Source organism: Oreochromis aureus, linkage group 3, assembly GCF_013358895.1.
Source record: "Oreochromis aureus strain Israel breed Guangdong linkage group 3, ZZ_aureus, whole genome shotgun sequence".
In the NCBI taxonomy this organism is placed as follows: Eukaryota; Metazoa; Chordata; class Actinopteri; order Cichliformes; family Cichlidae; genus Oreochromis; species Oreochromis aureus.
The window spans coordinates 10,901,131-10,968,571 of NC_052944.1; the positions used below are offsets into that span (position 1 = coordinate 10,901,131).

The 67,441-nt window shown below is 39.0% G+C and overlaps 12 protein-coding genes across 12 annotated transcripts in view; 2 read left to right on the top strand and 10 right to left on the bottom strand.

Moving 5' to 3' along the window:
- Nucleotides 1-1,339: 1,339 nt before the first annotated feature.
- On the bottom strand, nt 1,340-3,223 carry LOC116316425. The gene is made up of 6 exons (XM_039610199.1): nt 3,159-3,223; nt 2,625-2,969; nt 2,466-2,504; nt 2,230-2,340; nt 2,095-2,123; nt 1,340-1,633 (listed from the first exon to the last, which is right to left on the bottom strand). The coding sequence occupies exons 1-6, from the start codon at nt 3,202-3,204 to the stop codon at nt 1,511-1,513; spliced, it is 693 nt and encodes a 230-aa protein (XP_039466133.1). The 5' UTR covers nt 3,205-3,223; the 3' UTR covers nt 1,340-1,510.
- A 5,169-nt stretch (nt 3,224-8,392) lies between these two features.
- Nucleotides 8,393-10,156, bottom strand: LOC120439329. The gene is made up of 6 exons (XM_039610206.1): nt 10,092-10,156; nt 9,558-9,902; nt 9,399-9,437; nt 9,163-9,273; nt 9,026-9,054; nt 8,393-8,563 (listed from the first exon to the last, which is right to left on the bottom strand). Exons 1-6 carry the CDS (start codon nt 10,135-10,137, stop codon nt 8,441-8,443), a joined length of 693 nt encoding a protein of 230 aa, XP_039466140.1. The 5' UTR covers nt 10,138-10,156; the 3' UTR covers nt 8,393-8,440.
- Nucleotides 10,157-13,282: 3,126 nt separating this feature from the next.
- On the bottom strand, nt 13,283-14,990 carry LOC116316484. The gene is made up of 6 exons (XM_031735041.2): nt 14,945-14,990; nt 14,475-14,819; nt 14,316-14,354; nt 14,079-14,189; nt 13,942-13,970; nt 13,283-13,473 (listed from the first exon to the last, which is right to left on the bottom strand). Exons 1-6 carry the CDS (start codon nt 14,988-14,990, stop codon nt 13,351-13,353), a joined length of 693 nt encoding a protein of 230 aa, XP_031590901.2. The 3' UTR covers nt 13,283-13,350.
- A 3,686-nt stretch (nt 14,991-18,676) lies between these two features.
- LOC116316427 lies at nt 18,677-20,734 on the bottom strand. Its single transcript, XM_031734983.2, has 6 exons — nt 20,606-20,734; nt 20,150-20,482; nt 20,002-20,043; nt 19,762-19,872; nt 19,624-19,652; nt 18,677-18,945 (listed from the first exon to the last, which is right to left on the bottom strand). Exons 1-6 carry the CDS (start codon nt 20,649-20,651, stop codon nt 18,823-18,825), a joined length of 684 nt encoding a protein of 227 aa, XP_031590843.2. The 5' UTR covers nt 20,652-20,734; the 3' UTR covers nt 18,677-18,822.
- Nucleotides 20,735-22,709: 1,975 nt separating this feature from the next.
- On the top strand, nt 22,710-25,783 carry LOC116316428. Its single transcript, XM_039609642.1, has 3 exons — nt 22,710-22,758; nt 22,855-23,220; nt 24,577-25,783. The coding sequence occupies exons 1-3, from the start codon at nt 22,728-22,730 to the stop codon at nt 25,020-25,022; spliced, it is 843 nt and encodes a 280-aa protein (XP_039465576.1). The 5' UTR covers nt 22,710-22,727; the 3' UTR covers nt 25,023-25,783.
- A 2,986-nt stretch (nt 25,784-28,769) lies between these two features.
- On the bottom strand, nt 28,770-29,933 carry LOC116316429. The gene is made up of 4 exons (XM_031734985.1): nt 29,891-29,933; nt 29,453-29,797; nt 29,007-29,345; nt 28,770-28,909 (listed from the first exon to the last, which is right to left on the bottom strand). Exons 1-4 carry the CDS (start codon nt 29,931-29,933, stop codon nt 28,770-28,772), a joined length of 867 nt encoding a protein of 288 aa, XP_031590845.1.
- Nucleotides 29,934-32,475: 2,542 nt separating this feature from the next.
- On the bottom strand, nt 32,476-34,676 carry LOC116316458. Its single transcript, XM_031735012.2, has 5 exons — nt 34,564-34,676; nt 33,747-34,412; nt 33,007-33,129; nt 32,890-32,912; nt 32,476-32,730 (listed from the first exon to the last, which is right to left on the bottom strand). The coding sequence occupies exons 1-5, from the start codon at nt 34,616-34,618 to the stop codon at nt 32,596-32,598; spliced, it is 1,002 nt and encodes a 333-aa protein (XP_031590872.1). The 5' UTR covers nt 34,619-34,676; the 3' UTR covers nt 32,476-32,595.
- A 4,827-nt stretch (nt 34,677-39,503) lies between these two features.
- LOC116316430 lies at nt 39,504-42,266 on the bottom strand. Its single transcript, XM_039609660.1, has 5 exons — nt 42,224-42,266; nt 40,529-40,873; nt 40,106-40,438; nt 39,669-39,691; nt 39,504-39,577 (listed from the first exon to the last, which is right to left on the bottom strand). Exons 1-5 carry the CDS (start codon nt 42,264-42,266, stop codon nt 39,554-39,556), a joined length of 768 nt encoding a protein of 255 aa, XP_039465594.1. The 3' UTR covers nt 39,504-39,553.
- Nucleotides 42,267-45,318: 3,052 nt separating this feature from the next.
- Nucleotides 45,319-47,223, top strand: LOC116316431. Its single transcript, XM_039609659.1, has 6 exons — nt 45,319-45,375; nt 45,452-45,796; nt 45,887-46,219; nt 46,583-46,675; nt 46,779-46,810; nt 46,906-47,223. The coding sequence occupies exons 1-6, from the start codon at nt 45,333-45,335 to the stop codon at nt 46,999-47,001; spliced, it is 942 nt and encodes a 313-aa protein (XP_039465593.1). The 5' UTR covers nt 45,319-45,332; the 3' UTR covers nt 47,002-47,223.
- Nucleotides 47,224-49,156: 1,933 nt separating this feature from the next.
- On the bottom strand, nt 49,157-51,228 carry LOC116316432 (tyrosine-protein phosphatase non-receptor type substrate 1-like). Its single transcript, XM_039599424.1, has 6 exons — nt 51,186-51,228; nt 50,765-51,109; nt 50,342-50,674; nt 49,530-49,655; nt 49,412-49,434; nt 49,157-49,273 (listed from the first exon to the last, which is right to left on the bottom strand). The coding sequence occupies exons 1-6, from the start codon at nt 51,226-51,228 to the stop codon at nt 49,157-49,159; spliced, it is 987 nt and encodes a 328-aa protein (XP_039455358.1).
- Nucleotides 51,229-59,723: 8,495 nt separating this feature from the next.
- Nucleotides 59,724-62,968, bottom strand: LOC116316433. Its single transcript, XM_039599431.1, has 7 exons — nt 62,926-62,968; nt 62,577-62,849; nt 61,231-61,308; nt 60,809-61,141; nt 60,075-60,200; nt 59,957-59,979; nt 59,724-59,840 (listed from the first exon to the last, which is right to left on the bottom strand). Exons 1-7 carry the CDS (start codon nt 62,966-62,968, stop codon nt 59,724-59,726), a joined length of 993 nt encoding a protein of 330 aa, XP_039455365.1.
- A 3,495-nt stretch (nt 62,969-66,463) lies between these two features.
- Nucleotides 66,464-67,441, bottom strand: part of LOC120439011 (tyrosine-protein phosphatase non-receptor type substrate 1-like) — a 2,171-nt gene continuing 1,193 nt past the window's right edge. The window contains exons 4-6 of the mRNA XM_039609658.1: nt 67,438-67,441; nt 67,303-67,334; nt 66,464-67,208 (exon numbers count right to left, since the gene is read on the bottom strand). The exon at nt 67,438-67,441 is cut by the window's right edge and continues 107 nt beyond it. Coding sequence (XP_039465592.1) covers nt 67,113-67,208; nt 67,303-67,334; nt 67,438-67,441 — 132 coding nt within the window. The 3' untranslated portion in view covers nt 66,464-67,112. The remainder of the gene's footprint in view (nt 67,209-67,302; nt 67,335-67,437) is intronic.

Below are 67,441 nucleotides of genomic sequence, written 5' to 3' on the forward strand. Positions count from 1 at the left end.
ATAAAAAGTTTGGACCAGTTGGATGGCATACTATACACAGTATATAGATTACCAGTCAAAAGTTTGGACATGCCTTCTCATTTAATGGTTTTTCTTTATTTTTACTTCTTTTCTACATTGTAGATACAAACTGAAGACATCAAATATATGAAACAAGAAATTTGGAATTATGTAGCAAAGAAACAATTGATAAATAACTAATAAATAAATAAATATGTCTTATACTTTAGATTCCTGAAAGTAGCCACCTTTTGCTTTGTCGATAGCATTGCAAACCCTTGGTCTTCTCTCAATGAGCTTCATGATGTAGTCACCTGAAATAGTTTTCTCTTCTTCTGTTGAGCAAAAATCAGGTTGGTACACAGCTGACAGCACTATTTGACAACTGTTAGAATTCATATTATAGCAAGAACCAATCAGCTGAGTAAAAGAAAAACGACAGTCCATTTAAGACCTGAAGGTCAGTTGGTCCAGAAAATTGCAAATTGTAAATGTGTGCAGTTGCAAAAACCATCAACTACTCCTAAAAACTGCTGCAAGACCTCAACTATGTCCAACAGTCACTGTTTATTGAATCTGATTTTTGGGTTCAGCCAGCCCCACGCTATGACAGATGTCCAATAATGTCTAGTAGTGCCAGATGGATCACATACATTGGGATATAAGGACAAAACTGAAAGAGCAGTTTAACACACTGATCTCCCATAGAAGCCTGGATGTGCAGTAGAGGCTGACAATCATGCAGCAGAAATGCCATTACACCACCAGCAGGAAAACCAACAACAGAACAAAAACAACAACAAAGTCAAACCCGGGTCTTTCACCCAACAGAGCAAACAGGCAGAGAGGTTTTCATTACTCTGTCAATTATTGCATAAAAATTTAACTAAAAGTGTAAAAGACTGCAAATTCTTCTACTGTAAAATTTATTTGACTCCTGTAAAAAGGAACTGTACAATGTTCTTCCTCTTTTTAATAAAAATTCAAGTAGAGCACAGGAAATATGTGGCACTCTGCCTAAACATTTAAGATAAAGTATGGCAGTGAGAGAGAGACAGTGAAGAGTTACAGGATCTCTGCTGTTCTGATGTTATCAAAATGTCACAGTGCTGTCTCTTCCTGTTAAAATGTATTTCTATTCTCCCACAACAGAGCATTAGAGTCTCCCCAAAAGAAAGTTTCACAATCGGTGTAAGACCATTGCCTTCTCCTTTATCAACATACTTTAAGTGTAGTGTTTTTCCTCTCCAACAAAAGGTGGACAAATAAATTATTATTATTAGTCCTTTATTTATTCAGGTAAAAATCTCATTGAGATTTAAAATCTCATTTCCAAGAGAGACCTGGCATCATGGCAACAAAAGTCACATACCACATAGGTATATAAAAAAGACAATGACACAAAAGTAAAGATACAAACACAACTTGAATGCAAATTTTATTTGTTTTATTTTTTGCCATATCCTCCACAAAACAAAACCTTATCTGCAGGTTATCACAAAGCACGAGTCTATCTGGTGGCAGCGTACACAACATGTGGCTCCAGCTCTCTCTGTGTCACAGGCCTCCGGTTTCTTTGGACTTTTTTCTGGAAGTTCAGAGCTGCGTAGTTCAGATCGTCTGAGCTCATATTCTGAAAACCAGAATATTTACACAGCTGAGTTTGCTACATATATATCATACATTTGCTGATATTTGGGTTAAACCAAAAATGATTTTACATAAAATGTGATTTTTAGAGTTTAATACTAAAACACCTAATCTATACTGGAAGAACACCTGTGCTGTTCAGTGTTAAACACAATTCAATTAGATTATACAGGAAAAAAGAGTTTAGCTTCAGTAACAAAAGCCGGAGAATGGAACCAATGTGGCTATCTATGTAGGTAAAGATGTCTTTTACAAAAAAAACATTTTCAGAGAAGAAAACAAAAATCTTCAGCAGAAGGAAACATGTAATTCTACAGTCACCATGGCCTTGACAAACTCTTAGACACTTCTCTTTCCAACATTAATATATCAGGACATATTGGTTGCACATTCTGAGTAAAAAGAAAACAAGAGTAACAACAAAAAAAATAAATAAACATTTACCTTGTTGCTTTTTGGTTCTTGTTCTGCCACTAAATACCAAATAAAAACTGTCATTAGTTCATTATTACCAGCGCACAAGAGGAGGTACAAGATTTACCCGCCAAAAGAGATGAAATAAATTAAAGCCATGTGTACCTTTTTGAAGTTTCCAGATTTTTAAAACCAGAATAATAACCACTATAGTGAGTAAACCAGCCAGACCACCCAGGATGGTGCTTATCAGGTCTGTCATTCTGCCAGACTCTTCTGCAAAAAACAAATCAAAACAAAAACCCATCAGTCCACTTTAGTCAGATTGATTGAAACATAATATTGATATTAACTATGAGCACAATGAAAAGCTAAATTTTAGAAGCCATAAAATATTTTACTTTCAGTCTTAAAATCCTCTCCTTCATTGGTTTCACCACCTGTAAAGAAACATGGCTATTATAATATTTTGTGATTTCCTTTTTGTCTGTGAGCTGATTTTGGATTACGTATGAACATAAAACTAACCTGGAAGACAAAAGTCCTCCCTACAAGCTTACCTTGAATTCTTAACTCGACTGCATTGGAAATGACCGTATGCTTATTCACGTAAAATCCACAGAAATACAGCCCGACATCAGATAAATCCACTTGTGTGATTTTAAGAAACACAGAGGTGTTGTTGGAACTCATATTGAATTTTCCATTTCGAAATCCGTTACAGAAAGAAGCTTGGCCGTGAGACCCAAACAGGGAGGAGATACAGCTAGTTTTAGTCATGTTGACCACTCTGAACCACTCTGTATGTGTTGGACTTGTGGAAATGTTGGAGCACTGCAGTGTGACGTCTTCACCAGGCTGGACCGTCACAATGTGAACCCCAGAGCCAGAGACAAAGGTCCATCCTGAATCAAACAACAAAGACAAAATGAGATTCAACTTGAAATGTACGGTACAACAGACGCTGTAACAGGGCAACAACTTTTCATTCAATTTAATTACATCACTGCTTTCTAAAGTCAAATTTAAAATCTGTTGGGCTCCTCGTTCCATTACTTATTTTAAGCTGGGAGTAGTTATGTGCCTGTACTTACTGAGGCTGCAGAAAATCAAAGCTGTTATCAAGACAAAGTTCCTCATTCTGTGTTTAATCCTGTCGCTGCTCGGACAGCAGTGAACCACACAGCTTTTATAAAGGGGTTTAGAGGGGCGGGGTGATTTAGTTTGTCATCTTGCCAATGAACTACAAAGGCAATGCAGTGCATTTACATATGTTTTAGCATTGGCTAATATCAAACAACATTAATGTAGTTTGTTTATTTATTTGTTTATTTCTTATTTTGTGCTAGGACATTCACACTCCTAGGGTCCAGTGTTATATCTGTTTTTGATCAAGTATCCTATTTTAGTCCCTTAAGATCTGGTGCAGCATATAAAGGAAAACAAAATGGGGATCAATAGTGTTTTAAAATTTAATATACTTTTCACATATGATGTTTGCATTCATTAGACCTAAGTTAAAGCTAATTTTATATATCCCAAATTTGTGAAATTATTTAAAGCTGTTTAACCCTGTAGTAGTTTTCCCATACTTTCTGTCAGCTTTTGCAATCAGAATTATGCAAATAACCCTGCAAAGGTGACAGACGATGCATGCAAATCACATGACCAATTTAAGATGATATAGCAGCAAGATCCACCCTTGATAAGTCTTCATTTCAACTTTTGTTGAAAGTGCAGACTTCAAAGTACCAAGTAATGAAGGCCAAATAAAAACAAAGTTATGACAAAAAATTTACATCATACTTTGTCTCAATATTATCATCATTTGGTAGAAGAACCACAATTGACCAGTACAGCATCTGCGTCACTGCAGCCGTAGCACCTATCTGTCTGTTGATTTCCCTCTCCCCTCTCCCCTCACTTGTGGACAAGATCCAGAGACATCCACTTGGGGCAACAGCTCATCTCTAATGAGTGTGCACTCAACGCTTTTCCGGTTGAGGACCATGGTATCAGACTTGGAGATGCTGATTCTTATTCCCACCATTTCACACTCGGCTGTGAACTGCTGCAGTGGGAGATGGAGGTCACCACCTGCTGAAACCAACAGAACCACATAATCTGCAAAAAGCAGAAACAAGAATCTGAAACTACCCAAGTAGAATCCTTCTGCCACTTGGCTACGCCTAGAAATTCTGTCCATAGAAAATATGACAAAAATCAGTGACAAAGGGCAGTCCTGGCAGTTCAGGAACAAGTCTGCATCACCACTGACACTGTTCTCCTGCTAAGCCACCTGTGGCTCTGTTGTCACCATTCTCCTGTCAAGCCAACCGAAGCTTCCTGTTTCTGATGATGGCGACTTGCTAAACCTGGAGATCAGGCCTCAGAGGCCTCAGCCTCTGAATGCTGCTCTGTGGCCTGCAGACCACTTGAACTGGCTTAATAATAATAATAATAATAATAATAATAATACATTTTATTTGTAAGCGCCTTTCAAAACACTCAAGGTCGCTGTACACAGTAGAGTAAAAAAGCAACATAAAAGCGAAGAGTTTACACAATCATAAGACAGAAACAAATTTAAAATAGCCAAATGGAGAGGTTATGTGGGATAAGCTATTTTGAACAAGTGGGTTTTGAGTTGGGACTTAAAGAGAGAGAAGGTAGAGATATTTCTTAAATCAGGAGGTAGGGAATTCCAGAGTCGAGGAGCAGAGCAGCTGAAAGCCCTGCTCCCCATGGTGACAAGACGGGGGGAGGGGACGGAGAGTGAAAGGGAAAAAGAAGATCTGAGACAACGAGATGGGGTGGTGATGTTAACCAGATCAGAGAGATATGGAGGAGAGAGATGATGAATAGCTTTAAAAGCGTACAAAAGTATTTTGAAATTGATACGATACTTGACCGGGAGCCAATGAAGCTGCTGCAGAACAGGAGTGATGTGGTGGATAGAAGGGGTCCTGGTGATGATACGGGCAGCAGAATTCTGGATGCGTTGAAGCTTGTGGATGGATTTTTGAGTAAGACCAAAAAGAAGTGAATTACAATAATCAATCCGGGAAGTAACAAGGCTATGGACAAGAATGGCAGTGGCATGTGAGGTGAGAAAAGGACGGAGACGATTAATGTTGCGCAATTGAAAATATGCAGACCGAGTGACATTATTAATGTGTGAGTTGAAAGATAGAGTACTGTCGAGGATGACACCAAAGCTTTTCACAGAGGAAGAAATGGAGACCGGCGAGTTATTGATAGTAATAGAGAAACTGTTGGTTCTGGATAATGTTGATTTAGTGCCTACTAAGAGGAGCTCGGATTTATTACTATTGAGTTTAAGAAAATTAGAAGAGAACCATGAATTTAGTTCAGCTAAGCAGAGGGTGAGGGAGGATGGGGAAGAGCAGAATCGGGTTTAGTGGACAGATAAAGCTGGGTGTCATCGGCATAACAGTGAAAATGGATATTGTATTTACAGAAAATATGTCCAAACGGTAGAAGTTAGATAATGAAAAGAAGGGGCCCCAGGACAGATCCCTGGGGCACGCCAGTGGTCAGAGGAAACGGCTGAGAAGTAAAGGATTTGAGTTGAATGAACTGAGTGCGATCAGACAGGTATGATTTAAACCAGGCTAGTGGAGTATGGGAGAGACCGATGGAGGCTAGCCTACTGAGAAGAATGGAGGAGAAATAGTGTCGAAGGCAGCGCTCAGATCAAGGAGGATAAGAATGGAAAGTAAACCGAGTCAGCTGCCATAAGAAGATCATTGGTTATTTTTATAAGTGCTGTTTCAGTACTATGGGAGGGGCGAAAACCAGACTGGAACTGTTCATACAGATTATTATTAGTTAAATGTGAGTGGAGTTGTGTGGCAACTATTTTCTCAAGAATTTTTGAAAGAAATGGTAGATTGGAAATAGGCGAAAAATTCTCAAAATTATTGGGATCTAGACCAGTTTTTTTTAATATTGGGGTGATGGCAGCAATTTTGAGGGAAGCAGGAACAGTTCCAGTGGTAAGTGAAGAGCAGATGATAGAAGATATGAGGGAAGCAAAGAAGGTAGACATGCCTTAACCAAAACTGTAGGAATGGGGTCTAGCTGACAAGTAGAAGGTTTTGACTTACAGATGAAATCTGAAATATCAGTAATCGAGGGGAGCTGGAAAAACAGTGTGATGGGAGAGGAATTACACAGGAGGAGCTAACTGGAACATCGGAAACCAGGTCTTGGTGTATTTTGTGAATTTTCTCGATGAAAAATAACATTAAAGAATCACAGAAAGAAGACGAGTAAAGGTGAGTAGGTAAAAATCTGGTGACCTGAAAGAAGAGTTGAACAGTGAAAACAATATCTTGGTTGAGTCATCTTTTGAACAGATAATGGTGGAGTAGTAAGCAGATTTTGTTTGATTAATACACTCCTTATAATACATGATATGATTATTAAACATTTCCTTGTGGATATTCAGACCAGTTTTCTTATAGAGGCGTTCAAGTCGACGTCCTTTTACTTTCAGGAGCCTGAGTTCAGCTGTGAACCAGGGTGCTTCTGTTTTTGGTTTTTTTTACTCCTGTGCTTCAGATTGTCTTTGTTCCGTTCTTAATCTAACAAATGTACCTCTGGAAGAATGGTCAAAACTTCCCATAAATACACACCTAAACCTTGTAAAAGCCTTCCTGAAGAGCTGAAGCTGTTATAAGTGCAAAGGGTGGGCTGGCATCACATTAGAGTGACAGCCAGTTAAGGCTTTGTCAGAAGAGGAAGGAGGGGTAATGCTGACTCTGGCATGGTGGATTTTAATAACAAAGAAAGAGCGTAAAAAGAAAGAAAGATTGAAAAAACAAAAGAAACACTTCTTTCAGAAATAAAAGTTTGGACCAGTTGGATGGCATACTATACACAGTATATAGATTACCAGTCAAAGTTTGGACATGCCTTCTCATTTAATGGTTTTCTTTATTTTTACTTCTTTTCTACATTGTAGATACAAACTGAAGACATCAAATATATGAAACAAGAAATTTGGAATTATGTAGCAAAGAAACAATTGATAAATAACTAATAAATAAATAAATATGTCTTATACTTTAGATTCCTGAAAGTAGCCACCTTTTGCTTTGTCGATAGCATTGCAAACCCTTGGTCTTCTCTCAATGAGCTTCATGATGTAGTCACCTGAAATAGTTTTCTCTTCTTCTGTTGAGCAAAAATCAGGTTGGTACACAGCTGACAGCACTATTTGACAACTGTTAGAATTCATATTATAGCAAGAACCAATCAGCTGAGTAAAAGAAAACGACAGTCCATTTAAGACCTGAAGGTCAGTTGGTCCAGAAAATTGCAAATTGTAAATGTGTGCAGTTGCAAAACCATCAACTACTCCTAAAACTGCTGCAAGACCTCAACTATGTCCAACAGTCACTGTTTATTGAATCTGATTTTTGGGTTCAGCCAGCCCCACGCTATGACAGATGTCCAATAATGTCTAGTAGTGCCAGATGGATCACATACATTGGGATATAAGGACAAAACTGAAAGAGCAGTTTAACACACTGATCTCCCATAGAAGCCTGGATGTGCAGTAGAGGCTGACAATCATGCAGCAGAAATGCCATTACACCACCAGCAGGAAAACCAACAACAGAACAAAAACAACAACAAAGTCAAACCCGGGTCTTTCACCCAACAGAGCAAACAGGCAGAGAGGTTTTCATTACTCTGTCAATTATTGCATAAAAATTTAACTAAAAGTGTAAAAGACTGCAAATTCTTCTACTGTAAAAATTTATTTGACTCCCTGTAAAAAAGGAACTGTACAATGTTCTTCCTCTTTTTAATAAAAATTCAAGTAGAGCACAGGAAATATGTGGCACTCTGCCCTAAACATTTAAGATAAAGTATGGCAGTGAGAGAGAGACAGTGAAGAGTTACAGGATCTCTGCTGTTCTGATGTTATCAAAATGTCACAGTGCTGTCTCTTCCTGTTAAAATGTATTTCTATTCTCCCACAACAGAGCATTAGAGTCTCCCCAAAAGAAAGTTTCACAATCGGTGTAAGACCATTGCCTTCTCCTTTATCAACATACTTTAAGTGTAGTGTTTTTCCTCTCCAACAAAAGGTGGACAAATAAATTATTATTATTAGTCCTTTATTTATTCAGGTAAAAATCTCATTGAGATTTAAAATCTCATTTCAAGAGAGACCTGGCATCATGGCAACAAAAGTCACATACCACATAGGTATATAAAAAGACAATGACACAAAAGTAAAGATACAAACACAACTTGAATGCAAATTTTATTTGTTTTATTTTTTGCCATATCCTCCACAAAACAAAACCTTATCTGCAGGTTATCACAAAGCACGAGTCTATCTGGTGGCAGCGTACACAACATGTGGCTCCAGCTCTCTCTGTGTCACAGGCCTCCGGTTTCTTTGGACTTTTTTCTGGAAGTTCAGAGCTGCGTAGTTCAGATCGTCTGAGCTCATATTCTGAAAACCAGAATATTTACACAGCTGAGTTTGCTACATATATATCATACATTTGCTGATATTTGGGTTAAACCAAAAATGATTTTACATAAAATGTGATTTTTAGAGTTTAATACTAAAACACCTAATCTATACTGGAAGAACACCTGTGCTGTTCAGTGTTAAACACAATTCAATTAGATTATACAGGAAAAAAAGAGTTTAGCTTCAGTAACAAAAGCCGGAGAATGGAACCAATGTGGCTATCTATGTAGGTAAAGATGTCTTTTACAAAAAAAAACATTTTCAGAGAAGAAAACAAAAATCTTCAGCAGAAGGAAACATGTAATTCTACAGTCACCATGGCCTTGACAAACTCTTAGACACTTCTCTTTCCAACATTAATATATCAGGACATATTGGTTGCACATTCTGAGTAAAAAGAAAACAAGAGTAACAACAAAAAAATAAATAAACATTTACCTTGTTGCTTTTTGGTTCTTGTTCTGCCACTAAATACCAAATAAAAAACTGTCATTAGTTCATTATTACCAGCGCACAAGAGGAGGTACAAGATTTACCCGCCAAAAGGAGATGAAATAAATTAAAGCCATGTGTACCTTTTTGAAGTTTCCAGATTTTTAAAACCAGAATAATAACCACTATAGTGAGTAAACCAGCCAGACCACCCAGGATGGTGCTTATCAGGTCTGTCATTCTGCCAGACTCTTCTGCAAAAAACAAATCAAAACAAAAACCCATCAGTCCACTTTAGTCAGATTGATTGAAACATAATATTGATATTAACTATGAGCACAATGAAAAGCTAAATTTTAGAAGCCATAAAATATTTTACTTTCAGTCTTAAAATCCTCTCCTTCATTGGTTTCACCACCTGTAAAGAAACATGGCTATTATAATATTTTGTGATTTCCTTTTTGTCTGTGAGCTGATTTTGGATTACGTATGAACATAAAACTAACCTGGAAGACAAAAGTCCTCCCTACAAGCTTACCTTGAATTCTTAACTCGACTGCATTGGAAATGACCGTATGCTTATTCACGTAAAATCCACAGAAATACAGCCCGACATCAGATAAATCCACTTGTGTGATTTTAAGAAACACAGAGGTGTTGTTGGAACTCATATTGAATTTTCCATTTCGAAATCCGTTACAGAAAGAAGCTTGGCCGTGAGACCCAAACAGGGAGGAGATACAGCTAGTTTTAGTCATGTTGACCACTCTGAACCACTCTGTATGTGTTGGACTTGTGGAAATGTTGGAGCACTGCAGTGTGACGTCTTCACCAGGCTGGACCGTCACAATGTGAACCCCAGAGCCAGAGACAAAGGTCCATCCTGAATCAAACAACAAAGACAAAATGAGATTCAGCTTGAAATGTACGGTACAACAGACGCTGTAACAGGGCAACAACTTTTCATTCAATTTAATTACATCACTGCTTTCTAAAGTCAAATTTAAAATCTGTTGGGCTCCTCGTTCCATTACTTATTTTAAGCTGGGAGTAGTTATGTGCCTGTACTTACTGAGGCTGCAGAAAATCAAAGCTGTTATCAAGACAAAGTTCCTCATTCTGTGTTTAATCCTGTCGCTGCTCGGACAGCAGTGAACCACACAGCTTTTATAAAGGGGTTTAGAGGGGCGGGGTGATTTAGTTTGTCATCTTGCCAATGAACTACAAAGGCAATGCAGTGCATTTACATATGTTTTAGCATTGGCTAATATCAAACAACATTAATGTAGTTTGTTTATTTATTTGTTTATTTCTTATTTTGTGCTAGGACATTCACACTCCTAGGGTCCAGTGTTATATCTGTTTTTTGATCAAGTATCCTATTTTAGTCCCTTAAGATCTGGTGCAGCATATAAAGGAAAACAAAAATGGGGATCAATAGTGTTTTTAAAATTTAATATACTTTTCACATATGATGTTTGCATTCATTAGACCTAAGTTAAAGCTAATTTTATATATCCCAAATTTGTGAAATTATTTAAAGCTGTTTAACCCTGTAGTAGTTTTCCCATACTTTCTGTCAGCTTTTGCAATCAGAATTATGCAAATAACCCTGCAAAGGTGACAGACGATGTATGCAAATCACATGACCAATTTAAGATGATATAGCAGCAAGATCCACCCTTGATAAGTCTTCATTTCAAGTTTTGTTGAAAGTGCAGACTTCAAGCTACCAAGTAATAAAGGCCAAATAAAAACAAAGTTATGACAAAAAATTTACACCATACTTTGTCTCAATACTATCATCATTTGGTACAAGAAAAAAATAAACCAAAAAGCATTTTCTAAGAAACATGACTTAGTTTATGACCTTAAAGACGTAGGGACGTAGATGGACCAGTAAATTGAGAGCTCGCTTTTCACCACAATTGACCAGTACAGCATCCGCGTCACTGCAGCCGTAGCACCTATCTGTCTGTTGATTTCCCCCTCCCCTCTCCCCTCACTTGTGGACCAGATCCAGAGACATCATCCACTTGAGGCAACAGCTCATCTCTAATGAGTGTGCGCTCAACCCTTTTCCGGTTGAGGACCATGGCATCAGACTTGGAGATGCTGATTCTTATTCCCACCATTTCACACTCGGCTGTGAACTGCTGCAGTGGGAGATGGAGGTCACCACCTGCTGAAACCAACAGAACCACACAATCTGCGAAAAGCAGAAACAAGATTCTGAAACTACCCAAGTAGAATCCTTCTGCCACTTGGCTACGCCTAGAAATTCTGTCCATAAAAAATATGACAAAAATCAGTGACAAAGGGCAGTCCTGGCAGTCCAGGAACAAGTCTGCATCACCACTGACACTGTTTTCCTGCTAAGCCACCTGTGGCTCTGTTGTCACCATTCTCCTGTCAAGCCAACCGAAGCTTCCTATTTCTGATGATGGTGACTCGCTAAACCTGGAGATCAGGCCTCAGAGGCCTCAGCCTGTGAATGCTGCTCTGTGGCCTGCAGACCACTTGAACTGCCTTTGGGTTTTTTGGACTCCTGTGCTTCAGATTGTCTTTGTTCCGTTCTTAATCTAACAAATGTACTTCTAGAAGAATGGTCAAAACTTCCCATAAATACACACCTAAACCTTGTAAAAAGCCTTCCCTGAAGAGCTGAAGCTGTTATAAGTGCAAAGGGTGGGCTGGCATCACATTAGAGTGACAGCCAGTTAAGGCTTTGTCAGAAGAGGAAGGAGGGGTAATGCTGACTCTGGCATGGTGGATTTTAATAACAAAGAAAGAGCGTAAAAGAAAGAAAGATTGAAAAAACAAAAGAAACACTTCTTTCAGAAATAAAAAGTTTGGACCAGTTGGATGGCATACTATACACAGTATATAGATTACCAGTCAAAAGTTTGGACATGCCTTCTCATTTAATGGTTTTTCTTTATTTTTACTTCTTTTCTACATTGTAGATACAAACTGAAGACATCAAATATATGAAACAAGAAATTTGGAATTATGTAGCAAAGAAACAATTGATAAATAACTAATAAATAAATAAATATGTCTTATACTTTAGATTCCTGAAAGTAGCCACCTTTTGCTTTGTCGATAGCATTGCAAACCCTTGGTCTTCTCTCAATGAGCTTCATGATGTAGTCACCTGAAATAGTTTTCTCTTCTTCTGTTGAGCAAAAATCAGGTTGGTACACAGCTGACAGCACTATTTGACAACTGTTAGAATTCATATTATAGCAAGAACCAATCAGCTGAGTAAAAGAAAAACGACAGTCCATTTAAGACCTGAAGGTCAGTTGGTCCAGAAAATTGCAAATTGTAAATGTGTGCAGTTGCAAAAACCATCAACTACTCCTAAAAACTGCTGCAAGACCTCAACTATGTCCAACAGTCACTGTTTATTGAATCTGATTTTTGGGTTCAGCCAGCCCCACGCTATGACAGATGTCCAATAATGTCTAGTAGTGCCAGATGGATCACATACATTGGGATATAAGGACAAAACTGAAAGAGCAGTTTAACACACTGATCTCCCATAGAAGCCTGGATGTGCAGTAGAGGCTGACAATCATGCAGCAGAAATGCCATTACACCACCAGCAGGAAAACCAACAACAGAACAAAAACAACAACAAAGTCAAACCCGGGTCTTTCACCCAACAGAGCAAACAGGCAGAGGTTTTCATTACTCTGTCAATTATTGCATAAAAATTTAACTAAAAGTGTAAAAGACTGCAAATTCTTCTACTGTAAAAATTTATTTGACTCCCTGTAAAAAAGGAACTGCACAGTGTTCTTCCTCTTTTTAATAAAAATTCAAGTAGAGCACAGGAAATATGTGGCACTCTGCCCTAAACATTTAAGATAAAGTATGGCAGTGAGAGAGAGACAGTGAAGAGTTACAGGATCTCTGCTGTTCTGATGTTATCAAAATGTCTAAACATAAACGGTTTAAATTAGAACTATGTCACCTTTATACTTCCTGAAGGGCTTGGAAACCTTGTGATTTTAACCTCGGGCTCAGACCACACAGTGCTGTGTCTTCCTGTTAAAATGTATTTCTATTCTCCCACAACAGAGCATTAGAGTCTCCCCAAAAGAAAGTTTCACAATCGGTGTAAGACCATTGCCTTCTCCTTCATCACCATACTTTAAGTGTAGTGTTTTTTTTCTCTCCAACAAAAGGTGGACAAATAAAAAAGACAATGACAGAAAAGTAAAGATACAAACACAACTTGAATGCAAATTTTATTTGTTTTATTTTTTGCCATATCCTCCACAAAACAAAACCTTATCTGCAGGTTATCACAAAGCACGAGTCTATCTGGTGGCAGCATACACAACATGTGGCTCCAGCTCTCTCTGTGTTACAGGCCTCCGGTTTCTTTGGACTTTTTTCTGGAAGTTCAGAGCTGCGTAGTTCAGATCGTCTGAGCTCATATTCTGAAAACCAGAATATTTACACAGCTGAGTTTGCTACATATATATCATACATTTGCTGATATGTGGGTTAAACCAAAAATGATTTTACATAAAATGTGATTTTTAGAGTTTAATGCTAAAACACCTAATCTATACTGGAAGAACACCTGTGCTGTTCAGTGTTAAACACAATTCAATTAGATTATACAGGAAAAAAAGAGTTTAGCTTCAGTAACAAAAGCCGGAGAATGGAACCAATGTGGCTATCTATGTAGGTAAAGCTGTCTTTTACAAAAAAAAAAAAAAACATTTTCAGAGAAGAAAACAAAAATCTTCAGAAGAAGGAAACATGTAATTCTACAGTCACCATGGCCTTGACAAACTCTTAGACACTTCTCTTTCCAACATTAATATATCAGGACATATTGGTTGCACATTCTGAGTAAAAAGAAAACAAGAGTAACAACAAAAAAATAAATAAACATTTACCTTGTTGATTTTTGGTTCTTGTTCTGCCACTAAATACCAAATAAAAAACTGTCATTAGTTCATTATTACCAGCGCACAAGAGGAGGTACAAGATTTACCTGCCAAAAGGAGGTGACACAAATTAAAGCCATATGTACCTTTTTGAAGTTTCCAGATTTTTAAAACCAGAATAATAACCACTATAGTGAGTAAACCAGCCAGACCACCCAGGATGGTGCTTATCAGGTCTGTCATTCTGCCAGACTCTTCTGCAAAAAACAAATCAAAACAAAAACCCATCAGTCCACTTTAGTCAGATTGATTGAAACATAATATTGATATTAACTATGAGCACAATGAAAAGCAAAATTTTAGAAGCCATAAAATAATTTTACTTTCAGTCTTAAAATCCTCTTCTTCATTGGTTTCACCGCCTGTAAAGAAACATGGCTATTATAATATTTTGTGATTTCCTTTTTGTCTGTGAGCTGATTTTGGATTACGTATGAACATAAAACTAACCTGGAAGACAAAAGTCCTCCCTACAAGCTTACCTTGAATTCTTAACTCGACTGCATTGGAAATGACCGTATGCTTATTCACGTAAAATCCACAGAAATACAACCCGACATCAGATAAATCCACTTGTGTGATTTTAAGAAACACAGAGGTGTTGTTGGAACTCATATTGAATTTTCCATTTCGAAATCCATCACAGAATGAAGCTTTGCCCTGAGATCCATACATTGCAGCAATACAGCTGGGCTTAGTTCTGTTGATAACTTTGAACCAGTCTGTCTGTGTTGGATGACTCGAAATGTTGGAGCACTTCAACGTGACTTCTTCATCAAGCTGGACCTCCACAGTCTGAAACTCAGAACCTGAGACAGAGATCCAGCCTGGAATGAAAGAACATAATGTTTGTGTCTGAGCCAACAGTGTTACAGGTCAACAACATCAACTACATCTGTTTACCGGCTTTACTTATTCCATTATTTGAGAGTACTGAGGTGCCTGTACTTACTGAGGCTGGAGAGAAATAAAGCTGTGCTCAAGACGAAGCTCCTCATCATGCGTTTAATCCTGTAACTGCATTGATAGTTTGTATCACACAGCTCTTATATGGGGGTTAAGAGGGGCGGGGAGTCTTCTGTTTGAGTGTGTGTGTGTGTGTGTGTTTGTGTGTGTGTGTGTTATATTTTGTGTTTCATCTTGCCAGTGCCGCCCTATACAATGCAATAGCTTTGCATGTTTTAGGTTAAGCGAATATCCAGTAACATAAAATTTCCGCTTTATCATTTTACATTGTCTGCTTGAGATAAGATTTTCAGAAAGTTTTACAAATACTTAAAAATCCAGTCTGCAGCTTCTGCAGTTAGAAGTATTTATGCGTTTCTAGTCCTTAAATGACTAAAAGGAAGCAAGAAGAGGCTGCATTAGTTTTATGCTTGGTGCATTTATTAAGGATCCCATTTATCATGTATTATAATGTATTATAATCCAAACTTCAGCTCTAAATTGTCTTAGAGTTTTATTGTCAGTAGTGGTGTTTGATCTAGTGACAAAGGACATTTTCACATTTCTCTTCTACATGCCGCTCCTTTCATCTGACTAAATGACAAATGAGCTCATGTAATGGTGAGGAGCCATTGCCTATCAGTCCAAAACTTACACTGGACACTACAAAATGTACATAAGTATTCAAAATAGAAAATATGAAATGTACAGAAGTATTGACGACCTTTCCTCAGTACTTGAAGCACTTTTGGCAAGCTCAAGCTGCATCAGATTGGACAGGGAGCATTGTGCACAGCTATTTTCAGATCTCTCCAAAGACATTCGGTCGAGTTCAGGTCTGGGCTCTGGCTGGGCTACTCAAAGACATTCACAGAGTGGTCCAGAAGCCACTGCTTTCTTGTCTTGGATTTCTGCTTAAGTTTTTTGGCCTGTTGGAAGATGAGCCTTTGCTCCAGTCCGAGGACCACAGTGCTCTGGAGCAAGTTAATATCAATGATGACTTTGTACATTGCTGCATTTATCTTTCCCTCGACCTTGACAAGTCTCGCAGTTCCCACAACATAATGTTGCCACCACCATGCTTCATTGCAGGGATAGTATTGCCCAGGTGTGCCTGGTTTCCTCCAGATATAACCCTTAGCATTCAGGCCAAAGAGTTCAATTCTTGTTTCATCAGATCAGAGAATTTTGTTTATGGAAGTCCTTCAGGTGTCTGTTGGCAAACTTTTGACAGGCTGTCGTGTGCTTTTTCCTGAGGAGTGGCTTCCATCTGGTCACTACCAAACAGGCCTAATTGCTGGAGTGCTGCAGAAATAGTTGTTCTTCTGGAAAGGTCTCCTCTCTTTACAGAGAAATCCCAGAGTGACCATCAGGTTCTTGGTCACCTCCCTGAGTAACAACCTTCTACAGCGATTCATCATGTTGGCAATATCTGATAGAATCTGTGGAAACAGGATGTAGCTAAGCATCCTTGTAGCATTATTCTCAGAAAGACTTGTGGCTGTAATTGCTGTCAAAGGTCCTTCAACAAAGAATGGAGCAAAGGCTATAAATTTTTATGTATATGTTATCCTTGACCTAGCCTTGACCCAATATTGGTCATGTGAAGCATCACATAAGCCAAGATGAGAAAAAAGGCATGTGCAAATACCATCACTCATGGTCAAGGGTGAAACGTCTGTGAGACCTTGCCCCACCTCATCATGTGACCTGCTAAAGTTACTGGAGGCAAGATATGAAGAAGAGGTTCAAGTTGAAGGGAAGGTATCATAAGACTGCATTGTAAGTGGCTGACAGTTGATGTTGTAAGCCACCACCTCTGTTCAATGATGGGCATTCTTGAAAATATTGCTTTGCATTTTGTACAGATATGACCTTTTTACTCTAGTACCACCATGAACATGACTTTTGTGGTTCTAGTATGTCCTTAACCTGCTGTTTGAGGTCTTAGTTATAAGAATACCAGTCCTTTATTCTATGTTTTCTCCAAAAGTTGAATCTGTTCATCTGGACGTAGCGTTTTGTGGGAGAAACGTTTCGTCACTCATCCAAGTGACTTCTTCAGTCTCAGCTGACTGCAGGTTTCCCCAACCCTTATAAACAATACAGTGGACACTCTTTCAATGATGAGGATGTACACATCATGGACAGGGAAGAACGCTGGTTTGAGGGCGGAGTCAAGGAGGCCATTTACGTGAAAAGGGAAAGACCATCTCTGAATCGAGGAGGGGGCCTAAGGGTACATCTTTCGCCATCTTACAATGCTGTGATTGCAGCCATTCCCCAATTCTCTGTGAATGATACTCATGGCCATTGATCAGTGTTCTTTGATCAGTGGGTTTTGGTCAGTGGTCATGAGAATTTGCATAATTAGATTAAGGAACTGACCTCACAGCCCATTGTTCCTTCAGTGGGCTGGTTTCAGTCATTATGCAAATGTACTGTTTATAAGATTGGGGAAACCTGCAGTCAGCTGAGACTGAAGAAGTCACTTGGATGAGTGACGAAACGTTTCTCCCACAAAACGCTACGTCCAGATGAACAGATTCAACTTTTGGAGATTCACTTCCCTGGATGATTGAGAATGCATCAAGACGTTTTATTCTATGTTGTTTTTTGTTCACAATGTGGTGGCGCGAAAGAGGATAACCAGTGAAGGTGACTAAGGGATGTTGACAACGCCACCTGGGGAGGGAGTTACACCTCAGGAGAGATTTCTATAGCCAGTGTGGATGTTATACTAGCTACCAAAGCCCACAGGCTCATTGTTAGCAAGCAGAGGGGAGGCAGATCAATTTTACAAATCAAAATTCATTAGGAAAAATTACTAAAATGACAACAAGACTACACAAGACAGCAGCAGTGTGGCACAATCCACTCTCTAAAGGACAATACTATGAGCAGCTTTCCTGAAGAAATCAAACCGCTCTGCAGTGCTTAGCCGTCTAACACTCTCGGCCACCTTGGATGTGAAAAGAATGCCAAATGCTCCGTGTGGTATTGAAGCACAACTGTTTCTTATAAGGCCTCTAATTATCAGCTGGGAAGGTGTGGATGTTAGCGCTGCATTCGCGGACATCATGTAAAAGCCTACCCAATATCTACTTCACTACAACAAGCTAAACAATTTCAGTAAATACCTGAAAATATTTGGATCTTGACCAGACTATGGACAAAGGTCTTCGCTTTGTATAAGTTCGAAGCATAAATACTTTTCATGTTTACCTTCACACAAGTAATGTGACAATGAGTGAAGTGATTTACCATTGTCAGATGAGACTGGTATATCCTTTAAAGGGATGTGTGTTTGTGGTTTCTGGTGAATATGTTATTTTTGGCTCACATAGTATTCGCACATAGTCACTTCTGGGCACTGGGATATTCTGTGATTATTTTATAGTATTTAAGATGTACAAATATAGCCGCTGGTTTTAATAGATCACATTAATGTTTCTTTTATACTTTTTTAAAGCATTTTTTACTATCGAAGCCTCATGATTGTCACCTCAGTTGTGCCCAGACCACATGTTGCTGTTTCTTCCTGTCAGACGTCAGACTGACATATGTATGTCACTCCACCCACAGCAGACCATTAGATTCTCCCACGAGGAAGTCAACAGACATCACTCTCATTTCTGACTCACTCACTATAATCACTTTAAGCTTTTTTTTTTTATTTTATTTTTTTTATCTCAAAAAAATCACCTGAAAATAACAAAACAAGCAGAGGATGCAAACATGGACTGGATGCACATTTATTTAGTTACTTTGCAAGACATTTATGTGAACCACAACACATACAAACAAAAAGAAAAAAATCATCAGAAAATTAACAGGAATAAGTTATATTCTGTTCAGAGCTGGAGCTCCAGGCGCTTCCTCAGTTTATCTTGTAGCAGCATACACAACATGAGGCTCCAGCTCTCTCTGTGCCACAGGCCTGCAGCTTCTTTTGGCTTTTTTCTGGAAATTCAGAGCTGCGTAGTTCAGATTGTCTGAAGTCATGTTCTGAAAATCAGGATATTTAGTTAAACCCTGCATGAGACAACCAAGGTGGATTTATGGGTTATGTGAGTTTCAGAGTGAGATTTTTAGAGGTAAATATAAATATAAATGAGAAACCACATATACAGTACAAATTATTTTCTTTTTTTTGAAGCATTCTACACTTTGCAACTATAATCAATAATTGGTGGTATAGTTATCACACACAGCAGACACTCAGGTTTTGATAGAAAAAGAAAAAAAAAGTCCTTCTGGAAAAATAAACGTGTTTAAAACTTTTCCCAGACAGGAAATATGTCATAAGGACCAACTCTTCACAGTGAACGCTTCAGCTAGCATTTTACCCACATTACATTTTAGAGTTATAATTTGAGTTTTGCAAAATATAGATTTTGTCTGGGGGTTTTTTTTGGTTTTTTTTAAAAAAAACCTTTTTATTTAGTCTAGATGAACTTTTACTAAATAATTTTCCTGTTGGAGTTATTACGTTTTTCTATGTTTCTGATATTATTTAAAGTTAAAGAAAATAAAAGATTACAATTGCTTGCCTGAATTTACTCTATGATGCAACATGCCGAGGCTATTCACAGAGTAAATATGCATTTCAATGAAGCTTTTGAATCATAGAAAACAGTTGTCAGTTTTAAAAAAAAAGAAGAAAAACTAAAAAAATGAGTTTACCTTGTTATTTTCTTTTTGCTCTCCAGCAGCTAAATGGAAATACCGAAAATGATTGCGTATTATTAACAACCAAATACATTGTTTTGGACAGGTTAATCAGTTTAGAAGATGAGTGAAATAATTTGCAAGTAACCTCACCTTTTTGATATTTCCAGATTTTTAGAACCAGAATAACGACCACTAAAGTGAGCAGACCTGTCAGAGCTCCAAGGGCGATGATTGCGTGGTTTGTCGTTCCACTGGGCTCTTCTACAAAAATAATTACATAAAAACATAATTTTTAAATCATCCTGATTGCTTTAGATGTACTATTGATGATAGTGAAGTAACTACATGGAAACTGAAAAACATCTTTTTAAACAAAAAAATCAATCTTACGATCAGTCTTATTACAATCCTCCTCTTCTCTGGGTTCATTGTCTGTAAAGAATCATCGTTATCATAACATTTTGTGATTGCGTGACACGTTTTCATGCTAAAGATTATGAAGACACAAAAAATATCTAAGTCATGAACGAAAGCTTACCTTGAATTCTTAACTCAACTGCGTTGGAAATGACTGTGTGCCCATTGATGTAAAATCCACAGAAATACAGCCCAGCATCAGATAAATCCACTCGCTTGATTTGAAGGAAGACAAAAGAGACGTTGGAACTCATATTAAAATTTCTGTTTCTAAATCCATGACAGAATGACGCTTCGCTGTCCGATCCATACATAGAAGAAACACAGCTGGGCTTAGTTTGATTGACCACTCTGAACCAGTCTGTCTGCGTTGGATAGACAGAAATGTTGGAACATTGCAGTGTGACCTCTTGCTGGACCTCCACAGTCTGAAACTCAGAAGCTGAGATCCAGCCTGAAACAAAAAACAGATACAACATAACACTTATTTATGTAACGGACAGATAGAATTACATTAGTTTAACATTAAATGAGATTTTTCTTTCAAATATAGAGAATAATGATATACTATACTTACTGCGGCTGCAGAAAACCACTGCTGTTATTAAAGTGAACCTCCTCATTCTGCGTGTAACTGTCTTACAGCCAGGAAACTTTATGTTCTGTAGGGGGGTTTCATTTCATTAGAAAGGGGTGTGGTATTGAGTACATCATGCCAGAAGATTTGAATCTACACAGCCTATTTTCATCAGTACCGCTTAAAATGTCAGGCAGCAATTCATTCACACTCGTGCAGGTTTACAGAAGAGTTATCAACGCCTTGTGTGCAAGTAACAGCACACCAGAAAGTGAGACAATAAACATGAATCTGGTGCTGTGCTTTATTGGCAAGAGAAGTTGTTTTGAAGGTATGTAAGACTGTTATTAAGGTACTCCCCCCACGCGCTAAGAAACCAGCTGATTCCACTTATGTCCAACTGCAAATAGTCACTTCTGCTCCTTATTGCAGCCCATGACCATCTGTTTTGTCCTCATAAAGATTCAGGTTATCCATTCTGTGCAACACAAGTAGATGATAATACTTCCTCTTTCTGTTTACTGCTGATCATTATCAAACTTACCAAAGCTGCATAGTGTCAATAGTACTCAGTCAACTATGTAGCCTTTTGGGATACCAGTGCCCAGTATGGAGGGGGTCAAAGGTGTACAGCCACAAACACTCTGAGGCACCAATGTTTAGTCAATATTTGTTAGTAAGAACACTTTTTAATAGTTCATTCTGTTCTATCTCGTGTTTCATGAACACAAAGTCTTCCAACATGTTGTTTTTTTCAGCTCTTTTTTATTGTAGTTATCACAACTTCTGTTTCCTTGTCATGTCTAAGTTATATCACTTATCTAAACAGTGGATGTATAAAAAACACTGAACCCTCTATCTGATGTGTGTGTTTGAATGGGAGACTGACCAGGAATTGCATGTTAATGAGGCCAGTAAGTTACGTTACGTGCTTTCATGAAAAAATGACAAATTTATTATCAGTTATATTAAAAACAAATTATTATGCTCACTTCTAGCTCTGGTATTTTATTCTTTAATACCAAATAATTTGTATTTATCTTTTACTGGGTCTGATAGGCCCTTGGTTCATCCACCGTCTGAAATGAGTCTGCAAATTTTCTTGGGAGTGGCTGCCTTTTCTAAACAGAAAACTGACCTGAATGTGGGGCTTCTGTTCTTTTAGGGAGATCGGTTCTTGCTCACAGGTAGAAAACACTGGAGTGGAAGGAGCATTTTTACATTCAATAATCTCATTTTATGAAACTTTGGATTTGTTTGATATGAGCATTCATATAGAACATATAATGCTATATACATGGAAGAAAATGGGCAAAGGGTTTATAGGCCTAGTTGAATATATGCAAATTTAGGTCTGTTAGAAAATCAGACAGTTTATATCACAAATAGCTGTGATCGTGGATGCAGCTTCTAATACTCTATAAGACCTCCGAGAGTCTTCTTTGTCAGCTGATCCTTTGAGATCATAGTCTGCCTCTATGAGTCAATCTCAGCAACACGACCACCTGACTCACCACACATTTCAGCTTGTTAGCTCTAGGAGGCACTCCAGATCTCTGTATACTTAAGAAGAGCTGAATTCCACTGCAGTAAATATTTAGCCAGTTTGACTGATGTTTTGAACAGTTTGAACAACTTTTCACTAGGACATCATTCTTTTTGGTCTGAAAAGAACTTTGAATTTGCTCTCTGTGTCAAGTTCAATTAAACTGCATATAACTACATATAACTGACAAACAATATTAAATGTTTAGTAAACAAATGACTTCATGAGGACTTAAATATAAATTTGTTTCTCAAATATGTGTTTTGTCTCATATACATAGTTACAATCAGGTATTACAAAAAAGACTTCCACATATTTATTTTATTATTATTATTGTTTTTTAAAAATAGATAATATAACTGCATGACTATTTAAAAAATGTAGAAATGTAGAATATTCTGTATTTGACATGTGTGGCATTGCTGTAAAACGGATTTATTTTTCTGTGACACTGAGACGGAAGTTTAAAATAACACACGGGGTGACCCTTTTAAGAACCAATCAAGAGTAACCCAGATTTCATGCTGTTGGCTGCTCTTTTCCTCCAAATCTTCAGTTGACAAGACCTCTTAAAAGATGCATCTCTGTATCACCCTCTGTGGGATATGTAAGTGTCTGGGTAGAAGATTCATGTATATTCAGGTAGGGTTATATTTTCATACCTGATTATGCTTTTTTAACAATGTGTATTTTTCTGACACAGTTCATCTGTCAGCTGTGATCCAGTCAGCTACAGTCAAGCAGGACACTGGGGTGAGATTTGCTGCTATTGGGGACAACGTGACTTTGCAGTGCTTTTATGAAAGCCAAGTGGCGATGCACTTCTCCTGGTACCGACAATTCTTAGGAAGCCAACCTAAGCTCCTCTCTACAATTTACAAATATGATAAGCCATCTGAAGTCCTCCACACATTGGAAAAGAACCCTCGTTTCTCTGTGGAAAGAAAGGAAGGGACCAATCATCTGCAAATCTCTGGTGTCCACCTCTCAGATTCAGCTACATACTTCTGCGGGAGCTCACACTCCAACATGGTGGAATTTGGAGAAGGGATCTTTCTGAGTGTTCGAGGTATTTTGCTTCTGTTTTTCATGAACACCTTTTATTCCATGTTCCTTTAGCATTCCCATGCTTAGAGTCTAGGGCCGATGTGCCAGGTCCCCCAGTCACTCCCTCCAGCTCTTCCAAGGGGACACTGGGGCCTTCACAAACCAGACAAAAGATTTACTCTTTCCATTGAGTCTTTGGTCTGCCTTATCTGAATGACCTCAACTGGCTCCCTTTTTTATTTTCTTTTTTGAAAATCCTTGCCATCCAAAAAAAATCGTGTTTTATTGTCTAAATATTACAACTGGTAAATGGACTGGTTCTTATATGGAGCTTTTCTACTGTAACTGAGCACTCAAATCGCTTTAAATCAGCAGTCCCCAACCTTTTTTTGCGCACGGACCAGTTTATGTCCGACAATGTTTTCACAGACCAGCCTTTAAGGTGTTGCAGATAAATACAACAAAATAAAACCAGTACCGGTACCAAAAAAAAAAAAGAATATTTATTCATAACACACGGGAAAAGACCCAGGAAAACCAAGTTAACGATAAAAACCAAAAAAACCCTGAAAACCATAAATTTCACACACGAGCCTCAACTCTCACAGCCCGGTACCAAACAGCTTACGGACCGCTACCGGTCTGTGGCCCGGGGGTTGGGGACCGCTGCTTTAAACAACTTGCCTCATTCAGAAATTCACACATGCACAATTTTTGCATGTGCATTCTATCTAACATTTGCTCCATCAGAGAGCAACTGTAATATAAACCAGATTAGATGTTGGTTAATATTGAATAATGATTAATAATGATTATTATGATGAGTTTTTATTTTCAGGTATATAAACATGGGGTATTTCATCTTATATGAATGTGAGTGTGAATGGTTGACAATCATTCTGCATTTACCCTAAAAAACACTGGTTCAAATATTTACTTCTCCTTTCCCTGTTTATTCTTCATCTACCTTTCTGTTTACTTACTGCTTTATTTTCAAAACTAGTCACTGATGTGGATTTTTATATTTCTACTTACCTCCTTTGTTTTTTCTCCTCTCTGCTTATTATTTTTTTTTATTTGGGTTCACCTTTGCCTTATCAGCCTTTTTCTATTCAGTCTAGCCTAATGTGCATTTGGTTTATTTTTTTTTATTTTCATCTAGCCAGTTAGCGAGTATATTTTTTACCTGCCGTTATTGTGCATTTTATTGTTTTTTGTTTATTTTGCAGTGTCCTTTTCTTTGAAACCCTGCTAATGTTTTGTTGGTGTAGATTGGAAAGATCATCAACAGTATGCTCATTAATACATGCATATACATTCAAGATCTACAAAAAATGACACATAAAGCTACTTTCTCAAATTTTTTACGTTTTTTCAGGAGCTAATCACCAGACAATTGACCAAGAACCAGCATCTATGACCATCCAAGTTGGCGACTCAGTGATGTTCAACTGTACAGTACACACTGGAACCTGTGATGAAGAACATAGTGTCTACTGGTTTAGACACGGATCCCACCCAGGAATTGTTCACACACATATAAACACAAATAAACCCGTCTCTGTGAAGTCTCCTTCACAGAGCTGTGTGTACCATTTGCATAAAATGAACCTTAGCTCCTTTGATACTGGAACCTATTACTGTGCGATGTCCTCCTGTGGGGAGATACTGTTTGGTAATGGAAGCAAGCTTATCATCAGAGGTGATGTTAAAGACCGAGATGCTGAGGTAAAAATTTTGGTGTGGCTCTCTATCATTAGAGCCGGGATTCTCTTGTTCTTTCTACCCTCATGTATTTGTGTATTTGTCAGAAAAAGCTGTTAATTCAGCAAACTTGTGTTACGCAAAACTTAAACACAAGTTTATTTGTTCAAGAAGAAAACAGATTAAGAGATGAACGGGTATTAGCATGTTCATTTACTCATCCAGTCACTATATTTGTTTTAATACTTTTTTAAAAGATAATATCTCTTTTGTTGTTGTTTTTATGTAATCCTGAATTTGAAAGAGTAGCAAAATCAAATTTCACATTTTAATATTTTTACCATTCAGTGGTATTTAATTCTTGTAATACGATGCCATAAAAATAAACAAACAAACAAAATAAAACAAAAGACTATAATTTAAAAGAAATTACATATTTACAGATATTAATTCTGAATAAGATGAAAGAAAATCTAAATTATCCACATTTTGTGTAAAATAACATGAAAAAAGTGAAACAGAGTTGCCATAAAAATGTTTCTTCCTCTCAGAACAGACTAATAAAGCTGTTGTAAATTTTTAATTTTAGAATATAAGTTTATTACTGTAAAGCCATTTTTAAAAATTGGATGCAATTAGTAACACCCACCCAGACATAGGGCATTTTAAAATCTGTATTATAAATTTCATACATTCTTTGTCATAATGATTGATTATATTTTCACATTGTGTTAGAGTTTGCGCATGTTTCATTTATATTGATTTTTTACATGACTGTATAAGTGCTCTGCAGTGTGTAGTTGGTTTGTTGACCATCCCTATGTATACACATATAGTTGTAACTGGAGTGATAATATGTTTGTTGTTTAATAATTGTTAAAAATAAAGAAGAATCAAGAAACATGAAATTTCTTGTTTGACTTGTTTCTTTTAGTAAATGAATTTAACCTCCTTTGTTCCTAATTCACAAACCATAAGCATGCACACACACACACACCTACACACACACACGCACACACACGCACACACACACACACACACACACATAGCAAAATAATGCAAAGAACCAAATTTTTAAGACTGAGAATCCTTTGCAAACACTAATAGTTAATTAGTAATCAGTAAGTTTCTAAGCAAAAACTTACTTTTCTTTACTCGTTGTCTAAGAGGGGGAGATGTCATTGTATTGCATATCATGCTGAAAACCACCGATATGTAAGAATAGAGTGGATGTGGAGCTTGAAACAGGTACATAATGTTTTGACTAGGGCTATGATAAGATCACTACAGTACTACCATTATTTTTTTATATGTAGCGAACAAAAAACTGATGACGACATAACATATAGAAATGAGACTGATACCTAAATTCATTATACATCGTAAATGCATAAACAAAGTACAGTAGCACCTTATATTTTCAGATACAAGCATAATGTTAAATAGGATCTTGCTGATACTTCTGTAAGAAGCTTTCCAAGTCACAGTGATACAAATCCAACCTTTTTTTTTCCTGGTTTATTTCAATTCAGGTCTTTCAGTCTCTTTGGCAGACCCTGACATCAGAATAAACCACTGTGTCCTGACTGTTTTTCACTGGAGATCTGCAGGCGGAAATTCTGGGAGCAGAAGACACTGAAGCATAGATGACTCCAGATCTACTCTGAAAAAACATGAAATTTATATAGATACGTCACACATGTTCTGACTGCTTGGACAAAGAGAGACAACAGTTCAAATTTTATTTTATGAGCTATGAAGTAAAGCGCCATTGGTTCTCATGTAGTTATAGTTCAAATAAAATGTCAGCCCTTTTATGCTTGAAATCCCCTGTCTGTAATAGCATAGCCCTATTGCCAGTCTTGGCAGCCGGGGATCGGTCCGCCAGGGCCTCCGCTCCTGGCCGCCGCCCGACACACATTGCACCCGACCCCTATGGCGCCTCCTGCGGGTGGTGGGCCTGCGGGAGGATGGGCCCATGTCTCCTCTTCGGGCTGTGCCCGGCCGGGCCCCATGGACTAAGGCCCGGCCACCAGACGCTCGCCCTCGGGCACCCTCCCCGGGCCTGGCTCCAGGGCGGGGCCCCGGTAACCCTATCCCGGGCAGGGTAAACTGTTCCCTCGATGTTCTTTTCATACGGGTCTTCTGAATCGCTCTTTGTCTGGTCCCTCACCCAGGACCAATTTGCCATGGGAGACCCTACCAGGGGGCAAAAGCCCCCAGACAACATAGCCCCTGGGATCCCTGTGACACACAAACCCCTCCACCACGATAAGGTAGCGATTCACGCCTCCTGGGTGAGGTGTTCCGGGCATGTCCCACCGGGAGGAGGCCCCGGGGCAGACCCAGGACGCGCTGGAGAGATTATATCTCTCGGCTGGCCTGGGAACGCCTTGGTGTTCCCCCGGATGAGCTGGAGGAGGTGGCTGGGGAGAGGGAGGTCTGGGCTTCTCTGCTTAGGCTGCTGCCCCCGCGACCCGACTTCGGATAAAGCGGATGAGGATGGATGGATGGATGGATGGTAATAGCATAGCAGTAAGTCTATTTATTCCCAAATAGTTAACATATTGCACTATAAAGCCAGTATTTACGTTGTTTTTGATTATGTAAAAGGGCTGAAAACTATGACCACAAATCGGGCACAATGCTCACAACATTTTTCAAATTCTTAACTCTGAGGTTGCATTTCCCAAAATAGCTGATGCATGCAAACAGGAGCAAACAGGAATTTCTTTGCAGCAGTAACACTAAATAAAGTCAGCAGTGTAATGCATATGCATGTATAGATAGGTGGCAGTGTATGTAGAAAGCAAAATCAAGAAAGCCAAAGAGCATGCTGTAGGTGTGTTTGAGAGTCATAGAGACAAGCAGCAGGAGGGAGGGAGCTGAGCACACCAAGCCCACACCAAACCAGTGAAGCTCATGCAGCCAATGAATCTTCAGTTAGCTCCTGCATGACAAAATATAGCACAAAACAAAACAAAAGAGAGCCACCTAGTGCCAGAATGATCTTGAGATAATAACGTGCAAAGAGGTGTACCTCTCTCACAAACTTTAAATCATGTTTCAAAATGCCAATTTTCTTTGTATGAGAATAAACCATTGCAATGATTGTAATACACTGTCTACTAGGGAATAATCTTCCACCTTACAAAGCAGGAAATATAAGCCCTGTCTTCCTGACAAGAAATTTAAAGCTTTATGATCTGAAAATCTCAATCTCAAGAGATTAACTTGATTGACAGAGTCTGTAAAGACATTTAGAACAAAGCCTTAACAGACACACAAAAGTCCACTATTCTGAGAAAGTTTCTAAAAACTTGGATGACTCCAGTTTCCATGATGTTAAGGAATCATGTTTGTTACTGCTGATGATTTATTCATCATCACTGAATTAACGATTTTGAGTGATTTCAGGGATTTTGGAGATTAACTATAGTTTTTAGTTAAGTGTTTTGGTAAATGCACTTGGACCTCTTATTTAAAGGCTAAATCTAACACGTTTATACTGAGTATAGTATATTTTGGATCTAATCATTGGTATATGCAGTTTGCATTTAGGTTGTAAGGTTTCTACCTAGTGTGGAAAGAATAATACGAGCTTTTTAAGAAAACTTTAGGGTATAAAACTTGCAGAATAAACAAAGGACAAAAGATACAAAAAACATTCATGCAATACTTGGCTGTCTTGTGGAGATCCATCAGATTCGGATGGTACTGTAAACAAAGATGTAGACAATCAGTGGTAGTTACTGTATATATTTGAAATGTGAACATATGGAATGAAAGCATTATGTACTATAAAGTAACATTTAGCCTTTCAGCTGGATAGATAAAGAGAGAGAGCGTTCAGTATAAAGTATAATTTTACATACTTTTCAGGCCTTTTCCGTGATTCTTCCAATGTGCCCATGCAAGTAGAAGAGTCGCTATCCCAAGGATAATATTTGAAAGCATCAATGCAATAAAAGCAGGGCTGATATCATGTAATTTGGTGACACGAGCATCTCATTAATGAGAGAAGAATAAAGAAGAAATAAATAATTACATTTACATTACATCAGCTTAGGTATGTGAGGTATGATACAAACATGCACATCTTACTGCGAATTTTGATTGTGGTCCCATTTCCAAACATTGTATGTCCACATGAAGTCACAGCACAATAGTAGGTCCCAGCATCGTCCAAGGTGAGGTTCCATATGAAGAGGTTATACACGCAGATCATTTCTCCACTTTCAGCCATCTGACATATGTTCTCATTTCCTGATGAATAAATCATCTCTGGAGCAGAATTCTCAGAATTTTTCATCCATGTGATACTAGTATGTTCTGGTGCACACTGAGCAGAGTGAACTGAACAGCTGAGAGTCACAGAGTCTGCTAACTGCACTGTCTGGGACTCTGACTGATGGATGACAGAGTCACTGATCAGGTTTGTACCTTGGAAAAGAAACCGTTGACCCAGTTATTAGCTTTGTAGTCAATTTGAGAGAAAGAAAAAAAGATAAATGAATGAATAAAAACTTTTGAAATGTAAACACTTATACCTTTAATCAGGAGAAAGGTTCCTTGTCCAAATTCACACTTATTTAGTGTTAACACTCCACAGTAGTACGTACCAGTGTCCTCCTGTATAGTCTTGGATATGGTCAGATGACTCTTGAAGCTTTCAGCTTTTACTAAAAAATGCTGAGACGGTTCTTTGAATATTGTCAGATTATACAGAGTATCTGTTGAAGCCACTAGCTGCAGTCTTTTGCCAGTGGTCAATTTGTACCACACTCTCATTCTTGGTGCATCATGTTGAATGTGACACGTGATGCTAATTCTGTCTCCTAGTTTTACTGCTTGAAAGGAAACAGGCTGAGAGATGTCACTTAACAGTGCTTCACCTGAAATAAGCAGAGGAATAAGTAGCATAACAATCTGTTTTCTGTATATAATGCCAAATAAAAAGATATTATCAGTGGACTTTTGTAACTTACACAGAGACCAGAGTTGGAATACATTAAGAATGTAAACCATCATTTTCACTGCTTCAAGCTTCCACACAGCAGATCTGACTTACTGAAATGTCAGTGACAGAACTCATAACAGATTCAGCCTTGCAGGGCTAACCAGTGCGAAACCAAGCCAGATGTGTCCGAGGTCTGATTGGTTCACCATATTCGTGTAGTCTCACTTTATTGGCTGCTGAGTAAATCAAAGTCCTTTGATCACAACTTTGATGAGATACTGAGGTCAGGAGAAGGCCAGTTCAAGTCGTCCATCGAGTTTATGTCAAGATGAACAAGAAGATGAACAAACTGAAAACGTTTTCATTGTATTTATCATGAAAAGCTTCAGTGTTAGCATTTTGGCAGCCACCAAGTTAGTGTTTTGGGGAAAGAAACCAAAAGGTTCTATATGTTGATGTTGATGTTATACTAACAAGTTTGGATAGCAAGTTGTGTCTATAAGATGTATGGCTGCTAACTATGGACACCGATATCTACACTTTAGCAAATTTTAAAAAGTAAGATTGAATGAAACAAAAACAGAACTCCACTCACCAAAACTGAAAGACTAACTTTCTTTAAGATCTGTACCACGAACAAGCCAGTTACTAAAGGACCATTAGGTACACATAGAAACGTCCACTCCAAACTTACCCACCGTACACCTCCTATCAAGGGGAAGCAGATGAAAAAACAACACTGTGGGACGAACTACCTCAAAGCCAACTCTGAAGAACACTTAAAGGTTGGAAAGTCAGATTACGCTGGTAACTAACCAATTACATCATGTTACAATGGATCCAAATACTTTTACTGAATTTTTCCATTTTTGTGTTTTGTACATTATATAGAAGCTAGTTTGTCACATCTATGAAATGCTGGCTTGCTATGCGCCATAATGTTGTCATAATGTTGTCATAATGTTGCTAGGTCATTTAGGATACTGCAGAACAGGCCAGGAGAAAACAGAATGACATTATGGCTAAATGGTTTAAATGCATGGTTCTCATAAGCCAGAACTGTGAAGGCTTTTTTTTACTCTAATGACTATATACTGCATTCACCTGACTTTTAGCACAGACAACAAATCAACCTCAGCATACTGAGAGCCACAGATGCTGAGACATCCTGCTTAAACCACAAGGCATTTTTACTGTTAACAGCAAAGAGTCTATAAAAGTGTCCTGCTTCTATAGTTAGAGTCAACAAGTAGAAAAAACATGTCAAGAAATATTTAGAAGACTTGACCTAATGTATGTTCACACCTTACACGTAATATCTGTGTGACAGAACCTGTTGGCTAACCTCACCAGCGCACAGAGGTTTAGGTGATTTCTTTTTCTTAGAAAAGGTCCACCCATTTGTGGTAAGTGCTTAAATTTGAGCTCCACTGCACCTAGAATTTGTTAGAAACTCTTTCAATAAGCAATGAATCAAATGTCATGAGTTACATTACTTTAATGAACCCTTGTCTTTTAAAAGTTCTTAATAGGATAAATAGTAATCTGTAACATATTGCATATCAAAAGTAACCCTCCTGAAACCTATTATTAAACACCAACCCAAAACACAATCACTGGATACACATGTAGAAACACCTGTTTCTACAAATGTAGAAATCATGGAGATTGTGCAAACAGCTGTCACCATCCTTGTATCTTCTTCTGTGGTTCCCTATTACACGCCCTTCTTTTTTCTTTTTTGAGGGTTTGTTTCTTGTGTTTTTACTTCCTGGCTTTGTTCTTTGGGTTCCCTTTCAAGGTCTATTTTACAAAGAAAGTTTAACATGCACTGCATCTTTTGCTAATCTGCTTTCATAATTGTAACAGGTTACTTAAAATTCCAAGGAAACTTTCACCAGTGTCCTGAAACTGTACCATAATATAATCTTTTATGATTAGCTGATAACCTCTGTGGCCCATTAGCCACTGCTACCCAAGACTCTGTGAAACCAGGCATTTCAAGATGCTTGTCTAAGTGTGGTTGTATATAGACCACTAATTTGCACCTCCTCTTGTCTGCATGTTGAAGTGTCCTTAGAGAAGATACTTATCCTCAGTACCCCCAGGTTGTTTGTACACTTTACTTAAAAGGTCATTTTTAAATCATGTCTTATGTTTGCCGCCTGCCTTGTGGAGTTCATTTGTCATTATAATACAATGTTAGGTCAGTATAACATTATGATGAAGTGCTTCTCTTGCATGGCTCTCATAAACCACACATCAGAGCGCTTTTGTTTTTGTTTTTTTACATGAGACAACAAATCAACCTCGGGGTTCTGTGAACTACTGATGCTACAACATCCTGGTGAAACCACAGAGTATTTTTTACTGTTAACTCCAAAGAGACTATAGAACAGCATCTCTTCTTTTTGATGGTACACATTATGCCAGTTAAGCAGCACTGAAGCATGGTTGGCTAATTTTGCATGCAGTGTGTTGAGGGGGCAGAATGCACAGCTGTGAATGTGAATCTTCTCTTTCAAATGTTGAGCTTGGTTGTTGACATGCACCATCATCATTCTGTGTTGAAACAGCATTGGTCACTTCATGCAAAACCCCCCAAATGCATTTTTAAAGAGCTTTTATTAATAGAGGGCAAACCTTTAATTTATACAATTTCAAACAAATTTAAAGTACATTCTTCTGAAACCTCCAGAGCAACTTAAATAAAGACAGTTTTGGTCCACTTCTTCACCTCTGCTCCTTCACACTGGAGTATACACACTCACTCTGGGTTTGATCTGTTTTTTTTCTTGATCTGTTAGTCTTGTGGTTGCGCAAAGCAGCGTAATGAAGGTTTTCTTTGTATTCACTGTCTTGATGTAACTGGTGATAAAAAAAAGAAAAGAAAAAATGGTCCACCATCATTGTATAAGACGATATAAGACATTATTGTATAAAGAGCTAGACTGCAGCAGCTTACAGGAGAGAAAGAATAAATATGCTATGCTATCATTAATTTTCATAGTAGAAAATGATTCTTACCTCTGTGCTAGTTGTAGAAGTTTCTGAAGGTGTTACAAAATAAATTAAAACATTATTTTGATTTCAATGGAACAGGACGATGAAAACTTAATGTTGCCTTAAAAGAGTAACACTTACCTGCGCACCGCCTCTGCTGTTTGCTCAGTTTGTACAACGTGAATGCCAGAAAACCAGTCAGGATGGCAGTTAATGCCAAGGCTCCACTGAAGAAATGCACCAAGAGAAGAGATTCTGCTTTTTCTGCAGAGAGCAACAAATATGACCGTGCTTTTAGTCTTTTCTTTTTTCTGGTTTAGGAAAGAAAAGTCTTAAACATTACCTACGTTCAAACAGTACTAACATGCCTGTTTCTACTGGTTGATAGTGGTTGTTGCAAATTGTTGGTCTTAATCGTGATTATCACAAAAAGATACCAAATTAAGGAAATTTACTTTAGGGTGATATAGGACAGAATTCCAAAGTATCCATGAAAATGCATTTTACAATTATCTCCAGCTAATATGGATGCAGCAAGTCGGTGAAGTGGTCAGTAGTTATGCCTCACAGCAAGAAATTTAAACCTGCTGATAAGCGGGACCTTTCTGTCTGGAATTTATATGTTCTCCCTGAAGCTGTATGTTTTCCTTTGGTTTCTCTAGAATCCTCAGGCAATTCATTTTTAATGGTTATTCAGTTGTCCACTTTTCGGGGAACTGTCATTGTTTTTAGCTGGGATGATTTGACAGCAAGTCACAATGTTTCCAGCAGCCCCAGTTGGAAAATGTGTTTTTGAAAAATCATTATTATTGATGGTTTGTAGGTATTATATCTAGATCTACTTTTATGCTTTAAGGAATTAATCCTACAAAGTTACTTACCCTTCACTGCAGTCCCACTTCCATATAGTATGTGTCCACATGAGGCCACAGCGCAATAGTGCTGAGAAAGATTCAGGTTCTTCATCGGAAAGTTGTAGACACAGGTGTTACTTTGTGTGTTGAGTTTCCTCTCACAGGGATCATTCCTGCTTCCATTGGTGTAAATGATTCCTGGAAGAGTTGCTTCAGACTTTCTGAACCAGTAAACACTGTGTTCTCCATCACAGCTTCCAGGTTGTACTGTACAGTTCAGAACCATAGAGTGCACTGGCTGTAGGGTTTCAGATGACAACTGGTAGACTAAAGCTCGGATGTTCTGATCTGAACCCTTTACACTGACAATTGTGCCTTCACAAAATTTAAAGTCATATAAATTGCTCATTACGCAGTAGTAAGTAGCTGAGTCTGAAGTTCTCAAATCTGATATCTTCAGAAAGTTTCCAGTAACCAGTGAAAAACGTGAATTGTTAAAGGGATCGTGAAAAGTACCATTTTGACGGTGCTTGTAGTATGTAGACATCAGCCTGGGTCTATTTCCTAGAGTTTGCTTATACCAGTAAAGCATCACTGCTGATTTGTCTTCACATTGGCATTCCAAAATCAGAGTTTCCCCAACATGGGCTGGTTTAAAATGTAACGCTGTATTTTTCAAGAGCGTTGTATGAGCTGAGGAGAAAATGAGGACACAAATCACATAAATGTGAAAATAAATGTAATATATATCCAAAATATGCATCTTCCACCATAAGAATTGAACAAGCAAACATGTTGGTTTTAGGTTAAAATGAACAACAAAAAGGTACAAAGCACAACTTACCCATATTTGCCACGAACAGACAGATGAAATACAAAGCACAGGTTGGAGGTGTCATCGTGCAACAAATGCTGTGAGGAATGAACACAATCTGTATACGTTTTCCACTCTTCACAGAGAAGACTGTGTCTGATTGGCCAGTCAGTCTGAAGGTCCTATTTTGGAAACAGTCAAAATAAACTCTCTCCTTAGCAATAGATTGCATGGTTCATATATATATATATATATATATATATATATATATATATATATATATATATATATATATATATATATTTATACAATTCAATTTCTATTTGCAATTCCAACAATATTTCTATCAATTCAATCAAGTCAATTAACTATGATTACATGTATAAAATATAAAACTTTATAAAGTTATATCCAACTTCACAAAAGCTTCAAAAGGTAAGTTTTTGTTAATAAAAAAAACATGGCATTTAACTTTGTTATAAGCCACAAATAAAGGAGAAATGAGGAAATTAAAAAAATTACATCCCTGCTTGGTAATGTTGGTACGGTCTAGCAGCGGGACAAGCAGTGTTTTCACTGAATTGGCATTGTTAGCAGTGTAACTTTAATTTTTACACTTTGTAAAGTTATTTGGTGAATTAGATTAAACCTTAAGGTCAGGCAATATGTTTGACAGCTCTGCACTAGAATAAGAATCACATAGAAATAATATACCATATACCACACAATATACCAAAATATCACAGTGGCCCATAGCGAGGGTGGGAGTAGGAGTCGATGCAACTACTGTTGGTTTGATTAGCTTAGCAGCATCAGAAATGTTGATGATTCAAGAGCAAATTTCTGAAGTAGCTTAGGACGTGAATGTCTGTTTTCAAAAAATAGTCACCTGTCATTTTGCAATGGACACATTTCAGTTGGTTATGGTTACACATGATTGAAATGAGACAACTGACATCTGACCCATTTGGATAATCTCAAGAAGCCAGTGCACAATTCAAGCAACGTGGCAACCACTTATAACTAACTGCTATAAGTGATTACCTTGGTAAAGGAACGCGTAAGACTGTTCACTGGTCGATAGACATCAACAGTATGGTGTGTGTGGTGTCCAACTCTTGGTTTTATTTCATCACTTTATAAACCACTTCACTATAAATTATGTTAAACAGTATATCTAGTACATTTAGTGATTAAAACACTGTAAAGTATTTGCCAAAGTAAATAAAGGAACGCTTCAGCTCATGGAAAGCTAAATGTAACATGGTATTTACTCCAATACTGCATCTCCCACCGCATTAAACATGAACGTGCAACTCCGACATTTTCTAAACAGGGTTGTTGCCACTAATGAGGTAACACGCAATACACAAAATGGCTTCTCTTGACTCTTTGCTTCCGTCTGAACTTGAGCACACTGTGGCCTAGAAGCCACAGGCCAGTCTTCCTGTACACAAGCTAGGTCTCAAGTTTCCACCAGTGGAAACCTGTTCTCACCTTATTCACCACAGGACTCAAAACAAGAGTCAACTGCTGTGAGCTGACTACTTTAAAGGTTGCACCCTCCACTCAAGTCACTGGTTACACAAGAGTATTAATAGATCAGAGGGGATTTTTGTGTTTGTCTGTGTCAGCATCTATTTCTCACCATTACCTTACATTGTTTCTACTCAGTGGTTTTGTTTGGTTTTGCTTTTTTTAACCATAGTAAACGAACTGTACACTAATTTCTTTGTGTTGTGTCATAACTTTTGCAAAGTGTAAAGCCTCCATCGGTCGTGGGAGACTGTTTTCACACATTTACTCCTGTTCACACTTCACCAAACTACATTTAAGGTGTAGTTGAAAAATACTTTCATCGCTGCATTTCATGCTGTTTTGGTTTTGCTTCCTGGAGTTTTAAGATATGCATCTATAACAGACATCATATTTTAAGATGGTCAAAACTTTGTAAAATTGCATTAGATCTTCCACACTGCTACAGTGGGGCATAAAAGTACTTAGTCAGCCATCAATTGTGCAAGTTCTCCCACTTAAAACGATGAGCGAGGCCTGTAATTTTCATCATAGATATACCTCAACTATGAGAGACAGAATTAGAAAAAAACCCTCAGAAAATCACATTGTCTGATTTTTAAAGAATTTATTTGCAAATCAGGGTGGAAAATAAGTATTTGCTCAATAACAAAACTTAATGTCGGTACTTTATTACATACCCTTTAAATGGTTAAATGTTTTCTTTAAGTCTTCAGGTTTTCACACATTGTTGCTGGTATATTGGCCCATTCCTCCATGCAGATCTCCTCTAGTGCAGTAATGTTTTGGGGCTGTCGCTGGGCTAGACGGACTTTCAACTCCCTCCAAAGATTTTCTATGGGGTTGAGATCTGGAGACTGACTAGGCAACTCCAGCATCTTAAAATGCTTCTTATGAAGCGACTCCTTTGTTACCCGGGTGGTGTGTTTTGGATCACTGTCATGCTGAAAGACCCAGCCATGTTTCATCTTCAGTGCTCTTGCTGATGGAAGGAGGTTTTCAATCAAAGTCTGACGATACATGGCCCCATTCATTCTTTCCTTTACATGGATCAGTCATCCTGGTCCCTTTACAGAAAAACACCCCAAAGCATGATGTTACCACCCCCATGCTTCACAGTAGGTGTGGTGTTCTTTGGATGCAACTCAGCATTCTTTCTCCTCCAAACATGTAGAGTTTTTACCAAAAAGTTCTATTTTGGCTTCATCTGACCATATGACATTTTCTCCGTCCTCTTCTCGATCATCCAAATGCTCTACGGCAAACTTCAGACAGGCCTGGACATGTACTGGCTTAAGCTGGGGGACACAACTGACACTGCAGGATTTGAGTCCCTGGCGGTGTAGCAGGTTACTGTTAGTAGTTTTGTTACTTTGGTCTCAGCTCTCAGCGTGTCACTCACAAGGTCCCCCCGTGTGGTTCTGAGATTTTTTCTCACTGTTCTTGTGATTATTTTGACCTCATGGGGTGAGATCTTGCGTGAAGGAAATAATGGAAATAATTTGGTTGCTATTATAACATGTTACCATATGTTGCAAGTGCACTCTAGGCAAGCTAGCTGTTAACCAGACTGTTGACAGCTAGCCAAGTGACCTTTTCAGTTTCAGCTGACTGCAGGTTTCCCCAACTTTATAAACAGATCATGAAACTGATGTCATTGTTAGTCAGTGGTGCCAGTTTCAGTCATTATGCAAATGTACTGTTTTTACGGTTGGGAAAATCTGCAGTCAGCTGAGACTGAAGAGGTCAAGTGGATGAGTGATGAAACATTTTTCTCATTGCTACGTCCAGATGAACAGAAAAAACTTTTTGGGATTTTGTTACCTGGATGATTGAGCACGCATCAAGACATTTGGCTTGTATAGTTAAGTTATAATTCTTTTCATAGCTATCATATCTTCATCTCCTGAAATACAAAAACTTAATCAAAATTGAGTTTTTAAAATGTAAAATAGATGGAGAAAACTTTACTGAATGTTTGAGCCCTCAGACAGACTGCAAATCAACTTTGTGTCAATGATTCCCACAAAGACGACGGTTTACTGTGTTAACATCCCATCTGAGTGGGGTTTGGGAGTGGGAGATGTGACCATAGAATCTGTCGTATTACTAATGATAGCCTGTGCTGTCTTACCTGTCTGTTCTTAAAACTATGATGGCAAACAATTTTCAAACAATTTTTTTATACTAAGGTGTGGACCCTCGTTTTTTGGAGTGCCCATTTTAAAGCACACTTTTGGAGGAGAGATGTAAAATGAATAATAGAAAATAGTTTGTTTTTGTGGACAATGTATCAATCACGTGAGAATAAGTGTGATAGCTGCCTATGAGTGGATTTTTATTTGAAAAGTCAGTAATGAGTGTGCAGTTTATACAGATGTGTTTTCAGGAGCTGAGCTCCACAACCTATTTCTGCCTCTCAGTAATATTAGTATTTGAATGTAACAGTGCAAAGAAGAGTATTTGCCCAATACTGACACAGGCAATAATTGCCACGTATGAATTAAAGTTATTTTTTATAGCGAGCAAAGTGGTTTGTAGAGTCACAGCAAACAATTCCACAGGTTCATATCTCAGTCACCTACAAAAAGAAAGGTAGGACAGCACTCCGCAGGACAATTTGTGAAATGGAAAGACTTTCATCCAAAAGTAGCATTATTTTAAAACAGTACATTTTGTCTCTACAGTGCAACATACAGTAAATAACTGAAGAGAAATACATTCTGTTAGTGATAAGCAGGTTTTTCAATATGACAGTCCATGGAAATCATGCTGGTTTTTAAATCTTAAGTATATAAAAATACAGTTTAGGTGAAGTTGCCGAAATGTACTAAGCTTCAGTGACTGAGAAGGATCTCCAATCAGGAAGAACCTGCAGAAACTCTTAAAGGCACAAGACACACACAGAACAAAATCCAGCAACCATCAGAAGCGTTGCAAGACATCCCTTAGCCATTATTTGTCATAGCTTGGTCGTATTCCCATGATGAAACTTTGATGTTCTGTTGTCAGGGTTTGAGTGTAGAGTAAATTACAGCGTCTCCATTGGCTTTTACTGTAGTTTGTCTGGGCCTGATACTATTGTGAGCCAAACCCACAGATGTGTAGATGACTGTATCATCAGTCTGTGAAAAAAAGGAAATTCCAATAAAAATATAGATAAATTCTGTCAGACACATTAAAATATGTGAAATAATCTATTGCTCTTTGATGACTGGGATGGGCTGCCGTGGGATGGATGGATGGACTAAGACAAACTCTCACCTGATCGCCTTCATCGGCTGCTTCTGTGAAAAAACACACCCATTAAAAGATACCTATAGTTAGTAGTTACTGAAGAATAACAGAATGTGGATCTCGTCCTGCATAAAGTTTTACACACCTGCAGATTTTTTCATTCTTGTCTTGCAAAATGTCACTACAAGGAGGAGCGTCACAGATCCAAGAACCATGTTTGACAGCATCAGTGCAATAACGGTCGGACTCAGTGGCATGCTTTCAGTGTCTGCTGTAAACATGATACATGATTTAACATTTAATATTCGATTTAGAGAAAACTAATTGTGACAAACTGGATTTTTGTAAGTTTAGCTACTTACTCTGACCACAGGCATTTCCTTTTCTACACAAATGGGCCAAATTCAAACAGCAGAGAAACAGATAAAAATAAATAAAAGTATACACCATATTTAGAATTCCTTTTATAACGTTCTCTGTGATAACCTGTTGACAAGTGAAAACCTTATCTCATCTCTGATCTCTTCAAAGCTACCACATTTCTTTGACACTTATCTCGGAGAGGAGGATCTGCCACTTGACTTGACTGAGCGGTTTGTGGGGTTTTGGGGTTGTTATTTTTAAAGTGTTTAATTAGATCTGACATTATGATAAAAAGGACAAATCTGGCAAAGTTTCACAAACTTGTTGTCTTTGGATCTAATCCTGGAAACTACACTTTAAAGAAACACATTTAAAAACCATTGAACCTTAAAGTGGAAGCCTTAAAAACTTTAAACATGCACTGCAAGTGTCTTACCATAATTGATTCTTGTCCCATTTCCAAGCAGTATTTGTCCACATGCATTGACAGCACAGTAGTAGACCCCAGCGTCATCCCGGCTCCTGACGACAAAGTTGTTCTCGCAGGTAGTTCGTCCTCTGTCAGTTCTCTGGGAGATGTTGTTCTTATTGTCAGAGCAATAAATCATCTCTGGAGCAGAATGATCCGAGTTTTTCAGCCACATGAAACTAGTGAGTTCTGCTGTGCATTGAGCAGAGTGAAGAGAACAGCTGAGAGTCACAGAGTCTCCGGACCTCACTGACTTTGATTCTGGCTGCTGGATGACAGAGCCGCTGATTGTCTTTGCACCTTGGAACACAAACCATTTGGACTGAGATTATTAGCATTGTGTTCACATTCAATTGAAATTATGTGAAATACAAACATGTCCAAACGTACCTGTCAACATCAGAAATGTTCCTGACCCAAACTGAACCTCACTTATGTGTAAGACTCCACAGAAGTATGTTCCAACATCTTCCCATGATGTTTTATTTATGGTCAGATGATTGTTAGTCATGTCAAATTTAACTGAAGAACGGTTAACAAATTCATCACTGAACTCTCTCACATTATACTGAGAATTAGTTTTTACCACCAGCTGTAGTTTCCTCCCTGTAGTCACCTTGTACCACATTCTTTTCACTGATGCGCTCTTTATGAAGCATTTAATAGTAGCTGAGTGGCCAATCTTCACTCTTTTCAAAGGTTCAGGCTGAGAGACTTCACTTAACTGTGCTGCACCTGAAATAAATCAGACAGAGTCAGTTTCACACAAATGAAGATCAAAAGTTTACACAAGTAAATTTGTTTTACTTACACAAAGAGCAGAGCAGGAAAACATTCACAAAGGACATCTTCATCTTGTCTCCTTCTTCAGTACAGCAGTCCTCACCTAATGAAGCAGCAGTATACTTCTCAGATTTAAAAACGCCAGCTTGTCCTACATTTTGCCACATCTGACAGGTCTGATTGGTTCATCACCATCACACTGCAGAACATGATTGGCTCTGTCGAGTAACGTGGCGTAGAGAGAGAGATTTAGGTCTCCCTGGCCATCCCCTGCCATCAAAGCTGAGGGGGTAAAAGGACTTGACATTCAGCCTTATGTGCTAAAAAAGATCGGAGTGGTAAAACTGAACTTTTTCCTACAGTTTGATCATCTTCATTCGTAATCAAAGACAAATCACAAATGTAAGTGATCAATATGCAGAGAAATGCAGTTTGAGTTGTGGAAATTTCTGTTCTAATCTTTAGAGTTTTGTGTGTAGACATGAGCCATAATCAACCTTTTGTATTCATGTGTTGGACTGAGAAGATAAGAACTGTGTCACCAACCCATCATTATACTTTTGAACGAGTGTCAAACACAGGTTGATGGTTCATGTGGTTTTTCCGATGGTTAGTTCTGCTCAATACTAATCAGAAAATAATCAGTTAAATATCATTATGACCATTTTAATATTGTGAAAAAAATCTGACCTCTGAATGTCTCACATTTAAAGAGTATAATTTAGTAAAAAGGAGGATTGCATTGAGTAAATTGCGATAGAAAAACACAGTTTTAAAGAGAAAAGATATTTGGATTAAACGTGATTGTTCTAATGAAATTTAAAATGAATGAAATGTGAAGTGAAGAATGATACGGTGTGGTGGAAGATCAATTGACCTGATTGGTTGACTATATATTAGAGAGAGAGAGAGATGTGGTGAGTCGGCACTTGACAAAGTCTAAACTGGGATGGATGGAGGTGTTGTGGGTCTGTTCCCAGCGGTCCTGTGAGATTAACAGCAGAGAGTCCAGCAGAGATGCAAAGAGGTAGCAGACTGCCCACAATCTGGACTTCCTGTGATGTCAATGAGCCAGTTATTCATAACACAAAGCAAATCCAGGCATATTTTCAGTATTTTTTAGTATTTTTACTGAGCCAATTACATACTCCAGCTTTGGTTTGAGGATACTGAGGTGTGATAAAGCATTTGTTTTTTTCTATGTTTGTCACACTTAATGTACTTTGTACTTAACTGTGCTGCACCTGAAATAATTCAGGGAGGATACACAAAAGTTTACACAAGTAAATTTGTTTTACTTACATAAAGAGCAGAGCAGGAAAACATTTACAAAGAACATCTTCATCTTGTCTCCTTCTTCAGTACAGCAGTCCACACCTAATGAAGCAGTAGTATACTTCTCAGATTTACCAACGCCAGCTTGTCCTACATTTTGCCACATCTGACAGGTCTGATTGGTTCATCACCATTTTGTTACAGAAAGTGATTTGCTGGTTTGCACTCAAAGCAAAAAATCCTTGTGGGCTATTTTGAAAACAGAATTTTGTATCCTGAAACTGTCGGTTTTGCTTCATACTTTCCAGAACAGCAGAAGACCTAGTTTCTATGCATTACACAGATGTCCTCAAAGTTGATAAAGTATAAAGAACTAGAAAATTTAAAAAAAAAACCAGTGGGGATAAGTAATTGGTTTATTTAGTGAAGTAAAGCACATGTTCCTATATATGTCCTATATATGTCCCCTCCACTTACCCCTTACTTTAATTAATTAATCATATGACAATAAATGTGATTTAAATGTAATATTTTAAACAGTTTAACAGTATCATTATCACATCATAATATAATAGCGCAAAAACCTGTTGTGTTATTTACAGATGTTTCCACATCAGAGACAACATAGGCATAGGGTTATTTTGTTGGCTTCAATCTATTTTTGTGGTGATGTGAAAAAGTATTTAGAAATGGCTTCATAACCCTTTTCCAGACTGAGAGAGCTCTGTTACTTGAATTTCCTTGGATCGCGGCATGATGTCTGACCTTTGAAGATCTCTTGGGGGTTGGGGGGATTTGGAAACTGCATTTGTTTACTTTTTTGTGTTATTATTGTCTAATATTTAAAATTGTTTGATGATCTAAAACATTTAAGTGTGAAGAACATAAAACATTAAAAACTTCTTATTAAATTAACCCACTCCACGCTAATGATGATTGTGTTCATATTTTTGAGGGGGAGAGAGATTGGTGGTGATAGGGACTTCCAGCACTGAAGATGTGTTCCACTTTAATGCTCTGTGTTCATTGATATAATGAGATAAGAAGGACTTCTTGATAGACCCCACAACCTCTCAAAGTTTTAATCCACAGGGAAGGCCTTGGAAGTCTTGAGAAGCTGCAATCCACCTGGAAATGATCCAAGGCACTGAATTGTTAACCTCGTAGGGTGCTGGAGACTGACCCAGAACACCTCCAGACATCCCAGTTTATACTGTCTATTCTTGTGTAAAGCAGTAAAGTGGACAAGCATTTGGTCTCAGAGTAGAAACACAGGACCTTATGAGGTTCTCTTTAAATGGTAAATGGACTGATTCTTATATAGCGCTTTTCTACTCTCCCGGCGTACTCAAATCGCTGTATACAACTTTAAAGCCTGACTTTCCTTATAAAGGATGTGCTTTCATTTCATTCATGTCCTCACTGCACAATTTAACATGGAAAATCATGAAATTTGTGTTTCAAACAATTAACAATCTCTGTGTATTTGGATTTTAATATCATGATAATAGTGATAATCGTTTTGCCTCATGAGATTTAGTCCCCTCAAAACCAAATTAAAAGTATTTCAAATTTTCTGATGTTTGTGTGTTTAGCTCAGAACGTGAGTATGAGTGGAGTGTGTATACAGTGGTTTGAAAAAGTGCCCGCCCCCTTCCCTTACACAGCGCTGTAAAAGACTCATTGCCAGCGAACACACGACTGCAGTTGTTGTTGTTGTTGTTAAGGGTGGCCCAACCAGTTATTAGGTTTATTAGGTTATTAGGGGCGAAGACTTTTCCACACAGGACCATGTAGGTTTTCTCTTCTTATAAACAAACACCTTGATTTGGAAAAGGCATTTTTTTTAAGTTTGTTATCTCTTTCTAACATCTAAAGTTTTTGATGATCTGAAACATTTAAATGTGACAAACATAAAAAAACATGAAAATAAAATGAAATCAGCTATGGGGCAAATGCTATATCACACCACTGTAGACATTTATAGACTGCTTTGAGTACTCGGGGAGAGTAGAAAAGCGCTATATAAGAATCAGTCCATTTACCATGTAATCACAAACCACAGATGGAGTATGTAATTAGCTAAAAGTACTCAAGATATGCCTGGATTTGCTTTGTGTTATAGGGGTGATCGTGGCTCAAGAGTTGGGAGTTCGCCTTGTAATCGGAAGGTTGCCGGCTCGAGCCCCGGCTTGGACGGTCTCGGTCATTGTGTCCTTGGGCAAGACACTTCACCCGTTGCCTACTGGTGGCTACGGGTGAACCAGTGTGTGAATGGGTGGGTGGATGTCTGGATATGTAAAAGCGCTTTGGGGTCCTTAGGGACTAGTAAAGCGCTATACAAATACAGGCCATTTACCATTTGTGTTATGAATGACTGCAATACTGACATAACAGAAAGTCCAGATTTTGGGCAGTCTGCTGCCTCTGAGCATCTCTGCTGAACTTCTGAGATCCAATCGTCTGAACTGTTAATCTCTTAACACCGACAGCTCTGTTACATTTGAACATTATTTATTCATTAGAGCATTCACTTTAGCATATTCCTTTATCCAAATATCTTTTCTCTTTAAAATTGTGGTTGTCAATCATAGTTTACTCAATACAATCTCTTTTTTAACTAAATCATGAACGTGAAATGTCAGATATTCAGAGATCAGAATGTCCTGTGTGCACCCCCATTTAGTATCTCTCTCCCCTTTCTTCATATCTACACAGAAAACTCTAAACATTAGAATAGACATTTGCACTACTTAAACTGCATTTCTCTGCATAATGATCACTTACTTTTTTTATTTATTGTTGATTAAAAAGAAAGATGATCGCCATACTAGTAGATCAGGAAAGGCTCTTTTTTAGCACTCTGAACTTTAAAAAAAACGTTTTTAGCACATAAGGCTGAATGTCAAGTCCTTTTACCCCCTCAGCTTTGATGGCAGGGGGCTGCCAGGGGGACCTAAATCTCTCTCTACGCCACGTTACTCGACAGAGCCAATCATGTTCTGCAGTGTGATGGTGATGAACCAATCAGACCTGTCAGATGTGGCAAAATGTAGGACAAGCTGGCGTTTTTAAATCTGAGAAGTATACTGCTGCTTCATTAGGTGTGGACTGCTGTACTGAAGAAGGAGACAAGATGAAGATGTTCTTTGTGAATGTTTTCCTGCTCTGCTCTTTGTGTAAGTAAAACAAATTTACTTGTGTAAACTTTTGAACTTCATTTGTGTGAAACTGAGTCTCTCTGAATTATTTCAGGTGCAGCACAATTAAGTGAAGTCTCTCAGCCTGAACCTTTGAAAACAGTGAAGATTGGCCACTCAGCTACTATTAAATGCTTCATAAAGAGCGCATCAGTGAAAAGAATGTGGTACAAGGTGACTACAGGGAGGAAACTACAGCTGGTGGTAAAAACTAATTCTCAGTATAATGTGAGAGAGTTCAGTGATGAATTTGTTAACCGTTCTTCAGTTAAATTTGACATGACTAACAATCATCTGACCATAACTAAAACATCATGGGAAGATGTTGGAACATATTTCTGTGGAGTCTTACACATAAGTGAGGTTCAGTTTGGGTCAGGAACATTTCTGATGTTGACAGGTACGTTTGGACATGTTTGTATTTCAAATACTTTCAACTGAATATGAACACAATGCTAATAATCACAGTCCAAATGGTTTGTTTTCCAAGGTGCAAAGACAACCAGCGGCTCTGTCGTCCAGCAGCCAGAATCAAAGTCAGTGAGGTCCGGAGACTCTGTGACTCTCAGCTGTTCTCTTCACTCTGCTCAATGCACAGCAGAACTCACTAGTTTCATGTGGCTGAAAAACTCGGATCATTCTGCTCCAGAGATGATTTATTGCTCTGACAATAAGAAGAACAGTTTCCAGGGAACTGGCAGAGGACGAACTACCTGCGTGTACAACTTTGTCGTAAGGAGCCGGGATGACGCTGGGGTCTACTACTGTGCTGTCAATGCATGTGGACAAATACTGCTTGGAAATGGGACAAGAATCAATAATGGTAAGACACTAGCAGTGCATGTTTAAAGTTTTTACTTTCACTTTAAGGTTCAACAGTTTTTAAATGTGTTTCTTTAAAGTGTAGTTTCCAGTAGATTAGATCCAAACAAGTCTGTGAAACTTTGCCAGATTTGTCCTTTTTATCAGAATGTCAGATCTAATTAAACACAAATTCTGCTTGAAAATGGGACCAAGATTGGTTTTAAGTGTAAGTAACTTTGCAGTAGAAAATCATGCGTTTAAAATTTCCGAAAAGCACATATGATGATTAGCTTTTTAAAAGATCTGTTTTGCTTTTTAATTTATACATTAGAAGTTGCTTTGAACTGAAATTCTTATGCCTCCTTCATGTCTGCATTTGCAGATGGCATCAATTATCATGAGACACCAATACTATGCATCATCATCATCACCATCATCATGGGTGTTTATCTGGTTTTCGCTGTGTTCATGATCAGTAAGAGAAACCGCTACCACTGTACAGTAACCGATGCTGTTGATCTCTATACTGTGTGTTGCACTGAGCATAACATCAATCACTTTGTTTGCCTGCTTTTCAGAGTTTAACTCAGGACCTTCACCTCTGTTCAAGGTATGTGCTGTTTAGTTGAATATTTATATAATCATTAAACCATCCTAAGTGGCTCATAACTTTGATTTTGTGCACATTATTGTACTTTTTCTCAGATTCGAGGTGAAGAAAACCTCAAACTCAAGATATCAAATGAACAGAGAGATGGTATCTGGAGTGAATGTGTGTACTCCAGGGTGAAGCTACACTGAACTGAAGCCGTTACGACTTTGATGCCACATGTCTAGACATGAACTTATTACTGTAGCTTTGAAATGTTTAGGCTGTTCTCTAGCTCTTTCTAACATTATCCTGCTCGATCGATTTAAAGCCTGCTCTTTTTTTTTCTTTGTTTTGTTCTAAATAAAATTCTTATTATCTATTCTGTAAGACAGAGGCGTGTGAGATGAAAGCTGACATGTTGATGTAATCTGTTGCTCACTTTCTTTCTCTTTCTGTCATTTTTAAATGAAAGACCAGTTTTTTTAATCAATAATAAACACAAAATCTTGACTTTTAAAGTAAAGCATTTTAAGCTTTTCATGCATCGTATCTCAATTTTTTACTGTTAGCACTGAGGGGGTAAATTGGGTGTTTTTAAACTGTTGGTCTTCATCTGTGGCCTTGTGAAGTCTCTCTTCTCTTCGGGGTTGTCTTGTGATCCTCATTTGACTGGATGATTTGAAAGGGCTTCTCTTCATCGCAGAGATGATCCAGAGATTATCCATTAGTCTTGATTGATTGTTTTGTCACCATCAAAATCTAAACTGGGATGGATGGAGGTGTTGCGGGTCTGTTCCCTGCGGTCCGGTGAGATTAAAAATTCAAGTCCAGCAGAGATGCTCAGAGGGAGCACGCTGCCCACATTCTGGGCTTGCTGTGATGTCAGTAAGCCAGTCATTCATAACACAAAGCAAATCCAGGGATGTTTTGAATATTTTTTACATACTAATTACATACTCCAGCTGTGGTTTGTGGTTACATGTATAGTGTAGTGTGATAAAGCATTTGGCCACTACCTGATTTTCTGTTATTTGTATATTTGTCACACTGAAATAATTCAGACAGGATACACTTAGTTTCACACAAATCAAGCATGAATGAATACAGTTGCACATAGCAATGCACAATGTAGGAGCTCTGCCTTACTTTGAAACCTATTTTAAATGCACCATGACATGATCAATTCTTAATCAATTTATGTTTAAACTTAAATTTGAGTTTTGATATGGGAATATTTTCAGTTCTGTTAAGTAATTTTCTTTAATTTTATGTTCCAAAAACCTTGATCAACAACAACTGCAGGCTGTATGTTTCTTCTTGCTCAACCTGAACTACCTCCAGTTTATATTTTCTGCAGGCAAGTATGTACAAAATGTTTTACAGAAAGGTTCAACATGATGATTCTCTGACAATTACAGAAGCCCCAAGCAAATTTAAAATACATGACAGCAGGTAGTAAACAAATGAGCTTCTATTGCGGCTGGTGTCCTGGTGGAAACACACGTTTTCTTATACCCTGCTTAAGCGTATACCTCTCATGGCTGTACACACTACATCACTGGTGACGGATCTCATTACTGTCAAAAACCAGCCAAGGACTGGTTTTCTGTATCTGTCTGTATCTGTTAATGTAACTCTGTTTAACTTGGAAAGTTTTATATTGATTATAGAAGAAGGGTGTTATCATTGGTGAGTGTAGGGTTTTTCCAAACATGAACATTTTTTAATCCAAAACATTTTACAGAAAAGATGCTCACTTAAAACATTCATATTAATCTGAAGAAAAAAGAAGGGAGGAATCTACATTTAATATATTGCCATGTATGATATAAGTCACAACACATTTCTCTATATTAAAATATATTTTTTGTTACACTAGTCAGTGTAATTTCTTAACCAACAGCCTTGCTGCCAAGTACAAACCTACAGCAAACTCTATAGTACATCACATAGCACAGCATTCTGCAGGGCAATTTGTAAAATGGAAAGAATTTCAGTCCAAACATAAAAGTATATTAAAACAGTACATTTGGTTTTCACAGTGCAAGGCAGAGTAAATAACTGAAGAATGATACATTCCATTAGTGATAAGCTGGTGGTTAAATGTGACGGTCCATGAAAATCATGCTGGTTTTAAAATCTGAAGGATACAAAAATATTAATTTAGCCTACAAAGTGGTGAAGTTGAGGAAATGTACTAAGCTTCAGTGACTGGGAAAGTCAAAACTTGTTTGATTATAGTTTGAATGCTTGTATGCACCACTGAAAAGAGATATACTACCTATAAGAGTTGCAAGACATCCCTTAGCCATTATTTGTCACAGCTTGGTCGTATTCCCCTGATGAAACTTTGATGTTCTGTTGTCAGGGTTTGAGTGTAGAGTAAATTACAGCATCTCCATTGGCTTTTACTGTAGGTTGTCTGGGCTTATTACTACTGTGAGCCAAACCCACAGATGTATAGATGACTGTATCACCAGTCTGTGAACAAAGGAAATTCCAATAAAAATATAGATAAATTCTGTCAGACACATTAAAATATGTGAAATAATCTATTGCTCTTTGATGACTGGGATAGGCCATCGTGGGATGGATGGATGGACTAAGACAAACTCTCACCTGACCGCCTTCATCGGCTGCTTCTGTGGAAGAACACAAGCATTAAAAGATACCTATAGTTAGTAGTTACTGCAGAATAACAGAATGTGGATCTTGTCCTGCATAAAGTTTTACACACCTGCAGATTTTTTCATTCTTGTCTTGCAAAATGTCACTACAAGGAGGAGCGTCACAGATCCAAGAACAATGTTTGACAGCATCAGTGCAATAACGGTCGGACCCAGTGGCATGCTTTCAGTGTCTGCTGTCAATATGATACATGATTTAACATTTAATGAACACACTTTAATGATTTAGACAACACTAATTTCGATTAACTGGATTTAATGTAGGATTTGTAGGACTTACTCTTACCACAAGCATTTTGTTTTCTACACAAATGGGTCAAACAGCAGTGAAACAGATAAAGATAAATGAAGTATATGGTATATTTAGATTTTTGGGGTTTTTTTACCACTTGCTGTGACAACCTGGTGCAAAGTGAAAACCTTATCTCATCTCTGATCTCTTCAAAGCTACCACATTTTCTTGACAAACACTTACATGGAGATCATGATCTGCCACTTGACTTGACTGAGTGGTTTGTAGGGTTTTGTTTTTTATTTTTAAAGCATTTAATTAGATCTGACTTTCTGTGGATACTGTAAGTACTTCACGTTGCCTCAGTTAAAAATAAATAAATTTTAAAAAAAACACCCTCCCACTTATATATGTTAAGGAATTTTTTTTTTTTTTTTTTTTTTTTTTTTTTTTACAAATAATCAGGTGGCGAAATAGTTTTAAAAAATTTGGACTTTCTGATTCAGTGAAGGTTTTCCTTGGAACTAATGTATGGCAATTAGTTGACTATACTTTGAAGAAAAATATTTCAATACCTTTGAACATTAAAGTGAAAGTAAAAATTTTAAAAATGCACTGCTAGTGTCTTACCATGAATTATTCTTGTCCCATTTCCAAGCAGTATTTGTCCACATGCATTGACGGCACAGTAGTAGACCCCAGCGTCATCCCGGCTCCTGACGACAAAGTTGTACTCGCAGGTAGTTCGTCCTCTGTCAGTTCTCTGGGAGATGTTGTTCTTATTGTCAGAGCAATAAATCATCTCTGGAGCAGAATGATTCGAGTTTTTCAGCCACATGAAACTAGTGAGTTCTGCTGTGCATTGAGCAGAGTGAAGAGAACAGCTGAGAGTCACAGAGTCTCCGGACCTCACTGACTTTGATTCTGGCTGCTGGACCACAGAGTCGCTGACTGTCTTTGCACCTTGGAAAACAAACCATTTGGACTGTGATTATTAGCATTGTGTTTACATTCAGTTGAAATTATGTGAAATGCAAACATGTCCAAACATACCTGTCAACATCAGAAATGTTCCTGACCCAAACTGAACCTCACTTATGTGTAAGACTCCACAGAAGTATGTTCCAACATCTTCCCATGATGTTTTATTTATGGTCAGATGATTGTTAGTCATGTCAAATTTAACTGAAGAACGGTTAACGAATTCATCACTGAACTCTCTCACATTATAGTAAGAATCAGTTTTTACCACCAGCTGTAGTTTCCTCCCTGTAGTCACCTTGTACCACACAGTTTTGGTTGATGCGCTCTTTATGAAGCATTTAATAGTAGCTGAGTGGCCAATCTTCACTGTTTTCAAAGATTCAGGCTGAGAGACTTCACTTAACTGTGCTGCACCTGAAATAATTCAGACAGACTCAGTTTCACACAAATGAAGATTTAAAATTTCCACAAGTAAATTTGTTTTACTTACATGAAGAGCAGAGCAGAAAAACATTCACAAAGAACATCTTCATCTTGTCTCCTTCTTCAGTACAGCAGTCCTCACCTAATGAAGCAGCAGCTGACTTCTCAGATTTAAAAACAAAGCTTGTCCTACATTTTGCCACATCTGACAGGTCTGATTGGTTCATCACCATCACACTGCAGAACATGATTGGCTCTGTCGAGTAACGTGGCGTAGAGAGAGATTGAAGTCCCCTGGCCGCCCCCTGCCATCAAAGCTGACTTGACATTCAGCCTTATGTGTTTATAAACATCAGTGCTGAAACAGAACTTTTTTTCAGTAGTTTGGTGATCATTTTTATTCTTAGTAAAAGACAAATAAAAAATGTAAGTGATCAGTATACAGAGAAATGCAGTTTGAGTTGTGGAAATGTCTGTTCTAATGTTTGGATTTTCGTCTCCATACATGAGCCATAATCAACCTTTTGTATTCATGTGCTGGACTGAGAAGATAAGGACTGTGTTGCCAATCCATCATTATACTTTTGAACAGCGGTTAAACACAGAATGATAAAGATAATTATGTTTAAGGTGGCCCATTTTATATTGTGAAAGATTAATGATGACAGGCTTAATTCAGGCTGTGCCTAAAGCCTGTGTACAAAATGACTTCAGAGGTGTGTGTGTGTGTGTGTGTGTGTGTGTGCGTGCGTGTGTGTATGTCTGTTTGTGTGTGTGTGTGTGTGTGAGAGAGAGAGAGACTAAATGAGAGTGCACACAGGACATTCTGATCTCTGAATTTCTCATATTTAAAGTGTATGATTTATTTAAAAATTGATTGTATTGATTAATTGTCACTGAGAAACACAGTTTTCAAGAGAAAAAGTATTTGGATTAAAAGGGATTATGATAAAGTGAATGTGCTAATGAAATCTATAAGGAATGAAAAGTGAGGCTTTTTTGGATATGACTGAATGTTCAAATGTAACTGAACTGTCCATGTTAAAAGAGATATAATTAATAAAAATAATAATAAATTTTATTTAAAAAAGCATCTTTCAAAACAATCGAGGACACTGTACACAGGCAATAACAAGTAAATAAACAGATAAACAAATAAATAGGGAATATGGAAATAGAGAGAGAATGATAAGGTGTGGCTGAAGATCCGTTGACCTGATTGGTTGACTAAGAGAGAGGCAGGGCAAGTGGGCACTTGACAAAATCTAAACTGGGATGGATGGATTTGTTGCAGGTCTGTTACCAGCGGTCCTGTAATATTAACAATTCAGACAATTGGATAGAGCAGAGGTGCTCAGAGGGTGCAGACTACATTCTGGACTTGCTGTGATGCCAGTCAGCCAGTCATCCATAACACAGCAAATCCAGGCATATTTTGAATATTTTTACTGAGCTAATTAAATATTCCAGCTGTGGTTTGTATTTACACAGACCCATGACAAAGCATTTGGCCACTACCAGATTTCCTGTTATTTCATATATGTCACACTTTATGTTTCAGTTTTTACTTAAGTGTGCCGCACCCGAAATAATTCAGACAGGATACACTCAGCTTCACACAAATGAAGCAGAATACAGTCACACGTAACAATGCATAACCTAGGAGCTCTGTCGTACTTTGAAACCTATTTAACATGCACCATGACAGGACCACTTATTAATTAATTCATGTTTAAACCTAACTTAGAGTTTTTATATGGGAATAATTGCACTTCTGTTAAATTAAGCTTTTATGTTTCTTTTGTTTCGGAGCAACGGAAAACAGGAGCACTATGAGTCCAGAAACAACAAACACAAAAAAACTAGGCACAAGAGCCCAACAACACAGTTCAGGAGGTCGACACGGAGGCTGATGACACAATAGTCCATCACACAGATCTGGAGGCCAACCGCGGAGCCAACGGCGGCAATAGAGCAGTTCTGGCGGCCAACTGAGTGAAAAGTGGCAGCACCAACACAGTTTAGGGGGTCCGCTCGCGTGGAAAACAGCTGTATCATAGGCAAAGAAGATCCGGACTCCAGCCACATGGAAAACCGCAGCAGTGACACAGGTGTGGATGCCGACTGCTTGGAAAGCGGCAACAATGAGAATGTCCAGGGCCCTGGCTGTGAGGACAGTGGCAGCAGTGATGTCACGTGAATGAAGCAGGTCTGGAGGCTGACCGCATGAAAACGGCGGTCGCACCACAGTTCAGGAGGCCGCCCATGATGATGACGATCCTAATTTGATGGCCTGGAAAGTGGCCAGCGACAGTGAGGTGCAGGCCGGTCTGGACAAGGACGTGGTCATGGCCGTAGACTCATGGACAGCTTGGCTTGACAGCTGATACGCAGGACCAGATGAGATGGTACCAGAAGAGGCAGGACCAGATGGTAGTGTAGTGTTTGCAGGTGGTAGCACGGCAGCCATGGATGGTGGCACTCACGGTGGTGCTGATGGCTGGATGGGCTTGCCTGAGCTACTAGCAGGAACAGAAAACAACTGGGTGGACTCTCCAGAGCCCCCAATTCACACTGAAGCCACAGATGGCTGAACTGACTCCTCAAAGTCCCCAGCGGAGACAGAGGGCTGAACAGACTCCTCGCAGTCCCCAGCAGAGACAGAGCTTCCAGGAAGAACAGATGGCTGGACAAACTCTTCAGAGTCCACAGCAGAGACAGACGGCTGGAGTGGTTCACCAGAGCCCCCAGCAGGAACAGACACAGGGCCAGCGGGTGCAGAGACCCCTGGCTGAGATGAAGCTGGCTGTGCTGGGCATTTGCAAATTGAAGTCAGCTGGCTAAATGAGCTCAGAAGAGCTCCCAGCAGAGGATGGAGATGGCTGGAGTGGCTCACCAGAGTCACCAGCAGCATGAGGAGGTGCTGGACTGACTCTTCTGAACCTCCAGTGGGAATAGCGGTGGTGTGAGAGTCGCGGAGTGCTAGATGGGCTTTCCTGAGCCTCCAGTGAAAACAGGTGGTGGGCCACCTGGTGCAGAGGTCACAGCCTTAAGCAAAGCAGAGCCAAGGTGAGGAGAACACTCTCTGAGCCATTGGCTGAGCAAGATGCTGGGCTGAAGCAGGAACCAGCAGGACCTCAGCTTCCATCGCCTAAGGAATGTAACGAGTGCAGGGGATAGCTGGGCCCGAGCCCTGGTAGCAGGAACAGGTGGAGTATGGCTTTATTTTGTGACTATTCTGAGCGCACATAAAAAGATTTTGCAAGTGCAAATTGTTAGAGTGAATTGTTAAATGTTGCCATTATTGTAAGATAAGATAAGATAAGATAAGATAAGATAAGATAAGATAAGATAAAACTTTATTAATCCCTCGGGTGGGTTCCTCTGGGAAATTCGGTTTCCAAAAGCACAGCACCGACAGAAGTTACAGAGCGTGAGCAGAATATTATATATATACACATATAAATACAGAGACATATATAAATAAAATATACGAAGGGGATAAATAGAATAAATAGGAATAAAAAATAAAAATAAAAATACAAGTGAATTGCACATTTCAAGTATTGAAGTCTGTTGCACAGTTGACTATTAACAAAAGTATTGCACAAAAAGTATTGCACAGTGAAGTGACTAGGCACTACAGCTTAGTTGTTCCCCCCTCCTTTGTCCTCCTGTTTCCCCTCCCTCTCCCCTCCAGAGAGGAGTTAAACAGTCTGATGGCGTGTGGGACAAAGGAGTTTTTAAGTCTGTTGGTTCTTGTCTTTGGGAGAAGCAACCTGTCACTGAACAGACTCTTCTGGTTGTTTATGGCCATGTGCAGAGGATGCCCAGCATTGTCCATAATGTCCAGCAGTTTTTTTAGTGTCCTTTTCTCTGCCACTGACACCAGAGTGTCCAGCTTCATGCCGACCACAGAGCCAGCCTTCCTGATCAGTTTCTCCAGCCTGGATGAGTCCTTTGCTGTCCTGCTCCCCCAGCACACTACAGCATAGAAAAGTACTCCAGCAACCACTGACTGGTAAAACATCCTCAGGAGCTTCCTGCAGATGTTAAAAGACCTCAGCCTCCTGAGGAAATACAGTCGGCTTTGGGCTTTTTTATACAGGTTCTCTGTGTTGCATGACCAGTCCAGTTTGTTGTCCACCCACAAGAGGTGGGTGGACAACCAGGTGGAGATGGTCAACAAGTACAAGTACCTCGGTACTTGTACTTGTTGACCACCTCCACCTCCTCCCCCTCTATCCGAACCGGCAGTAGACCTTCTCTGGACCTCCCGAAGTCCACAACCAGTTCCTTAGTCTTTGAGGTGTTGAGTTGCAGGTGGTTTGTGTGACTCCATGCGACAAAGTTCCTCACCAGACTTCTGTACTCCTCTTCCTGATCATCCCAGATACACCCCATGATGGCTGTGTCATCTGCAAACCTCTGAATATGGCATAATTCAGAGTTGTAGCAGAAGTCAAAGGTGTACAGGGTGAAGAGAAGAGGGGACAGCACAGTTCCCTGTGGTGCTCCTGTGCTGCTGACCACAGTGTCAGACGTGATGTTCTTCAGCCTGACGTACTGTGGTCTGTCAGTGAGGTACTCGGAGATCCAAGCCACCAGGCAGGGGTCCACCTCCATCCTGTTCAGTTTTTCCTGAAGCAGACAGGGCCGGATGGTATTAAAGGCACTGGTAAAGTCAAGAAACAGGATCCTGACCGTGCCTTTTCCCCCATCCAGGTGTGAGTGGGCTCTATGCAGGAGGTACAGGATGGCATCCTCCACTCCGACACCCGCCTTGTATGCGAACTGTAGTGGGTCCTGGGCATGTTGTACCTGTGGTCGGAGGAGGTTGAGGAAGAGCTGCTCTAGAGTCTTCATAACATGTGACGTCAGTGCCACTGGTCGGAAGTCATTCAGCTCATTGGGCCGATTCCTTTTGGGGACTGGGACGATGCAGGATGTCTTCCATAGGGCGGGCACTCTCCCCAGTCGCAGACTGAGATTGAAGACTCGTTGTAGCGGCTCCCCAAGTTCAGCAGCACACGCCTTTAGCATCCTGGGACACACTTTGTCTGGGCCTGCTGCCTTTCTGGGGCGAAGCTTCCTCAGTTGTCTCCTGACCTGATCCACTGTGACACTGGGAGATGATTGGGAGGAGGGGGGGAAGAAGATGTCTTGCTGCTGAGAGAGGGATTGGAGGAGGGGGGTGTCATAGTGTCAGGAAGGGGGGAAAGCGAGGGAGGTAGGAGAGTGGGGAGAGGGCTCTGCAGTAAAGGTGAGGGTGAGGGTGGGGGGGGTTGTGGGCTGGTCAAACCTGTTGAAGAAGTTGTTGAGTTCGTTTGCCTTCTCCACAGTCCCCCCCACTGTGCTTTTCTTGGTGTTGTGGCCTGTGATGGTTTTCACACCATTCCAGACCTACCTCATATTGTTCCTCTCCAACTTCTGCTCTACCTTCCTCCTGTAGGCGTCCTTTGCTTCCCTCAGGCAGCGTTTCACCTCCTGCTGTGCTGCTTTCATCTCCTCCTTCACTTTGCTCCTGAAAGCCTTCTTCTTCATGTTGAGGACAGCTATGACTTCCTGTGTTACCCACGGTTTGTTATTAGGATAACACCGTACCGTCTTAGCAGGGGCGACCGTGTCCACACAAAAGTTGAGGTAGTCTTTCAGACAGTGTGTCGCCCCCTCTATGTACTTAAATTTGTAAACCTTGTCTTAAACTGCATGTTTAGATATTTTTCTGTTCCTCCACTACACATCTAGGATGGTGGGGGAGGCAATTTGTTACAGTGTTTAACTGCAGACATTGCATGTAAGGTTCTTGGTGTCCTTATTTAGAAAGGATGTTTACTTTTTGCCATTTATGGCCTCACCTACCTTGTATATGGTGGACCATTAAAGGGGTGAAGCCATATACAGGGTGAGGGGAGATAACCCTTTTTGTCACCAGGGATGTTGTTAAAACAGTGGTAACCAGGAAGCCACACACACATGCACACAAATACATACACATACACACATCCACGCACACACATCCACACACACATCCACACACACACACAGTGCTTGAACTGTTACGACACACCGTTTATGGTTTTACAATGTGTGGTGCTTGTTTGTCACTAAATAAAAGGCAGTAAGGGGACACTGGAAGTCGGAGCCCTCTGAGGTCGGGTGCAGAGTTGTAGCCTGATCCAATCAGCTTCCCTTGCAAGTTAAAATGGATCGCTGTTTGTCCTGCTTTGTTCACGGTGTTAAGTCTCTGAACCAGCGGGGCCTGCAAGCACAGACCCAACACACATATGTTGCATTTTGAGGAGAAAATTATTTTGAGCGAAGAGAATTTTACTTTGAGCCAAAAAAAGTCATCTCTGGATACAAGAAATATATTTCAGTGTCTTCTATTATCCATATACACACACAATAACAGCCCTTCTTGCTCAGTTGTTGGCATTTGCTATGGTAAATGGTAAATGAACTGATTCTTATATAGCGCTTTTCTACTCTCCCGGAGTACTCAAAGCGCTCTATCAACATGCCTCATTCACCCATTCACACCCACTCATACAAGCACTTCTAAACTCAAGTGCAACCTAAACTACATTCACACTCTGATGAACGCATCAGAGGGCAAGGCGGGGTTAGTATCTTGCCCAAGAATATTTGGCATGCAGACTGGGGAAGCCAAAGATCAAACCACCAACCTTCCGATCAGTAGCTGATCTGCTTGACCACCTGAGCCACAGCCACAGCTCTTGCTCAGATTTCTGATCTGTGTGCTCACAGAAATCTGCGGCCCGGCTGTCACTGTATCGTTCGCATTTACAACATCTCTGCTCCGTACACGCTCAACTCTCAGTTCACCATTACAAGTTTGCTACAAAACCAACCAATCACAGACTTGGATGCAAAAATTCTGATTGGCTGTTACGGTCTCCAGTCAGCTCGCTAGCTACTGCATTCTGGAAACACAGTCCAGAATGTAGCTAAATCCAGGTTAGTATGTTTCATTATTTTATTTGAAAATATATTATTTTTAGAGACCATTATTGGTTTTAATCTAGATTAAACCAAACCACTACACTGGATTTAGCTACATTCTGGACCGCGTTTCCGGAATGCAGTAAATAACAAAATACATTGAAAGTCTGTGTCCTATGTCAAAGTACAACAGGAAACACATGACAGGAACAGAGGCAAGGACTTGATACTGACCAGAGGGAACACGGAGTACAGGGACAGGAGTGACATGAGACACGACTGACTGGAGGAACAAGAAGACAGAACTAGACCCACACTAAGCATGAGGAGCAAAGAAACCAAAACCTCAGAACTAGAAGTCACAAACCAAGATGAACTTGGGGGCTAGAAATACAAAAGAGAAACCAAAACACTAGGAGTCAAAAACCATGATGATTTCAAAGACTAATATATAATAATAATACCAAAATCAAAACACTGAGTCGCCAACCCAGGACCGTGACATCCACTGCCATCTTAAGTTTCTGGATTTGTTCATGACCCTGTTTAACTTGTAGAATTTCTAGATCTTATAGAAGAAGGGTGTTATGGTTGGTGAGTGTAGGGTTTTTCCAAACAATTTTTAATGAAACATTTTTACAGAATGATGCTAACTTAAAACATTCACATTAATTTGAAGAGAAAAGAAGAGAGAAATCTCTATTTCAATATATCATCATGTATGATACAAGTCACAACACATTTCTCTGACTTAAAATTATATCCATATTTTTGGTTACAGTAGTCTACAGAAGCGTAGAGCTGCCACCCAGGCAAAAGAAAAATAGAAGTATATCACGTTATAACGTAAAAAGTTTATTGTTCTAACAAGATACTTTTCATGTTTGTACAATATACTTTTCACGTTTGAACAACATAATATCACGTCATTACAATATGCATAATTATCACGTTCGTACAATATAATATTTGTATTCTACGAATGTGATATTTATATTGTACGAACGTGATAATTATGCATATTGTAATGACGTGATATTATGTTGTTCAAACGTGAAAAGTATATTGTACAAACATGAAAAGTATCTTGTTAGAACAATAAACTTTTTACGTTATAACGTGATATACTTCTATTTTTCTTTTGCCTGGGTGGCAGCTCTACGCTTCCGTAGTAGTCTGTGTAATTTCTTAGCAGCAAAATTTATAGTATATCACATAGCACAGCGATCTGCAGGACAATTTGTGAAATAGAAAGAATTTTAATCCGAACATAAAAGTATATTAAAACAGTACATTTGGTTTTTACGGTGCAAGAAAGAGTACATGACTAAAGAATCATGCATTCCATTAGTATTAAGCTGGTTGTTAAATATGACAGTCCATGAAAATCTTTTTCCAATCCGTGGTTTTTAAATCTGAAGCATACAAAAATATGAATTTAGCGTACAAAGAGGTGAAGTTGCTGAAATGTAATAAGCTTCAGTGACTGAGAAAGTCAAAACTTATTTGATTATAGTTTGAATGCTTGTATGCACCACTGAAAAGAGATATACTACCTATGAGCGTTGCAAGACATCCCTTAGCCATTATTTGTCATAGCTTGGTCGTATTCCCATGATGAAACTTTGATGTTCTGTTGTCAGGGTTTGAGTGTAGAGTATATTACAGCGTCTGCATTGGCTTTTACTGTAGGTTGTCTGGGCTTATTACTACTGTGAGCCAAACACACAGATGTATAGATGACTTTATTACCAGTCTGTAAAGAAAGGAAATTCCAGTAAAAATATAAACATGTTCTGACAGACATATTAAAATATTAAAATATGTCTGGGATAGGCTGCCATGGGTGGATGGATTAAGACAAACTCTCACCTGACCGCCTTCATCGGCCGCTTCTGTGGAAGAACACAAGCATTAAAAGATACCTATAGTTAGTAGTTACTGCAGAATAACAGAATGTGGATCTCATCCTGCATAAAGTTTTACACACCTGCAGATTTTTTCATTCTTGTCTTGCAAAATGTCACTACAAGGAGGAGCATCACAGATCCAAGAACCATGTTTGACAGCATCAGTGCAATAACAGTCGGACCCAGTGGTATGCTTTCAGTGTCTGCTGTAAACATGATACATGATTTAACATTTAATATTCGATTTAGAGAAAACTAATTGTGACAAACTGGATTTAATGTAGGATTTGGCTACTTACTTTGACCACAGGCATTTCTTTTAATACACAAATGGGCCAAAGTCAAACAGCAGTGAAACAGATAAAAATAATCAAATAAATAAAGTATACAGTATATTTAGAAAATCTTTTACCAATTTGTCTTGAAAAACCTGGTGGCATACACACTTACTTCAGAGAACATTGATCTGCCACTTGACATGGCTGGGCCGTTTATTTGGTATTATTGTGTGACTTTGTTTTTTTGTTTTTTATTTTGATCTGACATTCTATCCATAATGAAAATACTTTATATATCCACAGTGAAAAATATATAAATTAATAAGAAAGTCTGAACTGATCAGAACTGATAATTTTACCATGCTGTCATTTCTACATTTTATAGAAAGTACTTATTATTAATTAATCAATTACCAAAATAGCTGTTGTGAAACATGTGGTAAAGTTTAACTGCCTGCCTCAAAAGTACTTTACATAAAAACCTTTCAAGACTTTTGAACCTTAAAGTGGAAGCCCTGAAACTGCTAGTGTCTCACCATTATTGATTCTTGTCCCATTTCCAAGCAATCCTTGTCCACATGCATTGACGGCACAGTAGTAGACCCCAGCGTCATCCCGGCTCCTGATGACAAAGTTGTACACGCAGGTAGTTCGTCCTCTGTCAGTTCTCTGGGAACTGTTTTTCTTATTGTCAGAGCAATAAATCATCTCTGGAGCAGAATGATTTGAGTTTTTCAGCCACATGAAACTAGTGAGTTCTGCTGTGCATTGAGCAGAGTGAAGAGAACAGCTGAGAGTCACAGAGTCTCCGGACCTCACTGACTTTGATTCTGGCTGCTGGACGACAGAGTCGCTGATTGTCTTTGCACCTTGGAATAAAACGATTTGGACTGTGATTATTAGCATTGTGTTTACATTCAATTGAAATTATTTGAAATACAAACATGTCCAAACGTACCTGTCAACATCAGAAATGTTCCTGACCCAAACTGAACCTCACTTATGTGTAAGACTCCACAGAAGTATGTTCCAACATCTTCCCATGACGACACCTGGGTCAAAATCAAGACACAAGAAGTGGAATCCTTCACTGCGCACATTAATGCTGTGGATAAAAACATCAAGTTCACCAGGGAAGACACAAAGGATAACTGTTTGCCTTTCCTGGACTGCGCGGTGCACATTGAAGAGAATGGCAACCTCAACATTGAAGTTTACCGGAAGCCCACACACACGGACCAGTACCTCCTCTTTGACTCCCATCACCCTCTGGAACACAAACTTGGAGTAATTAGGACCCTACACCACCGGGCAGAACATGTTCCCTCTAAGCCTGAAGGGAAAAAGAAGGAACACACACATGTAAAGGAAGCACTGAAAACATGCGGTTATCCTAACTGGGCGTTCATAAAGTCAGCAAAGAGGCACAGAAAAGAAGATCAGACACCAGCGAGGGAGGATAAGAAAGACAGACGCAACAACATTGTCATCCCCTATGTAGCCGGTGTATCAGAGAAACTCAGGAGAGTTTTCTCCAAGCACGACATCCCAGTGTACTTCAGACCCAGCAACACACTCAGACACAAACTGGTTCACCCGAAAGACAAAACTCCAAAACACAGACTGAACAACGTGGTGTATGCTGTACAGTGCAGCGAGGAATGCCCAGACCTCTACATTGGAGAGACCAAACAGCCACTTCACAAGCGCATGGCACAACATAGAAGAGCCACCTCCACAGGACAAGACTCAGCAGTCCATCTGCATCTTAAGGATAAAGGTCACTCTTTTGAGGATGCCAATGTTCACATATTGGACAGAGAGGACAGATGGTTTGAAAGAGGAGTGAAAGAGGGCATCTATGTCCACTGTGAGCGACCATCTTTGAACAGAGGCGGTGGTTTACGGCACTAACTGTCTGCCATCTATAATCCAGTTTTGAGTTCCCTCCCCAGACGCCTTAACGCCCACTCACATCCTGGGCCATCTGACCTCAGGAATTCACATGACAAGGTGGGGCCAGGTTTCACAATGGGCTCACCCGAAACCCTGGCTGATTAGGTCCCACACCCGCTTTCACACCTTGGCGCATGTGATTAGAGGATCACCAGGGGGTCCTTTGTCCCTCATTGGGGGGGATACTCCCACTGGGTTTAAATCTGGGACTCTCGGCCATTTGACCTTAGAACTGAAGAAGCTTCTCGGATGAGAGGTGAAACGTCTTCAAGCAACTTAAAGAAGTCCAGACGCTTTTCTTTGCAAACTCCTTTGACTACGATGACCTGGATGACTGAGAACCTTCACAGACATCTTCCCATGATGTTTTATTTATGGTCAGATGATTGTTAGTCATGTCAAATTTAACTGAAGAACGGTTAACGAATTCATCACTGAACTCTCTCACATTATAGTAAGAATCAGTTTTTACCACCAGCTGTAGTTCCCTCCCTGTAGTCACCTTGTACCACACTCTCTTCATTAATGCGCTCTTTATGTAACATTTAATAGTAGCTGAGTCACCAATCGTGACTGTTTTCAAAGGTTCAGGCCGAGAGACTTCACTTAACTGTGCTGCACCTGAAATAATTCAGACAGACTCAGTTTCACACAAATGAAGTTCAAAAGTTTACACAAGTAAATTTGTTTTACTTACATGAAGAGCAGAGCAGGAACAAGTTTACAAAGAACACCATCATCTTGTCTCCTTCTTCAGTACAGCAGTGCTGCCTTTCTGAACTGCAGCAGCTGACTTCTCAGATTCAACGACGCCAACTTGTCCTACATTTTGCCACATCTGACAGTTCTGATTGGTTCATCACCAGCCTCTTACAGAAAGTGATTTGATGATTTGCACTGGGAAAAAAAATCCCTTGTGGCCTATTTTGAATTTTACATCATGAAACTGTCAGTTTTGCTTCATACTTTCCAGAACAGCAAAAGACCTAATTTTTATACATTACACAGATGCCCCCAAAGCTGATAAAGTATGTAGAATAGATTGAGTATAAAAAATAGTTATTTGACTGAACCAGTTAGTGATAAGCAATTGATTTATTGAAACAGAGCATTTGTGCCTATATAGCCACTCCACTTAGCCCTTAGTTTGTATCATTAATCGTATAACAGTAAATGTGATTCAGAACACATGTAATATTTTACACAGTTGAACAGCATCATTATCACATCATAAAATATCTGAAAACATTTTTATGTTATTTATAGATGTGTCCATAACATAGACAAAATAGGCACATGGTTATTTTGTTGGCTTCAGTCTTTTTTTCTGGTGTAAGACTTCAAATGGTGTTTATTGTTTCACAAAAGATTAGAAATGGAATGTCCACAGTTTAGAGTTTATGTGTAGATTTTTTTTAAACAGCTTGGCAGAGGCAAAGATAAAGCAAAAAATAAAAAGAATAAAGAAAAGAATAATGAAATCACATCAATTCTACTTAATTAACCCACTCTGAGCTAATGACGAGTTTGCAGTGAGGTGGAACACATCTTCAGTGCTGGAAGTCCCTATCTCACCACCAACCTCTCTCACTCCAAAAATAAGAACACAGTGCAGATCAATTAAATGCATCACGCTTATATCATAAAATATCAGTTCTCCCTGAGCTGCATCTTCTTAATCTAAATTGTGATGCTGTTGTAGAAACCTACAGTGTATCTGGAAAGTATACAGCGCTTCACTTGTTCCACATTCTGTCATTACAGCCTTATTCCGAAATTGATTAAATAAATAACACATTACCTCATAAGGACAAGCTGAAATAAACAGTTTGCTTTAAAAATTATAAAAGTATTCACAGCCTTTCCTCAATACTTTGGCACCTTTGGCAGCAGTTACAGCCTCAAATCTTTTTGAGGCATCAAGCTATTTTTAGGCATCCCAGAAAAATGTATTCTGTTCTTCTGGACATGGCACCAGAACAGAATCAATTTTCCTTTCATGCATGGTTGAGAACATGTGAAAATATTTTTGGGCAGTTTCTGTATTTTGACACAGAATATTTTTATTAGTAGATGACTGGTTCACTTCATTGCCTTTGCTTGCTTATGCTCTGATTTGTTCTGCAGCTAGTAAATTTTGTTAGTCAATTATGAAATGAAATAGGTCAATCAGTCAGTGAGTCAGCTACATATGAAAGAAGTAAGTCTGCTGTTCTTACACCCTCCTGGTAATGGTTTAGGAGGTGGTGAGTAGAGACGCCTGTGAAATCCCCTGAACTCTTCCTATTTGCAAAACTGTTTTAGTATTGTGAAACAGTCAGTTATTGTGATGAAAGAAATCATTAGAAGACTATGAAGATGGTCATAAAGCCTTGAATGTGGTCAACAGAAATACTCAGATGTGTGGTGGCAACCATGATTGTATTAAGGGCTACAAAAACATTCCACTTACCATACATGCCCAGGGAGGCTGCAACAAATGGCGACCACACAAATTTGGAGGAGTACACATCATCTGTGACTAGCTACATCAGCAAATGCATCGATGATGTCACTGTCTCCAAGGCTATCATAACATGCTCCAACCAAAAATTGGGGATGACTGCAGAAGTAAGTGAGCTGCTAAATACTCGAGACTCCGCCTTCAGAGCAGGCAACAAGGTGGAGTCTCGAGGTCCAAATTGTCTCGAGCCATCTGAGCAGCGAGCGGTGAACAGACAACGGTGACATGCTGTGCATTGGCAGGGCTTCCAGGCCATCACTAACCACAGGAAGATTACACCTGCCTGCGAGGGTGACGCCTCCCTACCAGATGCGCTGAACAACTTCTATGCACGGTTTGACTTGTTGGTGAGGAAGTCTCCCCCCCCTCACAACGACCAGACTCTGTGTCTGACCTCGGCTGATGTGAGGAAAACTCTTCGCAGAGTAACCCAGGGAAAGCTGCTGGTCCACATAACATCCCTTGGAGAGTACTCCGAGAACACGCAGACCAGCTGACAGATATCTTCACTGACATCATCTACCTCTCCCTGAGCACTGCTGTCGTCCCGACGTGCCTCAAGACCACCTGTGTCAAAGAAGTCCTCAGTGTCCTGCCTCAATAACTACCTTCCAGTTGTACTCACACCCATCATGGTGAAATGCTTCAAGAGGCTTGTCATGAGGCACGTTAAGACCAGGCTGCCACCCACACTGGACCCACTGCAGTTCACGTGTCGCCCCAACCGGTCAACAGATGACGCCATCACCACCACCCTACATCTTGCCCTCACCCACTTGGACAATAAAGACACATATGTACGAATGCTGTCCATAGACTTCAGTTCAGCATTCAACACAATCATTCCTCAGCATGGAAAACTGAGCCTGCTGGGCCTGAACACCTCCCTCTGCAACTGGATCCTGGACTTTCTGATGGAGAGACCTCAGACAGTCCGGATCAGTAACAGCATCTCCAACACAGCCACACTGAGCACTGGAGCCTCTCAGGGCTGTGTGCTCAGCCCACTGCTGTTCACTCTGCTGACTCACCACTGTGTAGCAGTGCACAGTTTGAGCCACATCATTAATTTTGCAGATGACACGACTGTGGTGGGTCTCATCAGCAAGAACGAGTCAGCATACAGAGACGAGGTGAAACCGCTAACAGACTGGTGTAGAGTCAACAACCTGTCTCTAAATGTGGACAAAACAACGGAGATGACACTCTTCATCCTGCTGTCTTATGGAAAGAGGCACCGGAGCATTTACACCCTCACTGCCAGACTGTGAAACAGCTTCTTCCCCCAGGCTACACACACACACACACACATCAACACCAAGTGACTTTTTGCACAATACTTAGTGTGTTACACATCTCTATTGCACTGTAGTGTCTGTACTGTCTTGTGACGTATCATTCCGTTCTGTCTGGTATTGCACCTTTTTTTTTTTTGCACCTTGCATTTTATGTAGTCACGTGTTTATTGTCTGTTATATGCCATATGTAGTGCCATGGTGTTGGAGGATCGTTGTCTCGTTCCACTGTGTACTTTACCACTGCACATGGTTGGAATGACAATAAAGCCACTTGACTTGACTTGATCACTACCAGCAGCAGTGACTGTTGACATGAGGCAAGTTCGATCCATGCATGCAATGCTGAAAATCAGTCAACTTTAACAAAAATAAATGAACAGTTAACAGTCTTTAAATTGTTTGATTTTATTGTCTGATCAACTTTAAAAGAAAAACTTTTTTAGTATTTCCGCAACGATTTATAATGTTTCGCAACATTTTTTGGCACATGGCTCTGTATTGTAGAACATGAATAACACAACAATAGCAAGACGGTGCGATTTTAAAATGATCATTATTGTTTTAGCTTTAGACAGTCCCTTACCTTATCTGATTGTAAAATCTACTTTTAAATATTGTTTTTACAGGGATATTTATTCTGTTGACAAAATTCAATCAATTTTAAACCAACAGTTTAAAAACACACAATTTACAAACTCAGTGCTAACAGTAAAACAGTGAGATACGCTGCATGAAAAGCTGAAAATGCTTTTTTAAAGGCATGATATGTGTTAATGATAAAAAAAATCTATCATGTAGAAATGATAGAAAGAGAGAGAGAGAGGGACAGCGAGCAAAAAATTACATCAGCATGTGAGCTTTCATTTCACATGCCTCTGTCTTACAAAATATAAAATATAAGTAAAGTCGGTTAAAAAGAAACTTTATACTTAGAACAAAAAACAAAACGAAAAAAAAGAGCAGGCTTTAAATCGATCGAGCAGGATAATGTTAGAAAGAGCTAGAGAACAGCCTAAACATTTCAAAGCTACAGTAATAAGTTCATGTCTAGACATGTGGCATCAAAGTCGTAACGGCTTCAGTTCAGTGTAGCTTCACCCTGGAGTACACACATTCACTCCAGATACCATCTCTCTGTTCATTTGATCTCTTGATTTTGAGGTTTTCTTCACCTCGAACCTGAGAAAAATTTCAATAATATGAATTAAAAAAAATTATGAGCCACTAAGGATGGTTTAATGATTATATAAATATTCAACTAAACAGCACATACCTTGGACAGAGGTGAAAATCCTGAGTTAAACTCTGAAAAGCAGGCAAACAAAGTGATTGATGTTATGCTCAGTGCAACACACAGTATAGAGATCAACAGCATCGGTTACTGTACAGTGGTAGCGGTTTCTCTTACTGAT

Coding starts and splice junctions, on each gene's coding strand:
- LOC116316425 (XM_039610199.1), bottom strand. CDS start 3,204: ATGAGGAACTTTGTCTTGATAACAGCTTTGATTTTCTGCAGCCTCA. Junction 2,341..2,465: donor AGAGGATTTTAAGACTGAAA/GTAAAATATTTT, acceptor TGTTTTTTGCAG/AAGAGTCTGGCAGAATGACA. Junction 1,634..2,094: donor AAGAACCAAAAAGCAACAAG/GTAAATGTTTAT, acceptor TCTGGTTTTCAG/AATATGAGCTCAGACGATCT.
- LOC116316428 (XM_039609642.1), top strand. CDS start 22,728: ATGCATCTCTGTATCACCCTCTGTGGGATAT. Junction 22,759..22,854: donor TATCACCCTCTGTGGGATAT/GTAAGTGTCTGG, acceptor TTTCTGACACAG/TTCATCTGTCAGCTGTGATC. Junction 23,221..24,576: donor GATCTTTCTGAGTGTTCGAG/GTATTTTGCTTC, acceptor ACGTTTTTTCAG/GAGCTAATCACCAGACAATT.
- LOC120439329 (XM_039610206.1), bottom strand. CDS start 10,137: ATGAGGAACTTTGTCTTGATAACAGCTTTGATTTTCTGCAGCCTCA. Junction 9,903..10,091: donor TTTGATTTTCTGCAGCCTCA/GTAAGTACAGGC, acceptor TGTTTGATTCAG/GATGGACCTTTGTCTCTGGC. Junction 8,564..9,025: donor AAGAACCAAAAAGCAACAAG/GTAAATGTTTAT, acceptor TCTGGTTTTCAG/AATATGAGCTCAGACGATCT.
- LOC116316427 (XM_031734983.2), bottom strand. CDS start 20,651: ATGAGGAGGTTCACTTTAATAACAGCAGTGGTTTTCTGCAGCCGCA. Junction 20,483..20,605: donor AGTGGTTTTCTGCAGCCGCA/GTAAGTATAGTA, acceptor TTTTTGTTTCAG/GCTGGATCTCAGCTTCTGAG. Junction 19,653..19,761: donor AATCTGGAAATATCAAAAAG/GTGAGGTTACTT, acceptor ATTTCCATTTAG/CTGCTGGAGAGCAAAAAGAA.
- LOC116316430 (XM_039609660.1), bottom strand. CDS start 42,266: ATGAAGATGTTCTTTGTAAATGTTTTCCTGCTCTGCTCTTTAT. Junction 40,874..42,223: donor TTTCCTGCTCTGCTCTTTAT/GTAAGTAAAACA, acceptor GATTTATTTCAG/GTGCAGCACAGTTAAGTGAA. Junction 39,578..39,668: donor AGGAAATGCCTGTGGTCAGA/GTAAGTAGCTAA, acceptor TCATGTTTACAG/CAGACACTGAAAGCATGCCA.
- LOC116316429 (XM_031734985.1), bottom strand. CDS start 29,933: ATGATGGTTTACATTCTTAATGTATTCCAACTCTGGTCTCTGT. Junction 29,798..29,890: donor ATTCCAACTCTGGTCTCTGT/GTAAGTTACAAA, acceptor TGCTTATTTCAG/GTGAAGCACTGTTAAGTGAC. Junction 29,346..29,452: donor AACCTTTCTCCTGATTAAAG/GTATAAGTGTTT, acceptor TTCTTTTCCAAG/GTACAAACCTGATCAGTGAC.
- LOC116316484 (XM_031735041.2), bottom strand. CDS start 14,990: ATGAGGAGCTTCGTCTTGAGCACAGCTTTATTTCTCTCCAGCCTCA. Junction 14,820..14,944: donor TTTATTTCTCTCCAGCCTCA/GTAAGTACAGGC, acceptor CTTTCATTCCAG/GCTGGATCTCTGTCTCAGGT. Junction 14,190..14,315: donor AGAGGATTTTAAGACTGAAA/GTAAAATTATTT, acceptor TGTTTTTTGCAG/AAGAGTCTGGCAGAATGACA.
- LOC116316433 (XM_039599431.1), bottom strand. CDS start 62,968: ATGATGGTGTTCTTTGTAAACTTGTTCCTGCTCTGCTCTTCAT. Junction 62,850..62,925: donor GTTCCTGCTCTGCTCTTCAT/GTAAGTAAAACA, acceptor GAATTATTTCAG/GTGCAGCACAGTTAAGTGAA. Junction 60,201..60,808: donor TGGGACAAGAATCAATAATG/GTGAGACACTAG, acceptor TCATGTTTACAG/CAGACACTGAAAGCATACCA.
- LOC116316458 (XM_031735012.2), bottom strand. CDS start 34,618: ATGACACCTCCAACCTGTGCTTTGTATTTCATCTGTCTGTTCGTGGCA. Junction 32,913..33,006: donor ACAGCAGAGGCGGTGCGCAG/GTAAGTGTTACT, acceptor TAACACCTTCAG/AAACTTCTACAACTAGCACA. Junction 32,731..32,889: donor CTTCTACAACTAGCACAGAG/GTAAGAATCATT, acceptor TTTTATCACCAG/TTACATCAAGACAGTGAATA.
- LOC116316432 (XM_039599424.1), bottom strand. CDS start 51,228: ATGAAGATGTTCTTTGTGAATGTTTTTCTGCTCTGCTCTTCAT. Junction 49,656..50,341: donor TGGGACAAGAATAATTCATG/GTAAGACACTAG, acceptor TCATATTGACAG/CAGACACTGAAAGCATGCCA. Junction 49,435..49,529: donor AAGAATGAAAAAATCTGCAG/GTGTGTAAAACT, acceptor GTTCTTCCACAG/AAGCAGCCGATGAAGGCGGT.
- LOC116316431 (XM_039609659.1), top strand. CDS start 45,333: ATGAAGATGTTCTTTGTGAATGTTTTCCTGCTCTGCTCTTTGT. Junction 45,376..45,451: donor TTTCCTGCTCTGCTCTTTGT/GTAAGTAAAACA, acceptor GAATTATTTCAG/GTGCAGCACAATTAAGTGAA. Junction 46,220..46,582: donor TGGGACAAGAATCAATAATG/GTAAGACACTAG, acceptor CTGCATTTGCAG/ATGGCATCAATTATCATGAG.